Source organism: Peromyscus californicus, unplaced genomic scaffold, assembly GCF_007827085.1.
Source record: "Peromyscus californicus insignis strain IS unplaced genomic scaffold, ASM782708v3 Scaffold_23__1_contigs__length_62951481, whole genome shotgun sequence".
NCBI classification, from domain to species: domain Eukaryota; kingdom Metazoa; phylum Chordata; class Mammalia; order Rodentia; family Cricetidae; genus Peromyscus; species Peromyscus californicus.
Genome location: NW_026294534.1, coordinates 27,227,769 through 27,299,857, shown reverse-complemented (window position 1 = coordinate 27,299,857; position 72,089 = coordinate 27,227,769). Strand labels below are relative to the sequence as shown.

General features: G+C 43.1%; 1 protein-coding gene across 7 annotated transcripts; it reads left to right on the top strand.

Annotated features, from left to right (window-relative positions):
- Nucleotides 1–30,877: 30,877 nt before the first annotated feature.
- On the top strand, nt 30,878–58,756 carry Eri1 (exoribonuclease 1). 7 transcript variants are annotated; one of them, XM_052752023.1, is made up of 8 exons: nt 30,878–30,948; nt 35,880–36,058; nt 37,242–37,366; nt 39,001–39,211; nt 41,521–41,604; nt 43,604–43,713; nt 45,575–45,689; nt 51,082–58,756. In XM_052752023.1, the coding sequence occupies exons 4-8, from the start codon at nt 39,059–39,061 to the stop codon at nt 51,322–51,324; spliced, it is 705 nt and encodes a 234-aa protein (XP_052607983.1). In that variant the 5' UTR covers nt 30,878–30,948; nt 35,880–36,058; nt 37,242–37,366; nt 39,001–39,058; the 3' UTR covers nt 51,325–58,756. The 7 variants fall into 7 exon arrangements, with proteins under 7 accessions (XP_052607983.1, XP_052607982.1, XP_052607978.1 ...); XM_052752022.1 differs by having other exon boundaries at nt 38,914–39,211; XM_052752018.1 differs by lacking the exon at nt 37,242–37,366.
- The last annotated feature ends 13,333 nt before the right edge of the window (nt 58,757–72,089 follow it).

Sequence of the window (72,089 nt, the reverse complement as noted above, 5' to 3'; positions counted from 1 at the left end):
ATAACACCACAGCGTGGCTCATCTGGTTGGTGGGATATTGAGAGGTTGGGGTTTGCATGTGCAGAAAGACAGCTGGAAGGCTTAGACGGCAATAACAGGACTATATTACTCTCCCTGCAAATGGAGCATACAAAGGGGTGAGCCCACCAACTGACAATGGCTAGAGATGCTTTCTGTTAAGATCCCACTTGTTGCTGCAACTTCACCGCCAATGTGAAAGGAAAATGACCAGAATTTCAAAGGGAACAAATGTGCTTTTAAGCTGCCGAATGAAACAATTAAGTAGTTGAAATATGATCGTCATAAATGGCATTTGAATTCAAGGAGGAGAGTGGAGATTGCCTCTGTGATGTTCAATGGAATGATTTAAAAAAAAAAAAAAAAAGATAAGGGGGCTGGGGAGAAGACTCACTAAACTGCTTGCCACACAAGCATGAAGACAAGAATTTGGATTTCCAGCACCCACATCAAAAGCATGCGGGGCAACACATACCTGTGATCAATGTACTGGGGAGGGAGTCGGAAGCATTCCTGGGGCTTGCTGGCCAGTGGTATAGCCAAATCAATGATCCAGGATCAGTCAGAGACCCTGTGTCAAAATAAGGCGAAAGTGTTTCCAGTCAACACCCAACTTTAACCTCTGCCCTGCATGTGTACATACACACACAAGAACAAATTGGTAAAATAATAGTAATAACACAATTCAAAGTCACTACATTTAAAATACTACAAAGAAAAGAGAAACAGAAAATGTAGCATAACTTAATTACAGTCTATTTCAGTAACTGTGGGGGCCCACAGAGGTTTCCTAGTGAGATCTGAGCTTGCTTTGCCCAGCAGGACTGCGTTAGAGGATGGCTTGACCATGTGCGTGGTTACCAGGTGATTAGTAAGGGTTTGCACTTGGCTGTTCTAGGGGGAGGTCTTTTGCCCCACCCCTTGGCATTCCTATAAAAAGCCCTTTTGAAGAGACAGAAGGGGCCAGTGGATATTGATCCAGGCCCTCCTGAAGCTATCCTGTGTTTCTGTTTCTCTCTCCACTATATTTCTGTCTAATGTTTCTTATCTCTCTCTCCTCAAGAGCACCCTGGGAAAAAGTGGGAGCTGGTTGGTCTCCCACAAGTAACTAGATAGGACAAGTAGACTTGACATATACAAACAGTGGGAGCAAACACACAGAACGACTCATTCCTTAATTAATTTTCTCCCCTGACCAAATAAAACCAAATAAGGCAAGCAAAAAAAAAAAAATCTGTGCGGTAAAATGACATTAGAAACCTATCCCCTATCAATGGATAGAAAGTTTTAAAGTTTGGTTGTGGCAGCCTGTTGAGCGAGTCAAACACACGTACCTTGGTGTGCACATCAGAGGGCTGGAGGTCTTTTGGTTTGTTTGTTGTTGCACAGGGTCTTACTATGTAGCTTTGGCTAGCCTGGCTAGTCCAGGCTGGCCTTGAACTCACAGAGATCTGCCTGCTTCTGCCTCCTGAATGCTGAGATAAAAGGTGTGCCCGCACATGCCCAGCTCTCAACCCCAGATGGAGATGTGAACCTCCTGCCTTAAACTGGCCCTTTGACAGACCCCATACATACAACTCGGGGTGTTCAGTCTGCAAGTGCTGAAGTCTGGGTCTGGTGCTGAAAGCCTAAAAACAAACAGACGTTTCCTTTTGGGGCACTGGGATTTGTCCCATTTGCATTACACAGATTGTTTGCATTCCTTGGTGTCTAAAGTATGGAAGGCTGCAATCTGTTTGCAGCTCTCTGCATGTGTTTGTTTAGGGGTGGAACAGTCCCTGCAGGCCAGGCTGGTCCTATAGCAACAGGGACAAGAGATCAGGCCTCCTCTGGATTGAGAGGGATTTGAAACCACTGGAGGAAGCTAGGTGTTGTAGTGACAGATTTGCATCTCCATTTGGGGCCTAGGAGGGTAGGGTGTAGTTTAGAGACCTCACAGAAAAGCCTGTAGGACGGCTTGTTTTCACGGTGAAGTTCTGAACTATGCAAACTCAAAACATTTGAAAGTGTATCCTTCTCTGCGTGCCAGAAGAAAATATCTGCAATTTCTACCTAGTTCTTATTTTATACAGTTGCATTTTTCAGACACAGATACAATGCATAGAATGTAGGTGCATATATAATTATATATGTGTATGTGTGTTGCATATAATTATATACATGCGGAATATATTTATTCTGAAATTTTGTACATTTCAGAGTTGATATTCAGAAAATAGACACACGTTTTATACTTCAAAGTTTACCGTAAATGTTGATGTTAGATAGAGAGTTAAGGTTCATGATTCTTCTAGGTCTAGCCTAAAAAGGAAGACTTCGTTATCTTCAAAATGAAGAATCTTAACTCTGTTCGATCCAATATTCACATGAATCAATGTGATGGTTCATTTCAATTGGTAAATGATTCTCTTTTTTTAAGTATCTAGTAAGAGGGGAATAACAGGGAACAGAGGTCTGAAGAGGAAATGGGAAAAATGGGATGGGGGCTCTAATGAGGGAAGAGGGAGGGAGATGGGTACAGAAGGAGGGAGGACAGACATAATTTCAACCCCTGGGGCCTACATGGCAGAAAGAGGACTGACTCCCATAAGTTGTCGTGTGACTTTCTACACAGACAAATGACAGTTTGTTTGTTTTTTAAATCCGTGGTTCATTGGATGTCAAGCTGATGAAGGATGGACTTGTGTTGGTTAATTTTCAATTATAACATGATTGGATTAGTAAATACCTAAGACACAACGTGGTGCCTTTTAAGAGGTTTTTCAGATTGGATTAACCAAAGAGGGAGACCTGTCCTTAATGTGGGTAGCCCTGATCCATGGGCTGGGGTTCCAGACTCAATGAAGGGGGGTGGGGGACCCAGCTAATGGCTGGCATTTTCTTTTCCCTGCTTCCTGATCTGCCAGGATGTGAGGAATCCCAGCCACAAACTCTCACTGGCATGAACTTTGCCATGACCTTCCTGCTATGATGGCTTTTCTCAATTGTTTCTTATCAGATATTTGATCTCTCAGATGAAGAAAATAATATGTGTCTTAGTTAACTTTGACTGTCAGCTCGACACAGCCTAGAGTCATCTGAGAGAGGGACTGCCTAGATCAGATGGATTGGCCTGTGGTCATGGTTAGTGGGGGGAGGGGTGTCATCATTGTTAGTTGATGTAAGGTGCTCACTGTGGGTAGCGCCATTCCTTAGGCAGATGGTTCTGGGGTGTATAAGAAGACTAGCAAAGCATGAACCCATGAGTGAATTGTCAAGCAACATTACTGCATGGTTTCTACTATACTTCCTTGGCTGTAAGGGGATTCTCTGATTAGAAGTAATACTGTGTGGATAACCAGCAGGCCCGCCTTGAATTCCTTCCATGGTATTTCTGCCTCAACTTCCCTCAGTGATGGACTATGACCTGGCGCTGCAAGCTAAAATAAGCTTTTCCTCCCCTAAGTTCCCTTCAGTTTAAGTGTTTCATCGTAGCAACCAAAGTGTTTCATCATAGCAACAGAAAAGTAACTAATACAATAAGTATATCATAGTTAATGGTTTTTAAAGCCTAACTTATAAAGCAGTTTTAAGTTCACAGAAAAAATAAGAAGATCGTATAGAGGTTTAGCATATGCCCCGACCATATGCATGGCCTCCCTCATTATCAATAGCCCATGATCAACACTCTTCTACAGAACGGTACTTTGTTGATGTGGATGACCCTACACCACACATCAGAGTCCACAGTGTATGTTAGGGCTCATTGATTGTGGTGTATATGGTGATATTTTATTTGTATTAAAATGTTATTTGTATGTTAATAAATAAAGTTGCCCGGGGGTCAGAGCTATTAGCAAGCCATAGGAAAGCAGGGCAGTGGTGGCATACGCTTGTAATCCCAGCACTTGGTAGGCAGAGCTGGGTAAGTCTCTGTGTGTTCAGGGATACAGCCATTATTGGATACACATGCCTTTAATCTCAATACCAATCATGGAAAACCTGGAGGCCTATACAGACAGGCCGTGAGGAGGTGGTCATGTGGTTGGGTTTACAACCAATGAGAAGGCAGGACAGGAACTCTATATAAAGACTTTAACACAGGGGTAGCTCTGGTTTGGAGAGGTAGGACTACTGTAGGAGGAAGGGTAAGGTTTTAGCTCTTAGCTCTGACCTCTTGGCTTTCTTCTTTGCATGGGTTCTGTGTTTCTTATTTAATAAGAAGGTTGGTTACATCTACAAATGGCGTCCAATGTGGTGCAAGAGTTTCCACCTAAAACCTGAGAAAAGATTCTAAAATGGAGCTAAAAACAGTTCCTAATTGTCTCTCTCAAATGAGCGGCAGCTGCCGGTTTGAGCTACTTGTGGGTTTCTGGTGTGCGGTGCTCGACCTGCAGTTTGGTGGGAATGAGGCCTCTGCAAGTGGCACATTAAGCTGCGTGGTGGATTTAGCTTTTGATAGTACAAAACAATAAAAGAGGTTTTTGGGCTACATGCTGCTTGGATAAAAGCATAGACCCACGATAGCTCCCAGAGTTGGTGATAAACCACTGCCATGTTGGGAAGCTGAGGTGGGCAGAGCCAGCAGCCACAGCTGCTGCAGTTTAAAGCAATAGATTCACAATAAGACAGATTCAGATGTAATAGTTTACAATGTGTGTAAAAATGTACGTAGGCTTGAAAGAGAGAGAAAAAGGGATATATACAGTTATATAAACAAATACATAGTTTTAAAAAATAAAGTCTTTAAAGTGACAGTAAAATTAATATAAAAAATAAGCCACGTGAAGATGAATATTACACAGAGAATCTGGATTGTGTTGTCTTTGGGATTTTTAACTGCAGAAAAACATTTGATTGTAAAAGCTGTTGAGTTATGCCAAAATGTATATTTTAAAGGTACCTTGACTTCAAAATTTGGATATAAGGATATGTTGCTTTGGAAAAGAGTCTCTGCTTTTGTTCCCACAGAAAGCCAGAGGCTATGGATTTGTTCCAGATAAGATACATCAGGTTTGACCAGCCAAGAGCCCCTGAAAGGTCTCTGATGACACCATGGCCCAGATGATCCAACATCCAGAATCCTTTCAAGACAACTGGCTCAGACGATACAGCCTCACAGACTACTCCATGATCCTTAAATTTTCTTTGTGTCCCCATAAGATACAGCGCCCCCCTCCAGCAGGAAGTAGTAAGAGAAGCTACGCCCAAATTCCCAAATTATATGTAATTTTACTTTGTTAAGGTTAAAACCTTCCTTTTTGAAAAAAAAAAAGGGGGGGGATGTGCTGTGGGACGTTCTGTATGTCAAATGTGTTGCTAATTAGTCAATAAATAAAACACTGATTGGCCATTGGCTAGGCAGGAAGTGTAGGCGGGACAAGGAGGAGAATAAAGCTGGGAAGTGGAAGGCTGAGTCAGAGAGACACTGCCAGCCCCCACGATGAGAAACAGCATGTGAAGATGCCGGTAAGCCACGAGCCATGTGGCAAGGTATAGATTAATGGAAATGGATTAATTTAAGCTGTAAGAACAGTTAGCAAGAAGCCTGCCACAGCCATACAGTTTGTAACCAATATAAGTCTCTGTGTTTACTTGGTCGGCTCTGAGCGGCTGTGGGACTGGCAGGTGAGAGAGATTTGCCCTGACTGTGGGCCAGGCAGGAAAACTCTAGCTACGGGTGTACATTCTGAACGTATAAGTGGGATGGTTACACTTTGTTTTGCTTGGCTTACTATATAGGCTGTTTGTCATTAAACACACACACACACACACACACACACACACACACACACACACACACACACACACACAGAGCTTGGAAACCAATGAACCTTCCAACACAACCCACATCTGTCTGTGTTTGTAGCTGTCACTTTACTTGTGACCCTGCATACACAGACAAGAATATATGCAGGTCCTGTGCAAGCTACCAGTCCCTGTGGGTTCAGACATGTTTCAGTCCTGCTGTGTCTAGAAGGCCTTTTTTCCTTGGTGTCCTCCACCCCCTCTGGCTCCTTTAGTCTTTTCGCTTTCTCTTCCACAGAGTTCCCTGAGCCTTGACGGGAGGGCTTTCATGGAGACCTCCTCTTTAGGACTGAGTGTTCCAAGGTCTGTCACTCTCCACACGTTGTCCAACTGTGGGTCTGTGCATTTGTTCCCAGCTACTGCAGGAGGAAGCTTCTCAGCTGAGTAAGACACTGACCTATGGGTACTCAGGATGTTGTGAGGAGTACTTTTAGTACTACATTCCTTTAGCAAAACAGTGGCATTTGGTTTTCCCCTAGGTCCATGGCCTATCTAATCTCAGGTTCTTAACCATCCAGGCAGTGTTGGGCTTTAATTCTAATGAGATTTAAATAAGATGGGTTCCATCTCATGGAGTGGGCTTGAATGCTAACAAGATAGTGGTTGGATGTTCCCACAACTTTTGTACTACTCTTACACCAGCATATCTTACAGGTAGATCACCATATTAGATTGCAGAGTTTATAGCTAGGGTGGTGTTTACCTCTCCCTTAGTGTTGGGCAGAGTACCTCCCAGTACCAGGAACACTAGTCAGTAGAGGTAAAGATTCTAGGAAGGAACCAGCTTGACCTCTCCGTGTTCAGTGAGTTATGTAGGTGTTGTCTTCAGCAAAAGGGCCTCACAATAAGTTTGTGGAGAGCAACCAATACCACGCTACTATTTTAATCTCTGTACTAAAGGGCTCGAACGGGAGCATTATGCATTTTACTCGTTGATTTGAGATTTTAATCATGGTAAAGAAGATTAAGTTGCTAGAAAGCAGACTGGCTTAGAAATCAAAAGTTTAGACTGATCACACTACAAGCCTTCCCTTCCTGCTGCCTGACCAGAGAGTGAAGGATGAGGCAGTGAGACAATGAACAGCTAGAAGTGCTGTGTCTCCAGATGCTTTTCCAGACAGTTTGTGACCGCATCTGGCCCTCAGTCCACTGGCCGCCTAAGGCATGGAGAACAACACAGATGCAAATGCACGGGCAGTCATGAGCTCAGTGAAATGAGAGGAAGGCTTCTCAGCCTCTGCAGTTCCAAACAGCTGCCTATCTGCATTCTAACCTGGCTTGAGCACAACAACCCCTGTGTAAGCAAATTCTATTTGTCTGTGTGCAAATATGCACAGGCACACCCATCTGCATGTGTTCAATAGTCAAGAGGAGATGTGCAGGTAGAAAGACTGCATCGAGAGGAAAGAGGTGAGATAGTGTCTTAGATAGCTGTGAGGAGACACCATGACCATGGCAGTTCTTATAAAGGAAAACACTTAACTGGGACTGGTTTACAGTTCAGAGGTTTAGTCCATTATCATCATGATGGGAAACAAGGCAGCATGCAGGCAGACACGGTACTGGAGAGGTAACTGAGAGGTCTACATCTCGATCTGCTGGCAATAGGAAGTGAACTGTGTCCCATACTGGGTGTAGCTTGTGCACATGAGACCACAAAGCCCACTCCCACAGTGACATACTTCCTCCAACTAGGCCACACCTCCTAATAGTGCCATCCCTTATGGCCAAGCATTCAAACATGTGAGTCTATGGAGGCCATACCTGTTCAAACCACCATCGATTGTAATTCCCAATCCTAGCTGCCCTTAGAAGCTCTGGGGAAGACTTTAAAATAGTGATACCCGGTCCTCCTCTCATTTTACTTCTGAAAAGTTATCCTCATAGGTGTGTGTGTGTGTATGTGTGTGTGTGTGTGTGTGTGTGTGTGTGTGTGTGTGTGTGTGTTTGGTATATGCACATATGTTTGTGGGTGTCCAGAGCTGTCCTCTGACCTCCAAACACATGCTGCAGCAGGTACGTGCACACAGTAAATAAATGTTAGAAAAAAAATCTGTTCAGGTGAGAGAACCATAACCTTGCACAAAGGCTTTATTGATCTGTAGAGCCAAGGACTGTTATTTCAAAATATCTTATGTAATCATCCTCATTTTACCTTTACAAACTTTCCCCTCCTCAACCTTGTTGAACCTGCTTAGACATCTACTATGCCACAAGCCTACTCACTATGATGAAATGCTGTTCCCCAGTAAATTTAATAACATTAATTTTGTGTGTGTGTACATGCACCACAATGCATGTAGAGGTCAGAGGACAATTTGTGAGAGCTGATTCTCTCCGTCCACTATGTGGGTCCTGGAGATAGAATTTGTGTCATCAGGCTTGACAGCAAAGTGTTTACTCGCTGAGCCGTGTCACTGGTCCTAAATCTAATCCTTAAAGAACAGTTCTCTCTGCTATTTGATTGGACAACAGTCAGCTTAACTTATTCTGTAGTGACGTCTACCCATGTTGGCTGAGGGCATGACTGTAGTATCATGCTTCTGGTTAATATCGCACATCTCATCAGAGTCGAGGGGAGTAACTCTGTGGTAAAACATGTGCTCAGCAAGTTTGAGGCGTTGGGTTCAGTTCCAGATCCCAAAAGGAAAAAACAAACAAACAAACAACAAAGACTAAAATGACCCCATTGTTCTAACATAATATCCACCTATTGAGCAACTAGATACAATGAAAGGATGGAAGCTTTCCTTTTTGCCTGTGTGGTAATTTTACGAAGTTCATGCCTGGATGTTAAATGGCAGAGGGAAAAGAAGCTGGGGTGGAAATGATTGCTCAGTGGCTAACACACTTGCCACGCAAGCAGCAAGCGTGAGAACAGTTCAGATCCTCAGAATTCACACGAATGCAGTGTGTGTGTGTGTTGCAGCCCACCTATAATTCTGGTGCTCGGAAGGGAGTTAGGTCATCCCAGGAGCAAGATGGAATGGCTGTATCAGCACAATCTGGTTTGAGTGAGAGACCCTCAGTAAATAAGATAGAGAGCAAAGACACTGTAAGTCAACCTTGAGCTTTGCAAACATACAAACATGAATGTACACATACACATGTGCACAATGTGCACACACACACACACACACACACACACACACACACACACACACACACACACAGGTACCAGAGAAGACCAGAAGAGTCAGTTGGATCCTCTGGAGCTGTAGTTACAGGTAGTTGTGAGTCTCTTGACATGGTGCTGGGAATTGAACGTGGGTCCTCTGAAAGAGCAGCAAGCTCCCTTAGCCACCAAGCTATCTCTCTAGCCTCTTTCTAATTTTAATTATGTTTTGACCCAAACCTGCAGGAAAAAGGATCCAGAATGGTGAGTGGAAGGACCAGGGATGAGAAATAACGAAGGCAGGAAAATAAAGAAGCCAAAAGCAGTATCTGAGACCGGGAAGTCTTGCATAAGCTGAAGATTTATGCCAAGCAAATTTATTAAGAAGTACAGTATCATATATACTATTTGTGGGGGAAGGGGGCAGGGGCATGGCCAAGATCAGCAGAGAGCTAAGTGAAACAGTGTTGGCAAAGAGAACATGGGATATCTTAGACACAGCTGCCTAAGGACAGATAACCACAGCCCAGGGGAATGAGTCTAATCCCCAGAAACCACAACCTTGACCCCTTCAAGGCACTGGCTCCAGCCCTAGACCAGTCCTGCTAAGTTCGCTCCTAGACAAAGACACAGACCCAAAGTTCCCTTTGTCCCTTCATCAGAGCCTTATGAGAAAGTCATGTTGGTCTGGCTCCCCACAATGCCTGTGGAGCTAGGCTCTCATCTGTAGAATATGAAAGCAAGTGATTGTGACATATTGATTCTACTTCCCTAAGTATCATTGAAAGTGGAGGTCTTATTTCCCCAAAAAACAATTCCACCAGATTTCAATGCCTCTCTCTCTCTCTCTCTCTCTCTCTCTCTCTCTCTCTCTCTCTCTCTCTCTCTCTCTCTCTCTCGTCAGAACATGTCTCTGTTTCCCAACTACGTAGACTAGTTCATGGCTAAAGGGTGGAGTAACCCTAATCAAGGAATTCAGGGGTATATACCTAGTGATCTGTACGAAGAAATGGGGAACATATGTATAGACAAGCACATCTTCATGAGTGTGGAAGAAAAATGACCACAGTATTAAGAGTATTAGTTTATTAATTAATTAAGAGTAACTGTAATTCAGAAATCAGTAGTGTTTCTCTTTCTGTATCACATTCCAGATGTTGAAGACACTTCAAAATATCATGATATTTATCATAGTATAAAATCAACGTTTTTTTTTGATCAACTACTAGATTGTTATATTTTGGCATATAGAGTGGTAGTTCACACATTTGCTTTATATGCATTTAAATGGATATATCACAATATAAGTGCTATCCTTTGTAATCCTATGCATTTATGTGTTTAAAGGGTAGTTAAAAGAAGGGTTCATAAGTTTTACTAGGCTTTCACAGAGAACTTTGTACCATAACAACTTAAGATCTCTGACTTAGGGGATGCTAGATCTTCGGAACAAACTCAATAAAGCCTCACCTGGAACTCTGCACTTTGTGACTGTTTTTGTTACATAAACAGTTCAAAATCATTTTATTATTTTAAAAGAATACTACTATTAAAAGAGCCAAGATATTCAAGTCCAACACCTTACTGAAGAACAATTAACAAGTACACCAATTTACTTCAAGGAGATTGTTGGAGACCCATATTTTTTATTGATTCTGTAAGGGTATTAGTTAGTGCAACAATATACCTCTAGAATTTTTTAAAGGATCTGCTATTCAAAGAAAGGAAAATGGATCCATAAGATTTAATTTGAATTTTTAGCTGTTGAATAGATACTATTCTTATCTCATATATGTTTTGAATGGAAATTCCTATGTTTAGAAGCTTAAAATATTTATTCTTAATCCATAATAGAACTAAAACATGGATATCATAATAAATCAATTTTATTTTGATGCAATAGACAATTACATCAAATCTGTATCATACTATTCATTCATGCCATGTCAATGAGTTTTAAATTTCAATTCAGATCTTAATGTTTAATAAGCTATTCTTGAACTAATTTATTTCTAAATTATACTTTTGCTACACAATTAATTTAAAGCAATAGGAGTTATGGTCAAATGGGAAAAATCCAAATGTCTCTATATTTTAAATATTACTTAGAATTGTATAAAATATGAGTGCAAATCCATTTCATATATGAAATGACTATTTTATGACCTATAAATAACATTTTTCAATTCCCTTGAAGCATGCTAGATGTTATTGTTTAGTTTTTTTATTGTTTAGATTTTAAACACTCTCCAAAGGCTTTTGTGTGAGGACCTGGTCCCCCCGGCTAGAGGAAGGTCAGGTTTAATGGAAGGAAGTATACTTACTGTATCAGAAGGAATTTTTCCTGGCCAGCTTGCCCCATATTTATGATTCACTCTTGGTGTTAGCATTTAGGAGGTGAGGTTTAATGGAAGTTGTTAGGTCATTTGTAATGTGCTCTTAAAGAGGATGTTGCTACCCAGCTCCTATTTCCATCTTCTCCTGATTCCTAGAGGCCACAGGGTGATGTCTCCTCTCCACCATGTGTTCCTCCATAGGATGATGTGACCCATACAGTCCAGAGAGCAAAGGGAGCAGCTGGCCATACTGTAAAACTGTAGAATTCATAACCAAAAACAGTCGCTTCTCTTAGGTATTTTGTCACAGTGACAGAGAGAAAAAAAAAATGTCTTTTGGGACCAAATAAGCAACTGGATATCTTGAAAAGAAGACTTGATTCACCATAGAGTATTAATGTTAGCTGCAGAAAGACTCAGGCTTTGTCCTCAACTCTTTGGCAGTATGTCCTGAAAAATAAATGATGAGTAGCCATTTATTTACTTACCAAAGGGCTGTGGGCCACACAAGACAATCTACACTAACAATGTAATTTAGTGAGAGCTTTGGATCATGCATGATCAGGTCAACTTCGGTAGGGCGTGGTGGCTGAGGTCGGTTATGCATGTAGACAACTATCTATGAGACTGTGCTCCCTTACAAAGTCATCAAGCCTTCCTGGTTGGCAACACTCACACAGACTATCACACACTGTTGGGAGGAGTCAGCACCCTTTGTACCTCAACTGGGAAAGACTAGGGACTCCATCCTTTGTACTTTGTACTTTGCCTATAATAACCCATAACTATCAGTATATCAGCTTAGTGTTCTTGAGAGCCCATTAACTTGTAGCTGCTGTCAGAAAGGAAGAGGGCCTTGGGAACTTTGGAATGTCGTACCTGACCACCTGAAAAATCACTGAGTCCTCTAAAACCATGTGAGAAAGAAGCTATCGGTTCTCCCCTCTACTCTATCCTATCCACTTTCCTTCACATCATCTCTAACATTCCCTTGCTCCAGGGGAAGCTGATCAGATGGAAGAGGAAAAGGAGGCATCGTCCTTCATTCCATAGAATGGAGAACCCATGACTGCCTAGAACAGGAGGCATACAGCACCAAGATTCTTGGAGTGCAGGGTTTTGAGACACTCAGTGGCTCTGGACCAGGAACTGTAACAGCTCTTGTCTTCTGGGGAATACCCTCCTTTTTCTTTTTTGTCCTTCTACATCTCCCAACACCTTGTCCAACCTTCTCTGGATTAATTTTCTTTCTGCTTCCAGTTTTCCTGAAAGTACAGTGACTGATAAGACTTCCTATGGTAATAATAATTCTCTCCTTTTTTATCATAGAGAAGTATTGTGAACATCCTCTACCTAGTGGTTGCTAGGTTGCTCTATGGTTAATACAGAGTCATTTAATTTCACAGTATTATAATCCCACAAAGGAAAGCATGTTCCTAAGAAACACATGTGGAGTAGTGAAGGTCTCTATGAAAAGAAACAATGGGAAAATACACATTTAAAAGTGTGTTTACTGCAACAGGATGAACTTGAAAAACCAGGCCAGACTGCCCTATATTTATGGTATTTACTCTCTCTAATCATAAAGCCACGTGTGTGGTCATCTGCAATCAAATTTCATCTCTGCCATCTACTGTCAACTTGGCCTTAGGTCTCTCTGTGACTCGTTTCCTTATGTGTAAAATGGGAATAAAAATCGGCCTTGGGAGACAGCTCAGTCTATAAGGTACCTGCCACACAAGCATAAGGACTCAAGTTCCATTCTCAGAACCCTCATAAAAGCTGGGCATGGGGGCTGGGGATACGGCTCAGGTATTAAGAGCACTTGTTGCTTCTAGAGGACCTGAGCTCAGTTCCCAGAACCCAGGTCAGGTGACTCACAACTGCCTGTAACTCCAGCACCAGGACATATGCACATATGCATGCACACATACCCACACCCATACACCACGGGTGTGGGTGCCAGCTAGTTTTATGTCAGCTTGACACAAGCTAAAGTCATGTGGGAGGAAGGAGCCTTCACTGAGAAAATGCCTCCATATGACTGGACTTTAGGCAAGCCTGTAGGGCATTTTCTTAATTAGTGATTGATGGGGAGGGCCCAGCCCATTATGAGTGGAGCCATCCCTAGGCTGGTGGTCCTGGGTTCTATAAGAAAGCAGGTTCAATAAGCCATGAGGAACAAGCCATGAAGCAGCACTCTTTCATGGCCTCTACATCAGTTCCTGCCCCTAGGTTCCCGCCCTTGAGTTCCTGTCCTGACATCCTCCAATGATGAACAGCGATATGGAAGTGTAAGCCCAATAAACCCTTCCCTCCCCAACTTGTTTTTTGTCATGATATTTCATCACAGCTGTAGTAAGTCTAACTAGAACAGGGGTGAATAAAATAAATCTTTAAAAAACAAAACAAGCTAGGTATGGAAGCACATATCTGTAAACACTGCAGGGGAATGGAGAGGAGGGAGAAAAACACCAATCCTGAAGGTCAGTGGCCAGATGACCTAGAAGACATGATGATCTCTGGGTTCAGTGACAGACCTTTTCTCTAGCAAGTCTTTCTCTGTACTGCCAGCTCCCTAATAATGACTCAGAGACTTATTAATTATGAAAGCTCTCGGCCTTAGCTTAGGCTTGTCCCACTAGCTCTGATAACTTAAATTAACCCATTTCTACTAATCTACGTTCTGTCGTGTATCTCATTACCTCATCTCACCATACTGCTCATGCTGCTTTCTCTGCCTCTGGCTGGCGACCCCACCTTTCATCTTCCGTGAGTCCTCTCTGTCCCCAGAAGTCCCACCCAACCTCTTTCTGCCTAGCTATTGGCCATTCAGCTCTTTAGTAAACCAATCACAGTGACACATCTTCACATAGTGTAAAAGAATATTCTGCAATACTTTTCTCAAAAAATACGTTAGTGACTGCGGAAGATAAGCAGCCTCAATCTCCGGCCTCCATTCATGTGTGCGCGCGCACACACACACACACACACACACACACACACACACACACACGTGAAACCATAAGCACACATGAACATATAACTCTCTCTCTCTCTCTCTCTCTCTCTCTCTCTCTCTCTCTCTCTCTGTCACACACACACACACACACACACACACACACACATACACACACACACACACACGCACGCACGCACGCACGCACGCATGCACAAACACACACTCAAAAGAGACTTATCACATTTGGTAAGGATCAAATGCCCTAATACTCCATCCATATATCACCAGAATGTTTCACAAGCAAGACTGATGGGAAAGGAAGCCTATTTTATCGCTCATCCATTTAAAATGTATTTAGTGGAAGAAGATCTATCTCTGTTCATAAGTGAAAAGAGTCAGGTGGTTCCCAAATGCTTCTTCTAAATAATAAAAAGTTCTATCTAAAGCCAGACATAGTACCAAAGAACAGTGACGTTAGGATGTTGTGGCCCATATACCAATAAAAGTTTCAGGTGTCATCCAGTTTCCCGCTGCTGGGATCTTCTGAAGAGAAGCCGGTTTGGGAGGGCAAACCTCTATTTTCTTTTTTTCACTCACTTTATCCCCCTAATCTTGTACTCCCAACACGGCAATTATAGTTTATCAGCTGAAGTGGGAGGAAAGGTAAGGCGGAGGTGGGCAGAAAAGAAAGGTAAGGATGGGGTGGGCAGAAAAGATCTCCCTTAACTGGTTCTTTTGGAAAATGCCTCTCTCTCTTCCAAGCTTGACAAATGACTAAGGGTACCTATATCTCATGGTATTTGAGTCTCCCACCATGAGGTTGACCGTGCGTCACATATGGAAAGCTATGTATCTTCTTCTGGTTGCTGATTAGGAGTCACTCCATCAGCCATGTGTCTACCCACATCATGTATATGTACCTGTGTGTTCAGACCCACTCCATGTGGCATCGATGTAGCAGCCCAGGAAGCTCCTTGGCTGGGGTTTTGGGAAGCTCTAAACCAGTGGTTCTCAATCTGGGGGTCAGGATCCCAGTGAGGTCCCATATCAGATATTAGGATTCATAACCGTAATAAGTTACAGTCATGAAGTAGCAACAAAATAATTTTACGGTTGGGGGGGGTCACCACAACAGGAGGAACTGTATTAAAGGGTCGCAGCATTAGGAAGGTTGAGAACCACTGCTACAGCAACCTCTTCTCCTGGTCCAGGATGCATTCTTTGCCCTGATAGACCTTAGATGCTCACAGCATCAGCAACTCCCTTTCAAACTGCTAGGGGCATCTCTGGCCCTCTAGACTTCCCAGGCACGAAATACAGCTCACTGTGGCTTGACATGGCAAGCTTTCCAAGGTCCCAAGTGAAACTGGCTTGAGGTAAAGAAGGAAGCATTACTACCAACCACTGTAGCCAACATAGAAAAGGATCCTTAGTGCTTCTCTTTCCAAACACATTTTCTCAAAAAATGTTCTCTCTATTTCAGTGATTTTTACAGGCATGCTAGCTCTTCTGTCAAGGGTAGACTGGTCAGAATGGCATGATCTTATAAGTTTATAGTGGAGCTGAAAGCCAATTGTCTGGAGATGCGCAGTGCATGACTTATACGTTTGTGGTGTGAACAAACCTCTTGTACTGCCGCCACCAGTCACATAAAAGTATAGCACATATAATTAGGTACACCACATAATGCTTGACAGCGGTAGTAAAGGGCAGTTACTGGTTTGCGCTTACTATGCTTGATTTCATATCATTATTGTAGACTTGCACTCCTACTTATTAAAACATCCCAGGCTTCACTGGGAGCAGCAGTGTGCATCTCATGTTTGCCGCATGTCTATGTGGAATGGGTGGCCTGTATCATCCCAGTATGTACTGTGATGTTTGAAGAATGTTGAAACTGCCTAGGGACAGATTTCTGAGAAAGCAGCCACATTGTTAAATGAAGCACGGCTGCACTTGACTTTGGCTAAAGGGGTCAAAGGTTCTCTAACGCCTTTCAATTTTTTTTCCCAAGCTGGCAGAGACCTCACCATGTAGCTGGGAATGACTTTGGGTTTGGGTTTTTTTTTTGTTTGTTTGCTTGCTTGCTTGCTTGTTTTTGGTTTTTTTTTTTTTTTTTTCTTTTTTTTTCTTTTTTTTTTTTTTTTTGAGACAGGGTCTCTCACTGTGTACTTTGGATGTACTGGAACTCACTATGTAGACCAAGATGGCCCCAAACCCACAGAGATCTGCCTGCTGCTTCCTCTGCCTCCTGACTTCTGGGATTAAAGGCGTGTGCCACCATGCCTGAGGGCGAGCTTGAGTGCATCCTCCTACCTCCATCTCCACAGTACTGGATTAGAGGTGTGCACCACCATGCCTAGTTAAAGAGATGTAGGTGGTTAAACCCAGGGCTTCATGCACGCTAGGCAAGCATTCTATCAACTGAGCAACAACCCCCCGCCCCCAGCCCATAAACCAAATCTCACTTTTTAAGCTTTCTTAGTTGACCGCTTTGCAACTCAACTTGTTATGTGACATCGATTGTCTTCATGCTGTATTTGACCAAACCGTGAGAGGAGCCTGATGTTTACACCTTTAATATATGAAGAGACCCTGGAACAATGCCCACCAGCTGTTCACTATTAACAGTGGTGGACACAAAACAGGACACATGAGTAGTTCAGAAAAGCAGGTGGAACCATTGTGGAATATCTCTCCAGTTTATTTTCATTGTATCAGAGATAGTCTTCTCTTTGGAGTGGACTAGCTGCTTTGGACTTAAGCAGAGCATTACACTTGTGACCCCTCACTGCCAGTCAATGGTGCTGTGAAAGGGTTTGTGAGGCAGTAATTCTGGCCTTTATGGAATAAGAAAGGGTTTAGAGTTGGGACACTCCGCAGGAAATATGGGGTATGAGTAGTATCCAACCTCCTTGGGCAATCCAGTGTTATTATTTCCTTCAGCAAAAGTAATAGGGGAATTGAAGGGCACTGGCCACACACTTAGAATAATTTTTCATGGCTGAATTTTCTAAAGTAAAAAGCTCTTAAGCTGAAATAGTTCTGTGGACTGACAAAGACATGTTTTTTCTTTGTTGCTGTTGGTTTTGTTTTTGTTTTGTAACTGCAGTTATACTTCCTCTTCCACAGAAAGATGGATGATTTGCTGACTTTGGAGGGAATCTATTTCTCTCCCAGCTGGAAGGGCCTACCTGAAAGCATGAAGCTCTTTTTAGCCTTGTTTTCTCTTCCATGAAATGGGTATCACAACCCAGTCCTGATCAGTTTACAGAGCTATTCAAGAATTAGGGGTGGGAGTGTCTGCAGCAGTGACCAAGTAGTTAAGAGCACTTGCTACTCTTGCTGAGAACCCAGACTGGGTTCCCAGCACCCACATGCCGGCTCACATGACCTATGCATTCCAGTTCCAGGGCATCCAATGCCCTCTTTTAGCTTCCTCGGGCACTGCATACATGAGGGGCACATATACACATGCAGGCAAAACATCCATACACATAAAATAAATACATATTTTAAAAATAATTCAGTGGCAAGCATGTACAAAATAGTCAAAAATATTAATTTATTATGAAAGTACAGTATAATAAGAAGAAAAGAGAACAAGACAGGCTAAATATATGGGGATGAGGAAGGACTGAATGCAGACTGTGGGTAATGAATATGAGTTATGAAAGAGGATATGGGCCTAATTGTTTTCCTAATGCTAATTCTGGTATGGGTATTTGCTTGTTTGGGGTGGTGGATAAATGCATCACACATTTTCAACACTGAAAGTGTAAAATTTAATGTGAAGCTTCACAGCTTACGCCCAGAATGCCAATTCTAACTTTGCAGAAATTAATTGAATTGGATAGTCTTTGGGTCTGGCTAATTTTGGTGTGTAACATTTTCTTATTTATTTGCAAGTTTTTGTAATAAACTTTATTAAAATTATAATAGTTACAAAAATTAAGGAAAAAAATTGCAAGTACCTAATTAGTCAAGCAAAGCAACTAGCTTTGCTGCTCTGTTTCTATTGAAGAGAAGGAAACCCCCGGGAACCAAGAGTGGTCTGTCTAATGGAGGGGCCTACACAACCAAACATTGACAAGACAGTGAACAGGACTGGTGAGTTCATTTCCTTCAGTAAAAGACATTCCAATTTCTTCCACCAACACAGACTACAGAACAAAAATGAACCTGTGTCTACAACATTGGGATTATGATTTATTTAGAAACTGAAAGCCACGTTTCCAGGTGCTTGACTACAGCTATGTTTTAACAGTTGAGTACGCTATGATTCATCCTGAGGAGCAAGAAATGATATAGCCTTCATCAATTTGATCTCTAGTAAGAAGAGAGAGTCAGTGTGGTAGATATGTTGGAGTAAGTAAACAGAAAATCAAATTGAAATAATGAAAAGTGAAGATTTTACATTTTTTTTTCAGTGTGGAAGATTACAAATTGGGACCTATGATGCTGGATTGTGAACAATAACATAAGCATGAACATACAGTTTACTTTTAAAGGTAGAATTAGTTGTACAGAGTACATGTATGACTGTGCCTTCTGCTCATGAGTGAGCTCAGAGGCAATAGCTCTATCACTCTCTGGAAGAGTACACTGGGTAAGGTCAAGAAAACACACAGTGAGCTTGAATATTTTTGCATGTTGCACAACAAAATAAGGAAATGATGGGAAAAAAATAAGAACATGCACAACAGACCCAAGAAGCAGCCTGAAGGAGATCTGTTTAGGTCAGTCTAAGGAGAGGAGAGAGGGAGAGAGAGGAGGAAGAGTAGTAAGTCACATGTCCGTAGTGATATAAAGGAATCACCAAGGTAGGAAGGCTCGGTTGCAGTGAATTGTTAACTACAGCAGGAATGATGGGAAGGAAGAGTAATTTATTGACTGGCCAGCACAACAACGGCCTATTGGGACGGGAATTGTCAACAGATGCTAAAGCTTGTGGGTTGAAATTTGATAAAGCACTGACATAGTTTCCATACACTTCTCCCTTAAATATTTATCAATTTCAAATGGCATCATTCTGATGTTACAGTAAAGAAACCTGACAACAGCTTGACCAAGCAATATTGGCTGTTACTGTAGTGCAAACTCTTCCTCCAAAACTCATATGTTGAAGTGCTAATACCCAATACTTCTGAATTTAACTATTTTTGGAGAGATCATCATAGATAGGAGTAGAATACAAATACAAATACAAAATACAAACCCAAATCAAATAGGTTTTGTACATGCTAGGCAAATGCTCTACCACTTAGATATATCTCAGCCCAGCATTGATGAAGTTAAAAGTGAGTAATTAGGGTGACCCATGTATGATTGCTATCCTTACTAGAAAACTAACCTGGATACAGGCATACTGCCTTAGTTTTCTACTGCTTTGACAAAGCACCATGAGCAAAGCAACTTATGAAAGAGTTTATTGGGGCTTACAGTTACAGAGGGTGAGTCCATGACCATCATGGTGGGGTGTATGGAAGACAGGTAGGCAGGTATGGCATGGAAGCAGTAGTTGAGAGCTGACACCTGATCCATAAGCACAAAGCAGAGAGAGCTAACTGGAAGGATATGAGCTTTTGAAACTCAAAGCCTGTCCCCAGTGACACACCTTCTCCAACAAGGCCACACCTCCTAATCCTTCCCAAATAGTCCCACCAACCGGGGACCAAATATTTAAATACACGAGCCCACGGAGGGCCATTCTCACCCAAACCACCACACATCCACAGAGAGAAAACTAAGTGAAGATGGTCATTTACAAACCAAAAAGGCTCGAGGAGAAACCAATCTGTTTGCACCTTAATTATAGACTTGAAGTGTCCGAAATTGGGGAAACAAAAAGTTCCTTATTTAAGCCATCCAGTTCATGGAACTTTGTTCTGGCAGTCCCACTTGTTATCACTTGAGATAGGATGACCTCATGTTGTCTCTAGTGTGGTATGTCAAGAAAACCACAGAGAAAGTTCTATGATCCTTCAGCCAGAAATGGCTGATCCCAGTCTGAGGACCTGACAAGGGCAGACTGATAACACCAAACATAAGGGGAAGGTCTGTGGACCATCAAGATAATGAAAGACCAGAGAAAGCTGAGGAAAGGTCCATACTGAAGGAGGCTAAAATAGCATGGCAACTCGCATCATGTATAACCTTGAAATGAACCCTGAGCCAGAAAATAAAAAGATGTTGGAGAAGTTGGAAAACTTGAGTAAGGCCTGTAGGTTATTTGGGGCAGTAAGTTTGCATGAGTTTTGATTCCCTGGTTAAAAGAGTCGTGTGGTGGTCATGAAGAAAATGTCCTTTGTTTTGAAAAAGGGAACAATGGACGTACATCTTGGGAGTCTGGGTGAAACAGCTGTATGAATTCTTCATACTGATTCTGTGCCTTGTCTATGTACTTAATGTCTAAATAAGTTATATTTATTAATGTACTAATAATTTAAATAACACCACTTCACATCTATCTCATCTATTTAAAAAGCCCTTACATGCTATATTCCAAAACTGCAGATATTAAATATTCTGGAAAACTCTCTTCCTTTACTTATTACATTTTCTTTTCTTCTGTGTTTTGAGACAGGGTTGCATGCTGCTTGGATTGGCCTCAAACTCATTGTACAGATTGAGGCTGACTTTGAACTTCTGACCCTCTGGCTTCTACCTCTAGAGTCCTGGGATTGCAGGCATGCACCACTATACCTAGTTTTACACAGTGTTGGGATTCAAACCCAGGGCTTTATGTGTGCTAGACAAGCACTCTCCCAACTGAGCCACAACCCAGCCCTCATATCAATTGTTTTGTAACTGTGTAAACCGAGTTTATTATTTCATAATATTCATATTTATATTATTTCCACTATGATGTATGATTAGCCTTCCTATCTAGTCTGAAACCCTTCAATATGAGATAAAAATGAAAATCCCTTGCCTTCGGTAGTGTAACCACTGATGGCCCAGTTCAATGACCACTCCAATCCAACAGCCGCACACACAGGTGGCCCTGGTTAAACTAAATGGAGTCATAGAACAAAACCAAAAGTCATGAATCTGAGAAAGGGCTGGTAGGCGTGGGACAGAAGCTAGCAGGAATGGGAGGAGATAGGAAAGAGGGGAGACAGCTATCAAAGTCCATCACACATGTGCATGAAACTGCCAACTAACAAAATCAATTTTAAAAAGATATTTCTTAGGAAAAAAATTAAAATTCCAAGGCTCTCCAGGTCTATCAAGTAAAACAATTTTAGAATTAGAAGTAGAAATCTACACTGCTCCTTAGATTCTCACCTGATCCTTATGCACACTAAAATGTATGAACCACTTTCATGTGGTTTCCATAATACCCAGGTTGAGGGTTTTGATGATCAAAGAACTTTCTGTAAAACACACACACATACACACACACACACACACACACACACACACACACACACACACACACACACACAAAACGCCAGGCATGGTGGTGCACACCTGTAATCTCAAAAGGTCAATAGAGAAGAATTATAAGTTTGAAGCCAGCTTGGCTTGTATAGTAAATCTGGGGCCAGCTTCAGCAACATAATTATACTCTGTCCCAAGAACAAAACAAAACAAAACACATTAAATTATAAAATATTCAATTTAAGTCATATTATTTTTATTTACTCAGAGTAATTGAGAATATTTTAATGGGTTCTTGGAAATCATTTTTGTTTAAATTACACTTAAAATTGAATTTAAAATTCTTGGAGTACAAACCCTCCCTTCAAAATTCTGTGAACACGCTCCATTGATTGTTGAGAATTTGTATTTCAGGGAGATCTGAGGACAATCCTTTTGTTATTTTAAAGACAGGGTGTAGTTGTTTTTTGTTTTTTGCTTTTTTTTTAGCTCCTTGGGGGTCTGCCACCGAGCTATCAAATAAATACATAGAGACTTATTCTTATTTATGAATGCCTGGCCTTAGCTTGGCTTATTTCTAGCCAGCTTTTCTAACTTAAATTATCCTGTTTTTCTTCTTCTACATTTTGCCTCTGGGCTTTTTAACCTTTCTTTATTCTATATATCTTTCTTTCCTTCTTACTCCGTGGCTGGCTGTGTGGCTAGGTGGCTGGCCCCTGCAGTCTTCCTCTCCTCCTCCTTTTCTCCCTCTTCCCTCTTTTTTCTCTCGAGCCTAGATTTCTCCTCCTATTTATTCTCTCTGCCTGACAGTCCCACCTATCCCTCTCTTGCCTAGATATTGACTATTCAGCTCTTTATTAGAAAAATCAGGTGTTTTCGACAGGCAAAATAGCACAGCTTTACAGAGTTAAGCAAATGCAACATAAAAGAATGCTTTTATGTCTTTGCATCACCAAAAAACATTCCACAGTACAAGCAAATGTAATACATCTTCAACTAATATTCCACAACAAGGGGGCCTTACCATGAATTCAGGAATGCTACATAGACCATGCTGGCTTTGAAGTCATAGAGATTCCCCTGTGTCCGCCTCCTGAGTGGTGGAATTAAAGGTGTGTGCCACATGCCCAGTGACAGTCTAATTTTTGTTCTCTTCGAGTCCTAGCATTTTTATACCTAGACGATTCTCTAATCTTGTGTTGTTTTCATTTGAAAATGTGTCAAGATGCATACTAACTTTGCTGTATCGCAGTGGCTGCTTTTCTTGTCACAGTAATCTACTGACCTGACGAGAAGCAGCTTGGGGAGGGGTGGGTTCACAGTCTGAGAGGGTACAGTCCACCTTGAGTATCTGCGAGTGGGGACACATAGCCGGTGCTCTTCATATCGTGACAGAACAGGAAGCAGAAACAGGACACAAACTAGGGTGTGCCATAAAACTTAAGGTCCATCCCAGTAAGCCACTTCCTCCATTGAGGCTGCCTTTGAAATTTCATGACCTAACAAAGCAGTCATCAGTATACTGGGAAACAAGTATGCACACACAGGCGATTATGGATAGCATTTCACATCAAACCCAAACCACACACTGCTTTCCTATACAGGATAATTTCCTTCACTGTATCTTCCATTAGTGGTCCATGCCAGACACTTTCAAGCCTTCTCAACCTGACTTAAGTACTTCTGCCTTCTCTTCAAATCCATTCTTGTCTCTTGTGCTTCGACACCCCATCCTCATTATTATATTTTGTCAGAGTTTCATGAAATGTCCATTTATAATGACATAATTTAAAGGCAAAGTAGGGGTATGTAACATTTTGGGAATGATATTTTCCTATTCTGTAATTCTTTTAACTTATAAAATGAATCATATATACAAAAGCTTTTTAAAATATGTTGATGGTGATGATGATGATGATGATGATGATGATGATGTAAGTCCTTTTTATAACTGAAATCCAGAATAAGAAATGGAGCTCAGTGTTTTAGGAGCCCTCTTCATGCCTTCCATTAACCGGCTTTTAAAAATGTTTTCACCTGGGGATGGAGCTGTAACCTGGATATTTTAGTTTTCAAAATATTTGGTTTTGAAAAATTAAGAGACAAACACAAAGGGAGAGTGGCCATATAAGGAAGAAAATAATTGACACTTTTTATGAAGGCTCCAGGATCGTTTGAATGGCCCCTAAGTCATAGACTGGACTCTTTGATAGTTTCCAGATCTTCTGGAAGTCTATGGACAAAGTAGTAAGTCCCTCCCGAGGAACTGGGCCTCTTAGGGGTGTCTCCCAGAACTACAGATGGTGCATCAGACATGGAGAAGAGACCTGGCCAGACAGAATGGGCTGCAGTAGATTTTCTCCTTCTTAGTTTACCAAGCTTTGCCTTCACCTTTCGAGTAGTTCAAAGCAGAGTATGTTTTGGGGTATAATGACGATCTTCAAAGACGCGTCGTGGGACTCAGAGGGAAAACCAAGAATTTAATCAAGTCTTGCTTAAGACAACGCAAGGGCAGATGAACAAAGACAGCTTCCCTGGACTCTACTCACACCTTACACAGCATATACCATAGCATCGAGTAGCTTTGCAGTGATGGTATTGAGCATGCTTTGTTCTAGTTGGCTTTCTGTCGTGATAAACGCCATGCCCAAAGGCAACCCGAGGATGAAAGGCTTTACTTCAGCTTACAAGTGACAGCCCACCCTTGAGAGAAGCCAGGGCAGGAGCTCCGTCAGGATCCTAGAGGCAGAGAACTGAAGAGCGGGCACAGAGGAACACTGCTTACTGGCTAGCCCAGCTTTCGTTCTTATACAACTCAGGACCACCTGCCCAGGACCAGCACCACCCGTGGCAGGCTGTGCCCTCACCACATCAGTCATTAAGAAAATGCCCCCCAGACATGCCCGATCTGAGGCAGGCACTTCCTCCAGAGGTTCTCTCTTCCCAGGTGACCTGAGTTTGTGACAAGTTGACAAAAGCTAAGTAGCACATTCCTGTCTCTAAAGCTTGTATTTCAGAAGAGGGTGACATGGAGGAGAAGGCTGATTGGGAAACTTGCTGCCGGACATTCCTCAATGATTATTTTTAACTGAGGGTGGGAAGGGGTTTTCATTTTCCCTACAGATTATACGAGCTATCCAGTACTTGATTATAAAGTAGATTCTGCTTAGATGACTTTGCCAGCTGTACGTTAATCAAAGGGGTTCTGGGAAGGTTTACGGAAGCTGGATTCAACTGGGATGTTTAGTAGGCACTACTAACTGAGGCCAGTTTCAATTTATATTGGCTTGAGGACTCCTTTGAGAGCTAATGAACAAGTCGGACATGGTGGGTCACACTTGTAATGCCAGTACTTAAAGGCAGAGGCAGGAGGTTTATGAGTTTCTGGCCAGCCTGGACTACATAGTCCGACCCTGTTCTTCAAACAGTTAAACAGCCTGTGTGTTTTCTTTATAGATGGCCAGAGGCCCTAAGGAAAGAGCCTTTCCATCTTCTACCAGGAGGGTGAAGTCTAGCTGGTCTATTCTGGGAACTAGGTAAGAGCTTTGGGGGAGGAGGAGGGGGGATCCCTTAATTCCCCTCAGGAAGAGTAAGCACCCTAACCCTGCCAGGTCAGCAAGGCTCTGGGACTCCTGCTTCTTCTCAAACCACTCTCTCCCAGTTGCCCTTGTCTTAGCTCCCCTCTCCATTCACCTGCAGTCCTGGGCATACCCTAAAGCCCCAGAAACTGCTCTAAGATGTTGCTATGTGACACAGATCTGCTGGGCTTTTCCATGGCTAGCTCGTGTTTCGGGGTTCTTGGGTCTGTTAAATAGACTACTGATCCTCCCCACCCCCAGCTTCCAAAAACATAATCGTGGTCTCTTATCCTTTAGTCTAGTCTTTGGGGAATTAGGTTTTAAAACCTAACCTCTATTTTATGGTGTTTAAGGTAGGGGAGGACAATGCACAAGTGCAATTCACCACTCCAGTATAGAAATTCAAGCACTAAACTTCTTTGGTAAGATCTTGTTCTGCTGTGGAGCATTCTTTTGACTTACCTGTCTTTGGCAGAATTAATCCCGTCCTTCCAAGACTTTTAGTGAAATGCAAAACATATTTGATCCTATTTTGTTTATGTATGCCACCTGCCCGCCAAAATAAGAATGGCAAAATATGAGGAAAAGGTTGTAGTCCCCTCTTAAATAACAGCATCCGTCACAAAACACAGTAAAAACAGAAACAAAACAAAAAAAAACGATAGATTTGCTAATATAAGGATATACAATAAGTGACAATCCTTTTAAAACTTTGAACACTTTCATATACATTTTCCACTGGCTAAACCCACTGACTATTATATATATATATATTTTTTTGGAAGCAGGGTATGGGAGATTGAACCTAGCACTTCATGCATGCTAGCCAGATGTTCTATAACTGTGTTCCTATCAATTTTCAATTGCTATCTCCTCAAACTAAAACTGAAAATCTGTTAGTACTTTCAGTGATGAAAAAACCGATGGTTAAACACAATGTGCAGGAAGTTTGGGGTCGACTGCCCTCTGCAGGCACTTCAAAGAACTAACGTCCTGCACAGCAAAACCAGAGATTGGTGGTAGTAAAATTCAATACAATACAGAATTATTCTTCTTCTTCTTCTTCTTCTTCTTCTTCTTCTTCTTCTTCTTCTTCTTCTTCTTCTTCTTCTTCTTCTTCTTCTTCTTCTTCTTTAACAGAGTCTCACTATGTATCTCTGGCTGGCCTGGAACTTGATATGTGTAAACCAGGCTAGGCCCTGAACTCATAGGGATCTGCCTGTCTCTGTTCCGCACATGCTGAGATTTAAAGATGTTAGCCACTGTGCCTAACTTCTATTTTCTTAATTTTCTAAGTGCACATGCACAGAATTTGCAATCAGAGACAACTTGTAATTTTCCAAATCACTCGACGTTTCCGATGCACACTGTTTATTTTGGAAGAATTTGGAGGTAGAACACGTTATCATCAGAGCGGTGTGACACTGTGGTTCTACCTGTGTGGTAGGAGAGAACATGGCAGTACGGCAGCAGAGAGATGAAGTCCAGTCTTCAACTGCTTTCTCCACTTACTCCATTTAGGACTCCAACTCATGGGATGCTGCTGCCTGCCTTCAAGGAAGTCTCCTCCTTCGTTAAACTGACTCAGTTCAGCTACACACTGTGGTGGTATTGTGTTCCCCAAAATATTGTGCACCCTAATAAATTTATCTGGGGTCAGAGAACAGACAGCCACTAGATGCAGAGGCTAGAAAATGGTGGCACTCACGCCTTCTATACCTTTCTGCTTTTTACCATCACTCCCTGGGATTAAAGGCTCACTTCTTGGGATTAAAGGCGTGAGTCACCATACCTGGTTGTTTCCAATGTTGCAGCTAGAGTTTTCCTGCCTGGCCCACAGTCAGGACAAATCTCTCTCACCCACTAGTCCCACAGCTGCTCAGACCCAAACAAGTAAACACAGGGACTTATATTGCTTACAAATTGTGTGGCCATGGTAGGCTTCTTGCTAACTGTTCTTATAGCTTAAATTAATCCATTTCCATAAATCTATACCTTGCCACGTGTCTCGTGGCTTACCGGCATCTTCACATGCTGTTTGTCATCTTGGCGGCTGGCAGTGTCTCCCTCCGCCTTCCTGTTCTTTCTTTTCTCCTCTCTGTTAGTCCCGCCTATACTTCCTGCCTAGCCACTGGCCAATCAGTGTTTTATTTATTGACCAATCAGAGCAATTTGACATACAGACCATCCCACAGCACAATGTGGCCTTGAACTCACAGAGATCAGGGGATTTCTGTCTCTGAAATGCTAGGATTAAAGGTGCAAGTGCCACCATTTTCTGGCCTCTGTATCTAGTGGTTGTCTGTTCTCTGACCCCAGATAAGTTTATTAGGGTGCACAATATTTTGGGGAACACAATACCACCACAACACAGAGAAAGAGAGAGAGACACACACAGACACACAGACAGACACACACACAGACACACACACAGAGACAGACAAACAGACACACACACACACACACAGACACACACACACACACACACACACACACACACACACATGCACACACGCATGCACGGAGAGCACAAATCGATTAGAATGACTTACAGGCCAATTAGTCCGTTTAGTCCAACAATGTCCGTCTGCCAGTGGAAAGGCCAAGAGTCCACTAGGCTTGATGTCGGTGAGTCTTCAGTCTCACTGGAATGCTGACCAGGGAAGGAATACCTCAGCAGCAGGACAGGTGAACTTACTATGGAGAGTGGAGGCAAGCGGGCCAACAGCAAAATCTTCCTTTTTCCATGTCCTTTTATGTAGGCTGCCACTAGAGGGTATGACCTAGGCTTTGGAGTGGGCTCTTCCCACCTCAAATGATCCAATGAAGAACCGTCCCCCACCCACCCACCCACCCCCACACAACAGAAGAAAATGTACCCAGGTACTTGGGATTTGGTTGATTCCAGATGTATATAGTGTTCTGCCTGCAAGTCTGAAGAGGGCAACAGATCTCATTGTAGATGGTTGTGAACCACCATGTAGGTGCTGGGAATTGAACTCAGGTCCTCTGGAAGGGCAGCCAGTGCTCTTATCCTCTGAGCCATCTCTCCAGCTCCATGATTGCCTTTCTTATGGGATCAAATATCTGAAGTAAATCAACTGAACATCCCTGAGCTATTGCTTGGCTCAATAAAAAAAAAAAACCCACAAAGATAAAAATTAATAAATAAGAAAAATAACAGGCAGAAACAGCTGAATAATAAGGTAGAGATTTGTGGCACCTTTTCCCCACTGAGTCATAGCAACAACCCCAAGAGAGATTTGTAGAATCAAGATTATGGAACTTTTCTAGGAGACACTATCACAGAGATCTCACGCTGGAGTCCCTTTGGCTCCCTGGTCCTTGTGAATTCTGCGGAAAGAATTCAGAGGAAAAAAAGTATAGTATAGAAAAATATTATTGTTGTTATTATTAATACTATTATTATTATTATTTAGTGTGTACATGTCTGTGTGTACACGTCCTAGGAGGTCAGGGCAGTCAGTGTCAGATCCTCGGGAGCTGGAGCTACAGGCAGTTAGGAGCCACCCAATGTGGGTACTTGAGAGCAAACTTCAGTCTTCTGCTCCCAACCACTGGGCCACCTCTCTCCCTCCTGGGTTTATGACAGAGAAAATGGAGCACTTTCAAGGTGTACGGACGGTCACCGAAGGCACCGTTATAGAGGACATACTCTCAATGAGTGAGTTTGGACAAAGGCCAAAGAGACCATGCCAACCTGTGCTCTAGTTAACTGGTTAACTAGACCAGTTCTAGTCTCTAGAATACAGTTTTTCCTAGGGGATGGGGTTTCCGCCCCTTGCACTGGTGATTGACAGGCCCATTTGGATCAGGAGGGAATGGAGGTGTGCTCTTGTTCTGTAAGGCCTCGTGTGAGGCAGATTAATCTAGAGACATGGCTCAGATTCCAGTTCTCTGACTAGGAACCACAGTCATGTAGTTTTAGTTTCTGGTCTTACAAGCTGCGGCTGCTGAAGTGGGGGAGGAGTCTATCATAAATGACCTCCAATAGCTTGGAGAAAGAAAATGAAGATACGAGAAATAGAAACTTAAGAAAGGCTGAAGCACAATGTTAATATCTCTATTATGAATCCCAGACAGAAAAGAATTGGAGGAAGCTACAACTTCAGGAACCAATGAAGAGGCTGGAAATACAGCTTAGCTGGTAAGAGCCTGCGCTGCTCTTGCAAAGGACAAGTGTTCGGTTCCTGCACCCACGTGGCAGCTGGCAACCATCTGAAACTCCAATCTCAGGGGTTCTCACGCTGCACGTACATGCAGTGTGCATAGATGGACATGTAGGCAAAATACTCATGCACATAGAATAAAATTAATGAAATTTTTTCTAGAAATACTATAAAACTTGTGTTTTGGACAAAGAATCTTTTTAATCTCCCCCCCACCCCCCCCATCCCACCCCCCACCCCCCACCCCGTTAAGACTTTAATGCAAATGTTTCAGTCCTCCAGAACCAGAAAAACCATTGTTTGCACAAAGAACTGCTCTTTTATTCTAGGACCTGGATGGCCTGGCACAGTGACCCTTTTCCCCTTCCTCCATTTCCAATTCTTTTCAGACTATCCAGTTGAATAAGACTGAGACTGGACCCCAGGCAACATGGAAGAAACACCACCACCACCAAAGTTAGAATAAACACCAAACACACTTCCTGTCTCTTGTGTGTTCACTCTTCTGAGCACGCCCGCTTGGTCAAGAGTAAAGTTTGCCTTGCCCAGACACTTCATTTGGAACGGTGGTCTCTTCCTTTGCTTCTCAAACTTACTTCTAACACCAGCACCCATGTGGCAGCTCCCAACTGGTTCCGACTCCAATCCAGAGGATACCACGCCCTCTTCTGTCCTCCTGGGGTACTGCACACACAGGATGCAGGCATACCTGCCGGTAAAACACCCATGAACACAAAGTGGGGAGCGCATGATGAATGAAAATTTCCCTAAATGAAATGATTAAAAAATGCCAGAGAATGCCAAACAGCAACAGAAAGGGAGGAAATCCTGTAGATTTAAGCGTGCAACTAGCCGAGTGGAAACCTGCGGTATCTAGACATGAACACATCTGCAGAAGGGCAAAGATCACACTGGCCGTTTTTTGTTTTGGGGTTTTTTTTCCCCCTCTCTTTTCTTTGGTTTTTCGAGACAGTTTCTTGTTTTGTTTTGTTTTGTTTGTTTGTTTGTTTGTTTGGTTTTTTGAGACAGGGTTTCTCTGTTTAGCTTTGAGCCTTTCCTGGAACTCACTCGGTAGCCCAGGCTGGCCTTGAACTCACAGAGATCCACCTGCCTCTGCCTCCCAGGCGCTGGGATTAAAGGAGTGCGCCTATGCATAGCTCTGTCTATCGTTCTCGAACTCATAGAGATCCGTCTGCCTCTGCTTCCGGAGTGCTGGGATTAAAGGCATGCGCCACCACCACCGCCCGGCTCACACGGGCCGTTTTCAAAGCAACTTCGGCTACAGGAAGGAAATACACAGGCGTTTTGAGTTCCTGGGGAAAAGATCTTAAAACCCGCAGCAACCGCTAATGACGGCGGCTTCAGAGACGCCGCCTAGGCAGCGGGCAACGCCTTTGAAAGCGCGGCTCGGCCACGCCCACTCCCCCAGGCCACGCCCCCCCGGCCCGGCGCGCCCGCGCGCGGGATCCTAGTCCCGCCCACGACGCCTGCGCGGCGTGACGACGCCCCACGCTCCCGGAAGTAGGAGGTGTCCGGCGGAGTTTGTGTGGCGGCCGCCGCGGGAACGGGGAGCGCGGTAGTTTTCTCTTTATTTGTTTTGTTTTGTTGAAGGGAGAAAAGGCGGCTTCGCGGGGCTCGGCGGAGCAGGGGCGAGCGGCTTTGGCGGCCCTCTCCCGGGCGGTGAGAGGCAGCATGGAGGACGAGCGGGGCCGGCCCCGCGGCGGCGGCGGCGGCGGCGGCGACGCGGCTCAGCAGAAGACGCGGCGGCCCGAGTGTGAGGAGCCGCGGCCGCTGAGCGTGGAGGTGAGGCTGCTCGCGCGGGGCTGCCGCGCTTCGCGGTCCCCGTCCCCGGCGGGGCGAGCACCCCCTCCGCGTGAGGGAGAGGAGGTCGGGCGGGAAGTTCCGAGTGAGAATTCTGCGTGACCATTCGGCGCGCGCGGGCGCACTGCCGGTCCGTCAGGCCCCGCGGCGCTGATTGGCTGAGCGGGCTCCGGCGCTTTCCCCACCCCGGGTGAGCTTCCTGAGCGCCGCCCGCCTGTGCCTCCGCCCCAGCCCCGGACGGCCGACCCCACTGCCGTCTGCACCGGTCCCCACCCACCCTGTCTTGCTCTGTCCCCTGCTGTCACTCCCAGAGCCCAGCCAGGAACGGCTTTCTAAGGAATTTGCTACCCCGCCCTGGCCCCTCCTCGCCACGCCGGCAGGATTGTAAGCCGGATCCCCAGACTTAAATGTATTCATCCTGATGAACTAGTTAGTGCTGGCTGGCGCTGCGGGTTGTGAATGAGATGCCCGAAGCCCGTCCCTTTTTCGTCGTCGGAGTGGAGTACTATGGGTCGAGGGTATTGGCAGGGCTAGAGGGAGGATCATCTGCTCAGCCGTGGAAGTGGAGGCTCAAAACCAAAATGTCGAAAAGTGGGTGTGATGAAGAGGCTCCCCAGTGCCTTTGTTCTTTCCATTTGCACCGTGCTGTAGTAGCCAGAATAGCCTTTACAATGTTATTTTTTGTTTGTTAGTTTGTTTTTCGAGACAAGGTTTCTTTGTGTGGTTTTGCGCCTTTCCTGGAACTCACTTGGTAGCCCAGGCTGGCCTCGAACTCACAGAGATCCGCCTGGCTCTGCCTCCCGAGTGCTGGGATTAAAGGCGTGCGCCACCACCGCCCGGCTCAATGTGTTTTTTTAATGTATATGTGTGTAAATGGATTCCCGTGTGTGCAAGTGCCTGCGAAGGCCAGAATAGGAGGTTTAGATATGGGTCCTGGGGACCGAACTCTGGTCCTCTTGCAAGAGCAGAAATTGCTATAGAGTGATCTTGTAATAGTCTGAATATAGCTAGTTTACTCCCCTCATTCTGTGCCTTCAGTTCGCCCCTGCCGCCTTTGCCTATTGCATAGTACATGCACATCTTTGCTGTCCGCTCTGACTTCCCTGTGTTCTTTTGTGGTGGAGGGTTTTCTTCCTTAAAGATCTTGTGTTCCCCTTGTCCTGGCCCCTCTTCCTCCGAATCTTTACAGCGTTATTGCCATTGTTAAGTTGGTACTCTGTTAAGTTCGCCATCTGGAAAGATGCCCCTTTCGTTCTACTACATGTTGTCAATAACATCATCTGAGTCAGTTTTAAAGCTAATTTGCAAAGCTTCATAAGAAAACCCGAATAAACTTCATTGTCTTTCAAGGTCCTGAAACTTTGAAATAGAATGTTTTGTGGCCTGGGTCTGTATTCGGATTGATTTTAGGGATTATTTTGTTCATTAAAACTTTACTGTTGCCGGGCAGTGGTGGCACACGCCTTTAATACCAGCACTCGGGAGGCAGAGCCAGGCGGATCTTTTTGAGTTCGAGGCCAGCCTGGTCTACAGAGCGAGATCCAGGAAAGGCGCAAAGCTACACAGAGAAACCCTGTCTCGAAAAAACTAAAAACCTTACTGTTAAGTGCTTTTAATAAATGAGTGTATATATTTTTTCCTTGATTTCAGCCACACAAAGTTGTTTGTTGTTTTGAGATTTATCTAGTAAATTTCCATTGATTCTAATTTCAATGGTTGATGTAAACTAGCAGAAGGAAAGAAGAAACATTTTAATGTTTGAACATTTTTGTTTTGGTGTGCAGATGCAAAAGCTTTTCTTTTGTAAGTAGACAGTGCATAGTTTTGGCAGCAAGATGTGGAAACAGGTTTTATTTAGCAGTAGTTATATTTTATAAAAGTCTCACCTCAGAAACAGTAGGTCGTGTTCTTTAAAAAGGGCTTTCAAAGACTCAAGCTAGAGCCCCCTTCTCAATAGAAAAAGAACAACCATTTTTTTAGGTACTCATATTTTTAATTCTGGAAAGTGTGCAACCCATTCTTAAGTTCCACACTTGAAAGTACTTCTCTATGTTATAGCAAATTAATGTAGAAGTTGATGATCATTTCCCATAATGTAAAAGGATGTCTTATTTGTGGTAATAGAAACTATGCATATATTTAATTGGGTACATGAAAATTCCAGAATGTCAAGGTTCTATGAAAATGAGTATTTCTTTCCGTGTTGTGAATTCATCTCCACGTTTCTTATCTGGCCAGTCCTGTATGAGACATGACAGATGGATCTAAAGACTGGAGTGGATGCTAGTGCTAATCTTGGGCATTAATTTAGTAAATTAATGTGTATTTGTAGATAATTCATGCATATAGGCTTTTGAATATTTCCTTCTATTCCTTTGTAGGTTTATTTAAACATCATCTTTTTTTTTGGGAGGGGGGAGAACTTGTAGTGTAGGCCTCAAGTTTAGGAGGAAACAATTTTCCCAAAATCAAGGATGGAATTGTCCTTAGTAGCAAAGATAAATCTTTATAGAAGTTACTATTTATATGTCTAGAAGAAGTGTGTTTGTGTTATATGTCTAGAAGAAGTAAATTTTCAAAGCTCTATAAGAATTCTTCAAGTGTATCAGAATGGAGTTATTAGAAGAGAATTTGTATGAATTAACTAAGACAACAGTTTTGGTTAAAATATTCTTTAATGTTGACAGTTTTGTAACCTGAATAAAGATGGAGCTTAAAATTCTTTGTAAGTTTAAATATAAAGAATAAATTAGGCCGGGCGGTAGTGGCGCACGCCTTTAATCCCAGCACTCGGGAGGCAGAGCCAGGCAGATCTCTGTGAATTCGAGGCCAGCCTGGGCTACCAAGTGAGTTCCAGGAAAGGCGCAAAGCTACACAGAGAAACCCTGTCTCGAAAAACAAAACAAAAAAAGAATAAATTATCCTGATAATGTCTAAGGAGAAATATAAATATTCCTGAAAGCTAATTATTTTCTTGGTCGAAGTGCAATGTAATTTAAAAAAAATTTGTATAAGCATATATTAATTTACAAAGTAAGGGCTTTGTTTTTGTAACAGGTAGTTTTGATAATGTTATTCCCTTCCATGATTCAGGCATTGAAATTGCTGGCCCTTTTCTCAAAGGGGCTAACAGTGAGAACTGTGAGTACTCAGGCCCAGGACCTTGCAGTACACTACCAGTAAGTTGGTCCCATTGAGTTGAAAGTTGAGAGTGGGAGGTAATCCTTGATCCTTTCCAGATGAGTTTTAAGTTAGGAACTGTATTATGACCAAGTGAATAGGCATTAATGTGTTAATAGTAAATAAACTGTTTTTGACAGTGCTGAAAACGTAACTAATGTTTGTAGCATTGAATGTAGAACATAATTAGCTTTAGAAATTAGTGTATTTGAGCCGGGCGGTGGTGGCACATGCCTTTAATCCCAGCACTGGGAGGCAGAGCCAGGCGGATCTCTGAGTTCGAGGCCAGCCTGGTCTCCAAAGCGAGTTCCAGGAAAGGCGCAAAGCTACCCAGAGAAACCCTATCTCGAAAAACCAAAAAAAGAAAAAAGAAATTAGTGTATTTGTGGTTCAGGTCTACCTATGGGGAAAACAGAGTGGAGTCATGTGACAGAAAGGCAACACTGTAGATCTGAATAACTGATAAATGTGGGACTTAACGTGGGAGCTTTGAAACAGAATTCATTTGTTTGCTTTAAGTCCTCGGAAGTTTTAGTACTGGACTGGAAGTCTGTTTTCTTTTCATTTGGGGAAGGTTTTGTTAACTTTGTGAAATAAAGCCAAGCTAAAAAGTAGGGAGGTCGCTGATTCATACATGCACAGTTGGGGGGCTACCCACCACCCCCACATTTCCTCAGAGTGCTCTTGAGTAGGAACAGCAGGAAATATTAGGATTAGAGGGGGGAGAAACAGATTGAAAATACAGAGTAGCCTCGAGAGGGCCTGGAACCTATTCCAGTGGACCCTGACTGTCTCTGCCCTAGAGTATTTATAGAAATGCCAAGGGATGGAGCAAAAGACCTCCTCCCCTCAGCACAACCCAGTGCAGACCATCTCAGACACCTGCATGCAGGCCTGTGGTCCAATCATCCTCTATGCAGAGCAGACCTGCTGGGTAAAGCCACTAGGAACCTGAAAACGGGCTCCCATACACAATGGTGTAAAAGGTCACTTAAACTTGGCTTATTTCTAAGTTTCAGGATACTGTTTGTGAAAGGGCTTGTCTATAGTCTGATGATTGTAAATAAAATTATCTTTCATTAGTAGTTAGCCTGCTGTGTACGCAAGCTCATACTTAGAATAGATGCTACCTAAATACTGTTTACCATTACCAAATACCATCTAGGACAAGTATATTTGTATAGGTGAGAGAACTGCAGATGAGTGGCTAATAAATGCCCAAGGCCATGCTGCTATAATTGGCCAGCTGGGGCCCCAGACTGTCATGGCCCTGACTCTATAATCCATCCTCTTTTTACTTAGCTTCATTGCCTCTGAGGAGTCTCATGACTCAGAACAGAGCAGGGCCAATTATCTTGGAAACACATCTCTCATCTTCCTGTCCTCCTCCTCTGGTGTCAAGGGGGAACTTTTCATTGAACATACGGCATGGAGAACACTTAGGAGTTTGCATCTTTAAATATGTATTTGCACTGATTACAAATGACCTCTCTCTCTTTTTCGTAGAAAAAGCAGCGATGTAGACTTGATGGCAAAGAAACAGTTGGATGTAAGATCATTACCTCCAATGGAAGTGACTTCAGTGACCCAGTTTACAAAGAGATTGCAATGACAAATGGTTGTATTAACAGAATGAGTAAGGAGGAACTCAAAGCCAAACTCTCAGAATTTAAACTTGAAACAAGGTAATTAAAACTAACTTTAACCTGCTGCTTAAAACAGCTAATACACTCTATTTCCCAAAACCATAATAACCTTACAATTACAGAAGTAGTGCTTGCTCATTTTTGAAAATACTAAAACAAAAAAATTCCTACTATGTGATCATTCAAATCACAACTGTAATTTATATATCCCCCCCCCCCCCCCCCCCCCCCCCCCCCCCCCCGCCGAGACAGGGTTTCCTCTGTGTAACTTTGTGCCTTTCCTGGTACTCACTTGGTAGTCCAGGCTGGCCTCACACCTCCCGAGTGCTGGGATTAAAAGGCGTGCGCCACCACCGCCCAGCATAATTTATATTCTTTAACATGAGTCTTGGCATGCAACTTTGTATTGTTCTCCTTTAGATAGCAAAAGGAGGTCTCCGAATCAAAGTTTGTGACTATTTTAGAAATGTACCATCGTTGTATAGATGTATAGTCACGTTTGTTATAGCAAGTATGTTGAGTTTTTACTTTTGACACGAGCTTTTGTGTTGTCTGAGCAGCTGGCCTTGAACACACAGCCCTCCTCTCCCTGCCTCCTGGGGGAAGGCTTTTCACCATACTGGTCTTGAAAATTTTGCGTAATAGTTGCTCGTTTAGTTGACATGATAGAGGATATTTTTATGACAGAAGTTTTGTCTGAAATGAGGTAGAAATCATTCACTTACAGTCAGTCGCTTTGTTTTAGTTTCTGAAGGAGCTGTTGTATCCATCACATTTAACTGTACTGAATAAGAAAGTGTAGCTTAATGAACCCTCTGTCTTCTAAGAAACAGACACATGCGTTTTCAGAACTATTTTCTAGCCCCTCCCACTTTTTTTTTTTAAAGTTTGGGGTATGTGGCATTCTGGCTTTTATCGTCCAGAAATATGCACAGTGTTTGATATCAAGGAAAAAAAAAAAACCTGACTGTATGTAATAGTTGAAAACATTGTTTCAGGGCAGTCAGAATTCTTATTCCTTCTAAGTGGCCTGCCTCCACTGGTTTTCAGATGGAACTGTGGTACTTTTCAAAAGAGCACCTACCTGTTCTCCCCTTCCAGGTTGTCTGTATCATAGTTTGTAAGGAAAGTTTTGATTTTATTTTCTCTTGACTCTTTCTGTTATTAAAGTACAACCTGTGGCCTACAGAAGATGTCTGAGAAAAATTTTTGTTCTTCCCAGGTGTGAAGATCAGTTGCTTACTCCTGGCTTACATGGGAGCTAGAGGTCTAGATGTATGCTTATCCATTTATTCAACAAGCCTGTATTGAACTCTAAGCACTACACTAGACATTGACATTATAAAGGTAAATACAGATACATTCCCCCACTCTGCAAATCTCAGTCTTGTGAAAACACACAAATGTCACGATTAGAGCGGTCACGGTGGTGTTGGAGGTCTGAGTACTGCAGTGCAGCTGAGGGCATAAAGCGGTGTGTCCCAGGAATTCAGAAATGTGACATTTAAATTACAACAGATAGGACAGGGAAGGAGCTTATTTCAGGCAAAAAGAAATTAAAAACAGAAAACCTTGTAATTTCTGTTTGTGTGTTTTCAGTCATATATTCTTGTCTTTGTTGTAGAGTCAAACTTAAAGAATTCAAAAGCATGTTGTCTAGTCCAGCTACGGCACACAGTATGCTTTATCCATAACTTAGGGTGTGGCAGTGTGCTGTGGGGAGAAGGGATGTTTGACAGTGGTCCTGAATATAGGAACCCTGTGCGAATAGAAGGAAGCCACTGAGATGACTTACATGGGAAATTGAAGTAGTGCTCAGTTCTTCAGTGAGGTGGAGATCGCGGGGGCCTCTGCCATAGTCCAAGAAACTCCGAGAAGCTGTGGGGAGAGGATTGAGGAGAGCCTGGTTCAGGTAGTGTGCAGCGGCAGAGCTGGTAAACGTGGTGTTTGGATAAGGAGGAGCCAGGCGGATGGTAGAGGGAGAAGTTTTCCAACGGGACGGCTGGTTCAATGTTGGTGCTGCCGCCAGGTGTGCAGTGCCATTTCCTTAGGGAAACAGTAAATAAAGTGACAGACAAGAAGGTAGTCACACCTCACAGGGCTCTCACTGTCTTAATATGGAAAGGGTTGAGGGACTTTTCTAGGTTTGGATAATGTGTAAAGAAAACACTAAAATGCCGGGCATGGTGGTATATGACTTTAATTCTGGTAACTGGGAGGCAGAGGCAGGTGGATCTCTGAGTTCGAGGCTGGCTGGGTCTACACAGTGAGTTCCAGGACAGCCAGGACTACATAATGAGACCCTGTCTCAGAAAGAAGAAAACACTAAAATAGTCTAAGAACAAGCAGCTGGTTGATTTTCAGTTTCCACAAGTAGGATACTTGTTCAGTGTGTCAGTAGCAGTTTAGAAAGGAAAACAAAAGGCTTACAACACGTCAGTTAAGTCCCCTATTGGCGATGTGACCTACCTACTTTTAGAGAACTGTGAGTATAGTAGTGTTCTCTCAAAGCATGCTCTGGGGGTTTATCCTAAATTACTTTTGAAGTAGCTATAAGACGTTCCACTTGAGGGCCGTAATGCTTTCATACCCTTAAGAGGTTTTTCGTTTGTTTAGTTGTCTAACCCATGAATGCCAGAAGAAAGAATATGATGTGTTCAATCTGCATTTTCTCACTTAATGTTACTGTTTGTCCAGTTATCTTCAATTTTTATATCATATATTATAGCATATAGAGCAGTGTTATGTGTGTGTGCAAGGTTATGGCTTGAAATACTAGATATAATGAAGAAAAGACTTCTCTTGTGAAGAAGATTGGTCATAGTAAGCATTTTGTTTTCATTGGCTCTTTGCTAACTTAGTGTTGAGTTTTTCTTTCCTTCCATTTGTTTCAGCTCTGTGCCTGCGGCTGTTCAACCACTGCCAGCAGTTAGGACCTGGGATTCTTGACTGTAACGTTCGCCCAATCTTCTGTTTTTTAGAGGAGTCAAGGATGTCCTAAAGAAGAGATTGAAAAACTATTACAAGAAGCAGAAGTTGATGTTGAAAGAAAGCAATTCTGTGGACAGTTACTATGACTACATTTGTATTATTGACTTTGAGGCTACTTGTGAAGAGGGAAACCCAGCTGATTTTCTGCATGAAATCATTGAGTTTCCTGTTGTTCTGTTGAATATACACACCTTAGAAATAGTAAGTAAGAAATGAAAATTGCATTTTCATCTTATTTTTAGTTGGAACTATTCTAGTGTTCAGTAGGAAGCTGGAAGCGCCTGTTTGCCATTCTAGCTGGAAATAAAATTCCAAAAGGAGATTTTTGCATATTGCTGTGAGCTCCCTATCAGCATGATTAATAGTAAAATCATAATGAAGCACTTCCTGCTTTTCTTCCTCTCCGTGAGCTGAAATTGTGGTGCTTTTTCTGTTGCTTAGAAGATCTGAGCGGATGGCAAATCTCTAGGGAAGTGACAGATAAAACAGAAAAAATACCCTGGAGCCTGGCCCTGGTCCCAGAGATAAGAATCTAGTTCTGTGGAATGTATCAGCTTATGGTTTTGATGTTCAGTGAGGGTGGAGGGTAGTTTGTAGAAATAGTTGCTGATGGCATGGTGGGGCCTGTTGATTGTTGTTTTTGCGCTTTTGGGGGCCTGCCACCCACCTCCCAAATAAATTACACACAGAGACTTATTCTTATAAATGCCTGGCCTTAGTTTGGCCTGTTTCTAGCCAGCTTTTCTTAACTTAAATTATCCTGGCTACCTTTTGCCTCTGGGCTTTTCCTATTCTCTTACTTCTATAAATCTTACTCTCACTCCTTGGCTGGAGGTGTAACTGGGTGTCTGGTGCCTGGAGTCCTCCTCTGAGATTTCTCCTTCTGTATGTTCTCTCTGCCTGCCAGCCCCGCCTGTCCTTTCTCCTGCCTTGCTATTCTCCGTCCAGCTCTTTGTTAGACCATCGGGTGTTTTAGACGGGCACAGTAACACAGCTTCACAGAGTTAAACAAATGCAGCATAAACAAAAGTAACACCTTAAAATAATCTACAAGGGGGGACGGGCAGCTGGACCTTAATTCCCAGTCTGTGTATATGTATGCCTTAAGTAATTATAGGCACTGCATTGTTGGTTTAGGACATGATAGAAGGTACTCCTCGAAACAATACTTTTTACCTTATCAAGTGTGATCGAAGAGACATCACCATGCCTCATCTGTCTAGTCACTACGTCAGGAAGGCCTTGTACATGATAACGCATGGCTTTTCTGTTCACAGCCTCGTTTAGTCTGTTCTTCCTCGCCATCCCCCTTGGTAGTGCAGGTCAGAGGACAGCTTTCGGGACTTAGTTCTCTCCTCACGTCTTGTTGAAGTGGGTCTCTTACTAGTTGTGCCACCTGCACATTCGGCTGTTTCTAAAGTGGCCTTCTCCCAAACAGATTAATGGTCAAAAAGGACATACGGCAGCTGTGAAGGCAGATAGATACCCTGGATAACTTGTAGGACTTCCTTTCTTCTCCAGTTTAGGGCACTTATAGCACTTAGACATTAGGGCACATCGCTTTCTGGTGTGTTCTCATCACGTGCTGTCCCACCACAGGGAAATCCTCCTTTTATTCCACTGTACTGCCGGCTACCCCTCTTCTCTTCTTTAGGAAGAACTCTTCAGATAAGGTACATACACTTCTGTCTTCATGTGCTTTCTTCCCACTGTCTCCTAGACCCACTTCCTTCAGTCAAGTTTAAGCTGTGTATTCTTTTTAAATATTTACAAAGATGTGTGCGTGAGGGTGCACACGCATGCATGCCACAGCCCATGTGTGAAGGTCAGAGGTCAGCTTTGGGGAGGTGGTTCTCTCCTTCCATGTTGTTTGGTGGGATCTCTTAGTTCTCTTGCCTGCCCACTCCAGACTGGCTGGCCTTCATCAGTAGGTCTGTTATCCTGTTACCAGCCGATTCCAACACAGGGGCACGTGGAACCCTTTCAAAACCTTTCCATGACTCCTGACCTAACTTTAAATAAAACACATATTCCATGTATGACCTAGCCGCCTCTTACCTCTAATTGTCTCCTGTTTTTATGTATTTATTTATTATTAAACCCATTTATTTATTTATTTAGTCTTGGGCTGGTTTCCTGTGACTGAAGCCTCATTTCCTCAAAAGAATGCATCATTTTAAAAACCCATTATCATAAAGGACCAACTTAATAGGCTTAATATTCTTAACATAGAACAAACAAAATGACCAACATTTTACATGCCAGGAAAACACTTGCCACAACCTTGAAGGTTTGCTTTTAGATACCTGCTGACATGATGTTTTTAAAAATCAAAATGAACTGTGACTTTACATTTGGGTATCAGAAGGCTTTTTGTTGGGAAATTGTCCTTAGGAGCTCTGAAATGCCCTGCCATGGATAGCTGTGTAATTCTGCTGTGGCTGGATTTGTTTCCCATGTGTCATGGACTGTAGTCACATACAGCACTTTCACTGTGTCCTTCCCTGCAGGAAGATACGTTCCAGCAGTACGTGAGGCCAGAGGTTAACTCACATCTTTCAGATTTCTGCATCAATCTTACTGGAATTACTCAGGTGAGAATTCTCTCTTCATTTCTGTTAGTTTGAGTGGTGGGTGGTTGTTTATTTTGAATTTGAAAGAAATCTTTAAATCGGTGATTTATTTTGTGGATAGTTTAAAGAATATCATTATGAGCAATTTAATGTGCTGTTTTCCTTGCTTGGTAAAAGTCTTTCATACTGTAATTAAAACAACAACAAAGAGATGGTTTGTAGAGATGGTTCAGCAGTTAAGAGCATTGGCTGTTCTTTCAGAGGACATGGGTTCATTCCCAGCACCCACATGGTAGCTCACAACTGTCTGTGACTCCAGATCCAGGATCCAATGCCCTTTTCTGGCCTCCATAGGCACTGAACTTGCACATGGTACACATAAAGGCAAAATACCTACATAACACAAAATTAAAGAATTTTTTAAAAAATAATAAATTAGTAATTATATATAACAACAAAATAATTTTTTAAAACAAACAAAAGGTCTTAGGGCTGGTGCAGTGGTGTGTATTGTAGTCTCACATGTTAAGGGAATAGGGCCTCAATTCTGAGGCTGAATGCTCTCTTGAGCACAGACATTTGAGACCAGCTTGGGCAGCACTGACGGAGCCTCACTTAGAAACAGAAGTCAAAGCCCAAGAGTCAGCGCTACACTTGATAGCATTTTGTTGCTCCCTGCTCCCCCTCACACCCATGGAGTTGTCATGATGCAGTCGCGATTGCAGCTGAGAAATGGAGCTTTGGTAAGATGTGTCACTGCTATATGCACAGACAGGATTTAGACCGTGCCTGTTTACAGTCTTGACTATATACCTTTGGTGGCCAGTCTCTGGTTTTGTCTATATTTTCATGTGTAGGCCTTTTTTAATTTATCTGGATCCTTCATTAGTTTGCTGACTCTCGACATAGTTCAGTGCCCACTGTATATTTCAAGTCTAAGTTGGGGTCAGACAGAATAAGCCAGTAGTCACAGCTTGGCTAGGAAGAGTGACAAGTCAGTATTTTATTAGGTTGTGTAGACATCTGTACAGGAGGCTTACATCTGTGTTGGAAGGTAGGGCTGCCCTGAGACATGTCTTCAGGTTGGTGAAGTTGGACGGAATCTTGATAAGTAAATGGACAGAAAGGAAGGACTGGACATTCTAGGTGTGCTGTGGCAGAACTCAGCGTAGTTCGGGATGGCTCAAATCTATGGATTCTTGAGACTGTGTTTGAGCTCGGCAGAGGCAAGCTAATCAGAAAGGGTCCCTATCCTGAAAGCAAGTGTAAGAGACAGGCAGTGTATCAGATTGACAGTTTGAAGTCCAGCCTCATGGCAGTGTGGTACGATGTGCCCCATACTGTAGTGTAATGTAGTGCGGAGAAGTGAGACGAGATAGAATACTTCAGGGCTATATCTTAGAGGAAAGTCTGCTGCTGTCTGAAGAGTCACTTAATCACAGAGAGAGCCACTGAGGTGGTCGGTCCTTGTTCTCGTTCACTTCTGGTGCTGTAGTGAACACCACCACCAGAGCTACTTGGAGGAGATGGTTTACTTCATCCTGCGCTTTTGGATCACAGGCCATCACTGAGGGAAGTCAGGGCAGAGAGGAAGCAGACCTAGCTTTCTTATACAGCCAGGATCCCTAGCCACCTGCCCAGGGATGGTTCTGCCCAGGTGGGTTTGGCCTTCCTGCATGAGCAGTCAAGGAAGTTCCCCACAGGCCACTCGCCGACCAGGTATCCAGTAGTCCTTCTGTTGAGGGTCATTCTTCCTGGTGACTCTAGGTGTCAGCTGACAAAACCAGGACAATCTTAGTTCCTAATTTTGGGAGAATTGCACACTCACTTGAAAGCAGTCTTTAGTTCTTGGCCATAAAATGATTTCAATAATCTCAGATGAACATTTAGGTGGTAAGTAGATCTCAATCATTGAATTCACAGTTCACATACTGTTTGTTTCTCTCCAGGTCGTGCCTGGGCATGTTGTAGGGCTACAAGCAGCAGCTGCCCTAAACTTGCTCTCCTTTTGTGTCTTCAGGATCAGGTAGACAGAGCCGATGCTTTCCCTCAGGTCCTGAAGAAAGTAATTGAGTGGATGAAGTCAAAGGAATTGGGCACTAAGTACAAGTACTGCATATTAACAGATGGGTAAGTAGGAAAATAGGTTTAAATCCTTTTAACAGTGAAGAGGCTCTTACTCTTTGCACGGCTAGAATGTCCAGTGTTACTCATTAAAAGTTCCCAGGAGTCACTCCACAAGACAGTGTTTTTCTTTTCATGTTCTTTTCCTAGTCTGAATTCCTAGGATGGAAGGAAGGAGGGAAGGCCACCATCATCAAGTCTGTGACTAGAGACCCAGAATGATACATACCATACAGGACGCTGAAACCGCTTCTCTGTAGCCCTGTTCCATCATGACATTTACCTGCTCTCAGAGGCCTTCAGCTTGGCGTACACACACGCACAGACACACTCACACCTGTGTCACCCGCCGTTATTCAGGCTGCCCGTTCATCCTCGGGATTTACCTTTCCCTGTCCACTTCCTGTTTTCTTCTGGGAGAGTCTCTTCTCTACCAGCTTTTCCTTTTGCTTTACCCTGGCACCACGACTCACGTTGGTCTTTCCGTCTCTTGTGAAAGTCCTCAACCAGTAAATGTCAGCCATGTGACTATCTGGTGTGTGATCTTTTTGTAAGGAAGTTGGAAGGCCTTTCAGAACAGTCCTTTTATTACCCCGTAGTCTTCCATAACACTTCCTGTAGTACCTACCGAGTCCAGAGTTATCTGTTTAATGGAAAGGGGAGTGAGAGCTGGGTGTGGGGGCACTCCTGTAATCTCCCCACTTGAGAGTTGGAGGCAGGAGGATCAGGGGTTCAAGGTCAGCCTACATGGTGAATTTGAGGCAAGCCTCAACTGTATTTTGAGACCCTATCTCAAAAACCTACTTGGACCTCTTCTCCAAAAAAGAAAAGGGGAAAATGAAGAGCTGCATAGGAAGGTCTGAAGGGTTGACAGGATTACAGACATTGTCCCAAGGTCACTAGACCACAGTGCCATTAAAGGGGAAGGAAGAAGCCCTGACGAGCTTCAGGTATGGTTGATGCCATGGTGGTGTGTGCTCCCCTGTCAGGACGGTGCCGACACAGAAGGACTTCGAGATCTTCACACATGACCTTAAATTCGGGGATAGGTATTCAAAATCAGTACGGGTTGGTTGGTTTGTTTTTTAATTAGAGCGGCAGCAAAACTAGTAATTGATGCCCCCAGGCAGCTCAGGGAATAGGCTTAGGGTGGGTGAGGGCTGTTAAAAGTACACAGCAGCAGTAGGCTCCTGGGTATGCAGTAGTTTTTACAGCAGCTGAGTTGAGGGATTGTAAAAATTTCCCACGGAAGGTTCTAGTTACTGCTGTTTTTGACTCTGCCTGAGAAAAGCCACACTCGAATGCACTGATTTCCACGTTGCGCACTCAGTACTCCCCTGGCTTGGTTTTGAGACAAGGCCTCACTGTGTGATCTGGCTGGTTCGTGTGCTGCAGTGTTAGGATTAAGGAGTGCAATGCACACTGTCCCGCAGTAAGCACCGTGTAGAGAAACAGCAGGTCAGGTTTATTTAACCCCTAAAATTTGTCTCTAAATTAGTTGCTTACATGTTTCATGTCAAGGCATACTCTTAAAGAACTTCAGTGATACATTTGGTGTGACATTCAAGCTGAGCAGTTACAGCAAGGCGGCAGTTTGGCAGGAATCAGAACCACAAAAGCAGTAAAGATGAGCCCAGGAAGAATTGGTTTGGAAAGAAGATACTGCGGGGTTTTTTTGGGTTTGTTTGTTTGTTTGTTTGTTTTTGGTTTTGGTTTTAAAGTATTTTCTGGGAATCAGTTAATTTTCTAAGCATGGTATTTTGTGTGAATATGAGGTCAACATAAGAAGAACTAAAAGAACAACTTAAAGTATTGTTTGTAATAATAGTTTAGCATTTACTTTATACCCTTTTTCTCTTTTGATAAGTTCCTGGGATATGAGTAAGTTCTTGAACATCCAGTGCCAGCTCAGCAGGCTCAAATACCCTCCCTTTGCTAAAAAGTGGATCAATATTCGAAAGTCATATGGAAACTTTTATAAGGTAAAAATTGTACTTTTAAAATAAGTTATGCTCTTGATCATGTTTGCTCTATTTTACATATATATTCAGCTGTGACTTTGTATGTATAGTAAACATTTTTTAGGTTTTTACAATGTTGGGGGTTTTTGTGTATGTGTGTGTTGTGATTGTTTGGCCTGCATGTATGTATGTGCACCATATGCACGCCTCCTGCCCATGGAGGAGAAGATGGTGTCAGATCCACTGGAACTAGAGTTGTGGATGGTTCTGGGAACCCAACCTGGGTGCTCTGCATTGCAGAGTGACAAGTGACCTAGCTGTTGAATTCCTACAGTGACAGATGTTTCAGCTCTTAACCCCATCTACAAGTGTCCTTCCCACCCTGCATCTGTATAGTCAAGTCATTGTTGGATGCTGATGGCCTGTGACGATGGAGACTGCTCACAGAGCCTCTCTCCTGCTGTTGTGCTGATACGGAGGCAGGCTCACTGTATAGCTTGTGCTGCACCTACAGAGTGCCGAGACAGTAGGCCTGTGTCACCACCCCGGCTGACCAGAGATCTCCGTTACTCACCAGTCAGACTCCTCAGTGCTCAAGTCTGTTGGCTTTCAGGATTCCTTCTCGGAGCCATTAGTCTTGTAATTTTTAATTTATTTGTCCTTCAGTCTTATAAAGATCCCTTGAGAATTTGCGTTCTATCCTGTCCCAGATTCTGTGTTCTTTCTCCTTTTACAACATCTTTTGGTAAAGTATGTCCTTAACTAGTTTGATATTTTTTTAAGGTACTTTTTCTTAGAAGCTTTATTGAAAACTATTTTTTGGCCGAGTGGTGGGGTGTGTTGGAGTTTTCTAGTTGGGCCTTCTCTGAACATTGATGCTGTAAATGTTCTTGTACGTGTCTTCAAGTACCCTTTGGATTCACCTTTTTGGGCTACAAACCTAGGAGAGGAACGATGGTCACAGGGTGTGTGCATCATTGACATTGCTGGGTAGCACAGGAATAGTTTTCCAAAGGGCTTCTTCCACTTTGCTGCCTCGTTAGCAGCAAGTTTACAGTAGATCCATGTCTTTGCCGCCATCTGCGATTGCCAGGCACTTGGGCACTACCTATCCATCCTTTTTTCTTTTAACTTGAGGCCTGGCTTTTTGTTACTGGTTTAGCATGGTTTAGTTATGGCTTGTTAGTTCTTTGATGACATTTCATAATTTACCCCTTTTTTGTGTGTGTGTATTTTTCTTGTCACACATTTTGGGAATTAAAAAAAATTTTTTTTCTTTTAATGTTACTGAAAATACAAAACATAACTGAGAGGAAAAAGGTATAATGAGCCATGACTCAGCTCCAGCCCTTGTAAGTTCACAGTCAGTCTTGTTTCAGGAACATCCTCACTCACTTTACTTTTTTGAATCAGAAAACAGACAGCAGCTCATCTGTAGATCCTTTACTGTGTCTCCAGAATAGTCATGATGCCATTACTACACCTAAGGTGTGGGGCCACAGTTCCTCTTGTAATCTATTTGCCATAAGCATCATTGTGTTTTATTATATATTTTGTGTATTGAGCCCAAGTCACTATAAAGTTAATATGTCTCAGTAGATTGTTTCTTAAATTTATGTCATCTCATTTTTTTTGTGTGTGGGTGTTTTGCCTGCATGCATGTGTTTGGTGCCTGCAGAGGCCAGAAGGCATCAGATCTCTGATCTGGAACTGATGTTACAGGTGCTGGACTTCACCCAGCGTCCTCTGGAAGGGCAGCCAGTTCCCCCCCCCCCCCCCAGGGGTCTCTTCAGCCTCTCCAGGTGTTTAACCTGTCATTTTCCTTTCTCCCTGTCCCCTTCCATTAGCAGATACTTTACCTTTTAAAATCTTTTTTGTTTTGTGTTTTGGTTTGGTTTTCTTTTTTGAGACAAGAACTTACTGTAGCCTTGGATAGCCTAGAACTAGCTAAATAGACCAGGCTGGCTTCAAACTTATCATAGAGACCCACCTGCCTCTGCCTCCCCAGTGCTGGGATTAAAGGTGTAGGCTGCCACTCCTGGTGCTTTTTTTTAGTAGTATGACCTTTACTGGTTGTATCCTGCTATAGTTGCAGACATAACTGTCTTCTGCCTGTTGTGTTAAGGCATTTTAATAAAATCTTGGGCTGGAGAGATGACTCAGCAGTTAAGAGCACTTAATGCTCTTGCTGAGGACCTGGGTTTGGTTCCCAGACCCCTCATTACTTGACTTTGAACTGCCTGTAACTCCAGTTCCAGAGCATCATCGCCCTCTTCTGGCCTCTGTGGGCACCTGCACACATAAACACTTGTGTGCACATGAGCACACCACATGCACATACACACACACACACAATAAGACAATTTTTTTAAAGGCTAATTATAAAGATAATTTTTAGGCTTATATAAAAATATCAGTGGTTCACTGTAAGGTAGATACATCAATATAATTATAAAGTTGCATATATATAAAGCAGTAAATTCCTAGTGTTCTTGAGCGTAGAATTTGGTCTATTTATTTGCCTGATCTTTTGTGTATGGTTTTCCTTCCTTTGTAATTGGTAGCACCCGTGTGAGGAGTAAAGAGATCCTTTATTTTAAACAGGATCTAATAAGCTGAGCGTGGTAGCACATGCCCAGTTCCAATTCTTTTGGAGCCTGAGGCAAGAGTTCCGGGCCAGCCTGGGCTGCATACCAAATATTGATTCTCCATCTTGTTTTGTCTGCCTCCTCCAAGTAGACCTGAAAGTTTCACAGTGAGGTCAGTGGTATAAGATACTGTGCAACAGTTTGAGTGCCCCCCCCCCATTACTTTTAACCCAGCTTTTCTCGAGTGTCAGAAATTAAAATTTATTAATCTCTTTGTTCTCTCTTCGTAGATTTAAAAACTTACAAGGTAGACATTATAAATCGGTTAATCAACTGGCTTAAACTAAAATAGGATTTAATATTTCTAAAAGTAGGCTAAAAAAAAATACAGCCTCAGGCACAATTTTATATAAGATTCGAGGGAAAACTTCCAGTTTCTTCTCTTGCATAGTATACCAGGCTCAACTGTTTACTTAGTATTTATAAAATTATAAAAATGTATCTTTTATGGGCCCTGTCTTCATTCAAAGCTGTTTTTGAAGTAAAGGATGGAATAGCTCTCCTGACTGCTATGCTCTCTTTTTATTTCTTCTGGACAGTTAGTCAGTTTCATGTACTATAAGATCATATAAATCGGTATAGTCGAGACAGTGCTTCCTTATTTAAGCACTGCCTGTAACATGCTGAGTCTCGCTTGGTTCTCAGTTGAGAGAATTTCCCCATGTTTAAACATCACATATACCCAGGTATATAAAGCTAAGTATAAAACCATGACTAGTTTTTGAAGTAGCACCTCCATCTCTGTAGAAAGTTGAATGCTATTCTATCATCTTTATTAGAATTTACATTTTTAGTTGAAAACAATTTTCATAAATATATTCTGATCACAATTTTCCCCTCCATCAGCTGCTCCCAGATCCTCCCCACCCACCTAACGTCATGCCCTTTCTCTCTCTAAAATACCCACAAATTCACAAACTCACAAAAATGGAAACCAAAGCATATGAGCAAACGACCAATAAGACCAAAAAATGCCCCCAAATGAGACAGAAAGTACAAAAATACCATACTCAGTGAGACTTCGTTGGAGAAAACTTAATTTTTCTGTTGCCAGCGGGTATCAGTTACAGGTAGTTTTGGTCAGAAGTGGGAACCTGTGTCCACTTCATCCTCAGCACTGGGACCCCATCTCGCTTGAACCTTTACAAGCCCTGTACATGCTGCCTCAGCCTCTGAGTTCATATGTGCATCAGTCCTGTTGTCTGGGCAGCACTGTTTCCTTGGACTCCTCCTTCCCCTCTGTCTCCTTCACTTCTTCCACATACCTCCCTGAGCCATGAGGGGCGGACTTTGATGGAGACATTCCACTTAAGACTGAGTGTTCCAGGTCTCACTCTGCGCATGTCCAGTTGTGGGTCTGTTAATTCCCATCTTCTGTAATAAGAGGCTTCTCTGATGGTGGCTGAGCGAGGTGGAGAAGGAGAGAGAATATTCCTCTTCCCTGAGTGATGCCTTTGTTCTTGCTGACACCATGTAAGAGGATCCAGCAGTCTTAACTTGTCTTCCGCCCAGACCATTGAGAGTTGATTCAGTCTCAGCTTGCCTCCCTGTTTCACAGTGTGGGCACACCTCAACATCACCGTTTTTAATTTGTTCCCACTGGTCAGTACCACAAAGTTACGACTGGACGTTGAATATCCAGCTTTAGCACAAGGACACACAGGCCCACACCTATATACTGGTGTCCACGAAATGTTTTTCTTTCTTCTGCGATTATGATTGATGGTTGAGCTGGGTGTGGTGGTCTGCTGGTGCCTATAGTCTTTCCATGCTTGTACTCCATTGAGAAGTCAGGGGTTATTCTAGTGGCCGCCTCTATATGTGACTAACAGCCTTTCTTTGTTATTAAAGTGCCATAGGGAGTTTCTTTTCTGAGCCTGTGCATTTGGTGTTCTGTATGTCCCTTGAACCTTGATGGGAATCCCTTTCTTTAGATTTGGGGATTTTTCTTTTATGATTTTGTTAAAATATTTTCTAGACCTTTGACCTAGGTTTCTTCTTCCTTTGTGTCAATATTTGTAGGTTTGGTCTTTTCATAGTCTCGCATCCCAGATTTCCTAGATGTTTTGTGCCTGGTTTTTTTTTTTCCTCGTGTGTGTGTGTGTGTGTGTGTGTGTGTGTGTGTGTGTGTGTGTGTGTGTGTGTGTGTTTGGTTTTTGGTATTTTGTGCCTGTTTGTTTGTTTGTTTTAAAGATTTATCTTTTAATTTTCTTTTGATTAATCTTTTCTTTCACACTGTCTTTATGACCTGAAATTCTCTCTTCCACCTCAGTTTTTCTCTTGAGTTTTTTATTTTGACATACTGCATCAAATTTTATTTTTTGTTTTTTTTTTCTTTTGGTCTTTTAGAATCATAATCTTAATACTGTAGCTCTGGCTGCCCAGGAACTTATTATGTAGTCCAGGCTGGCCTTGAACTCACTCACTGCCTCCACAGTGCTGGGATTAAAGGCATATTCCACCACACCCGACAGTTGGGCTTCAATGATTCTATTTCTCCATTAGAGTCTATTTTCATGTCTTGAGTTTTTATTATTTCATTCAACTGTTTGTGTTTTCCTGTTCTTCATTTAGGCATTTATTCCTATCCTTGTTAAGGTCCTTGAGCATATTCATAATTGCCATCTTGAAGTTCTTGTCTTGTGCCTTAGGGAGACTGCTTTTCTCCGGGAAAAGTAAAATAGGGTGCTGACTGTTTTGTTTCTTATTTTTTAATTTAACTATTCTGAGAGCCTAAAGTACTTACTACGCTGTTTATTTTCCAGGTTCCTAGAAGCCAAACCAAACTGACAATAATGCTGGAAAAATTAGGAATGGATTATGATGGGCGGCCTCACAGTGGTCTTGATGACTCTAAGAATATTGCTAGAATAGCAGTTCGGATGCTTCAGGATGGATGTGAACTTCGAATCAATGAAAAGATGCACGGAGGACAGTTGATGAGTGTGTCCTCTTCCTTACCAGTAGAGGGCGCTCCAGCTCCACAGATGCCGCACAGCAGAAAGTAGCTGCGCGTTTGCCTGGATCTGTTTCTACAAATGAAGAGGTAGCCGAGGAATGCATCAGCTCTAGTGCAACCTTCATGCACATTAAACATTTGAAACTGTACTACAATTACAGATAGATGGGTGTGTATGCAAACATTGTGTGGGAGGACACACTGGCTTCTCTGTCACCAGCACTTTTGATAGGAGCAGTGTTTGTCACACAGTAACCATTCCTGCTTAGAACTGAACTTTATAATATAAGGTGTCCAAAATGTGTTCCTTTGGTTTTAAAATGCCAGGTTTTATTGGTTCACTCCTTGAATGTCGTGTCTTCCTAATGTTGAAATTTGAAATGAATTTCTACATTAACACTATTAAATATGTTTTGGGAAGTGTGGAAAGGATTGAAAAGTAGTGTTTATGTTCCCATTGGGTTTTACGTACATCATAGTCCTTTTCATTTTTGAAGTTTGTAGGTGAAGTTCATCTGCAGTCCTCTTCTCAGTATCATTGAGGGATTTCTTCTAGGAATGCCATGTGGGTACCAGATTCTACAGATGTTCACGTTCTGTACCTCCAGTAGCATAATGTTTGTATATAAGCTACACATGTTCTCCTGTATATTTTAACGATCTCTAGATAGCATACTTATTAAACTATGAAGATAGTTGTACTGTTTAGGGTGAATGACAAGAACAAAAGTATACAAGTTGGTGCACACACAACCACAGTAGGCCTTACCACATAGCACACCAAGAGGTTGCTCAGCCAGCACCAGCTGGAAACAAACGAGGTCTGAGGTGATGGGGGCGACAGCACTTGTCCTGTGCGTTACACATCAGGTCCCCTCAGCTTAGTGCTTGCTGGGCAGCAAATTTAGGTAGTTCTTTCTGGAACATTGCATGTATTCAGGACAGGTAATTGCTTCCAAAGGTGTCTCCCACTAAGCTTAACTACCTGAGTTTGATCCTAGGAGCCACACGGTGGACTGAGAATCAATTCAAGGATGTCCTCTGACCCTCTACTTGCCCACTGTTAGAACTGAGCCCACACATATACACACATGTACTTCCTAAACAAGTAAGCAAAATGTAATAAAGTACTGGGGCACATCTGCCAGTTTCATCTCATAACTGGAAACCTTGTCATAGATTACAGGGTCTAGTTAAAAATCTAGTTATTATGTCAGGCAGTGGTGGCGCACGCCTTTAATCCCAGCACTCGGGAGGCAGAGGCAGGCAGATCTCTGTGAGTTCAAGGCCAGCCTGGGCTACAGAGTGAGTTCCAGGAAAGGCGCAAAGCTACACAGAGAAACCCTGTCTCGAAAAAAAAAAAAAAAAAGTCCTAGTTATTGACTAATGAAAAATTAGAAGAACCAGCCTGGTGGCATGCACATGTAATTCCAATGCTCAGAAGTTAAGACAGAGATGAATCTGAGGCCACCCTGGATCACATACGTGAACCCGACTCCAAAAAGTGTCAGTAAAAAATAGAAGTGAAATTTTAAGAGCTTATAAGATACAAATCAATGGGAATGTTTAGAGATTTGTACATTAGCTTCTCTCTCCATTGTGAATGTGTATTTGCCCCACTTTGAGATTGACTTACAGCTCATGATGAGCATTGACATTTGTGTTCAGTACTTGGGGTTAAATGTTCTGTGCCATAGTTAGTAAAAGTACCTGGCTTGTCTTAGTGAGAGACCAGTATATACTGGAAAATAATTCCTATTTCTAAAATCAAAATGTGCTTTGGAGATAATGTAAAATTCTATCTAGAGGCTGAAAGTGAACTTTTAGAATTAAACCCCTCTCAAGTTTTTCATGAACCAATTTCACTGACATTGCTTTTTGTTTGTTTTTAACCCTTAATAGTAACTGTGAGGCCACATTATTTCTGTGGTTAATACAATCAATAGATTTATTTCATCATGTTTTTTAACTGCATAAGAGAAAGGGCAGTAGATGTGCTTGGTAGCATGAGAATTCCCTCCACAGACTTGTGGGTTTCTTGAGCCAGTAAGCTTCTGTCTTGAAGGAGAAGAATGGAAAATAGCACATCATTGTGACAGGTACCAGGAGGCCCGCTTGCTTACTCTTCCTTCAGGTGATTTTCCCACATAAGCCATGTTGACATAAGCAGGCCCATGCCCTAGAAAAAGAATTGCTTGTCACCTGATTGCATAGTTGCTCCCAAATAGCTGAAACTACAATTGGAAAATTGGAGAATGGCAGGAAATACTAATACCTTCCTGGGTTTTTTAATTTTTGTTTTTTAAATCAGCCTGTTTAAATTTCTTCCTGACAAGTAATCAAGTACTTAACCTTTTACTTTGTTGTTGTTGTTAAGAATTCCGACAATACAAGTTTTTAAATTCCTTTGGCTCTGCTAAGTGTTGCCGTCTTTACTCAGGTTTTGAGTCTTTGCCAACCTCCTCTGATTTGATTTGGCTTCTGCAGTGATGGTGTGTCTCGAAGGTATAGAATCAGGCCATTCTTGGGAGGAAAACGTTGAGGAATGACTGCCGTTGTGTGTAAAGATATTTGTACTGTTTGACTGTTGTTACTGCTAGAACGTGTTACACGGATAGTAATAGTTATTAATAGTTACTTACAGCCTTTGCGCTCTCCTTCGTCATCAGTAGCCACGTAATTTACTTGCTTTCCTTTTCCTTGCTTGGACACATTGGGATGTTGTTTGCCTGTGTTATTTCCAAATCCACACCAACTGGTATATATACTCAGCTATATTTTGTCAGATTTTTGTCTCATGTTTGTATTAAATACTGACATGGACTCTGAAAATATTTATTTTCTTTCTCTCCACTTTTCCCTCCTTTGACTGGATCAAACAAAAGAATGAAGAAGTATTTTTTTTCTTTTTAAACATTTGTTTTTGTGTGTGCATGTGCCTGGGTAAGTTTAGGTGCACCATGTGCCCATAGATTCCTGTGGAGGCCCGAGGATGTCAGATGCCGCCTTGGAACTGGAGTTAGAGGTGGTTGGGAGTCACCTAATGTAGGTGCTGGGAACCTGAATCCACACTTCTGCAAGAGCAGTAATCACTCAGCCTTGGAGCCATCTCCTGCCTAAAAGAAATGCCTTTCAGATTTCTTTTTTCTTTCCTCTTTTGTTCTTTTCCTTTAGAGACTTGCTTGTCCTGCTATAGCAATAGTTCTTCAACTGGGTTAGCTTAAAAGACCTTGGGAGTTGCTAACATGTTAGTAAAGAAAGATACTGTCACTAAGGTGAAATATCATTAGTCCATCTTCCTGAATGTTACCTTACAAAATATTAATTTGGAGGGAAGGAAAGGTGGATAGTAAGATTTCTAGAGAAGGAGGGATCATGAGTGGTCTGAAGAAGCAGCACCAGAGGGTCACCACCTCAGAAGCAAACTGGCTGTGTCTTTTGTGAAGGGTGTGCCGTTTGAAGGGCAGACTTTGGGAGTTGCTGCTGTGGAGAAGGCTAGTTCCGTGGTGAAGGCCTATGGACTCGTTTTTTTCCCAGCCATGCGTGTTGAGATGCTTTCATGCAGAGCTGATTCCAGTGTTGATACCAGTGGTCCCAGTCAGCGTCTTCTTGTCCTTAGTGCTGACCTGCATTCCAGACAACATCCAGCTCACTCTAGAGCAAGGGATCAGTAAACTGTAACCACGGGCCGGATCTGATGGCCAAGTGGCAGATCAGAATCAAAAGAGCACTTGTGTGTATGGGCATTTGCTTTTGACAGGTGTCTCTGAGTTGTCTAGACTGGCTTCAAATTCTTCAGTGCTGGAATTACAGGTAAGTGCTACCATGCCTGTGATGAAGGGTGACCGGTAGCATGGGAAATAAAATTTTGGTAGTGTAAATAAAGCTTTGTGAGTAGCTCCCAATCCCAATTATTTGCCTGCATTCTATGTTTTTGTACCTCAGCAGCTCAGATGAGTATTCACCAGAAACCTGGCCAGTGAGCTGCTTAGTCCTCTATAGACGTTTGTTGATCTCTTCCTGATTAAAAGCCTTATTAAGCTCCCTCAGTAGATGAAAAACTGATAGTATGAGAGTCCTATGTAATCAGAAGTTTTCCCATGTTCCACCTGGTCTGCAGCAGCCCGGTCCCACAGCTGCTCGGTCCCAAGCAAACACACAGAGGCTTATATTAATTACACACTGTGTGGCCTATGGCTCAGGCTTCTTGCTAGCTAGCTCTTTCATCTTAAATTAACCCATTTTTATTAATCTATATGTTGCCATGTGGCCATGATGTTACTGGTCTGAGGACATCTTGTTGCTCCTTGGACAACAGGCTGGTGTCTCCTCTGACCCCACCTTTCTTCTCTCTCTATCCCTCTTGGATTTCCTACCTGGCTCCATTCTACCCTGCCATAGGCCAGTGCAGCTTTCTTTGTTAACCAATGGGAGCAACATATATTCACAGCATACAGAAAGACATCCCACAGCAGTCCTAGAGCAGATGTTACAGTCCAGTCTCAAAAAACCAAAAAAAAAAAAAAAAAAAAAAAAAAAAAGGAAGTGTCCTTAACTGCTGACCCATGTCTCCAGCCTGGATGTATTTCTTTTTAAACCTTTTCTTTTTTCAGTCTGGTTCATTGAAGCCGTAGTTGAAGAGCCTTTGGATTCAGAGAACCAAGTCATTTCTGTGGATTGTGTGTCAAGGCCTGGGTAAAAGAATGGGAGTTCTGAGACTTACATACAGTCCAATTTCACACCTCCTAGGGAGTGTTCTCGAGGTCTGTCAATTTGGGGTTTGCTTTGGTTTTTGTTGAGTGAATACTGACCATTCTGGATTCATGTAATATGATCGATGACAATTTTAGACACAAGTCCTTTCCAGTTTGATCAAGAGGACAAAATAACTGCTAAGCTTGCTATGTGACTTTTCCCTCCATAGCAGAGGGCTGCTGTTGCTTGCTGCCTCGCTACTCCTTGAGTTTATTTTCTTTATTGACTTCTCTTTGCCATTGGAACCACTTAGTCCTGAAACGCTCAGGACTCTTGGTCCTTTCTCCCCTGCTCTGCTTCACATCCTTGACCTATCACATCCTCAACCATTGATAAATTTAACTGACCATTGTCTCACTATCTTCGTCCATTTTTGTGATCTTGACACTCAATACCACACACTGGGCTGCTGTGGGATATCTTTCTGTATGCTGTGAATATGTGTGGCTCTGACTGGTTGATAAATAAAGCTACATTGGCCTATGGCAAGACAGCTTAGAGGCAGGTGGGAAATCCAGGCAGAAAGGCAGAGAGGAGGAGACACCAGCCTGCCACCCAAGGAACAGCATGCCAGCAGACTGGTAAGCCATGGAACACGTGGCAAAACATAGATTAATAGAAATGAGTTAATTTAAGTTATAAGAGCTAGCTAGCAAGAAACCTGCCATAGGCCATGCAATTAGTAATTAATATTGAGCCTCTGAATGAGTATTTTATAAGCGGCTGAGGGACTGTGCAGCCAGGCAGTACTGGAGAAACCTTTTGGCTATACTGGGTCTTTATAAAGAACAAGTTGCTTTCTTGCTGTTTTGGAGGTTGGGATGGTCAATGCCTAGGTGGTACTTTTGGTAAGGACCTTCTTGCCGTGTCAGCATGATGTAGAGAGAATGGTGGGAAGAAAATGTAAGAGTACACCAGCTTTGATCACTGTGCCCATAAAGCTATCTCTCAAAAGCTCTACCTCTCAATACCATCAACATAGGAATTTGAGGGGTTTCTAAGACTTTAGGCTATGCATTCAAAACATAGTGCTGTGTTCTAGTTTAACTTCTTTCTCTGTTGCTGTGATAAATAGTATGGCCAAAATCAGTTTGAGGGTGGAGGACTTATTTTACCCAACAAGTGAGAAGTCAGGGCAGGAGCTCAAGCAGGTGCAGGAAGTGTGAGGAAAGCCTCATAGTGGTAGCACCGCCCACACTTCCTGTCAGTTACCAATCAAGGAAATGCCTCAGGTAGCAGCAGCACTCACAGTGGCTATGCCCTCCTCTATTAATTACCAATCAAGGAAAAGCCTCAGATAGGCCCACAGGCCTGACTGATTCAGGTAACTGGGCTGTGTCAAGCTGAGGCTTAACCAGGAGACACTGTCTGTTCCTCTCTGTTCCCGCAAAAATCTTTCTAAAACCATGCTTTGTACTTGTATCACAGAAGCCTGTTTTTCTCATTAAAGTCAAGTCTCCCAGCATTTAGACTCTCCAGTCTGAGTTCCTTACATTCTCCAGTTTTGATGGTGGCCATCTGCCCCAAGCCAGTCACCATCCCTGCCTTACGTGTGTCACGTGACACTCCTTTTGTCTCCAGAAAGTAGGCCATCAAGCTTGGGCTCTTGCTTATGATTCTTAAGAACCATCTTTGATCCCAGCCTACTCTAACTTTGATGATGTCTTCTGATGTGTTTTCTGTGCCCACTGGGCCCTTGATTGATGCCGCGGAGGTTCATATTCACTATTTCATCTTCATAGGTTCTTACATATTGTGTCCTCAGACTCTAACATACAATGTATAATTGAAAATAGGCATGGTGAAATATATTCCTTAATGTCTGTACCTCTTCCTGAACTGGAGAAGGTGAATGACTTAAATCCAGACTACTCTGAAGAAAGAGTAGCTGCCTGGATAGAGAGTCACCACCAGAGCTTTCCATTTTTGTGTTCCTGTGAACCCTGAATCTGAGTCAGAAATATTTAATCCCTATCAATACTCGTCTTTCCCTCTAGGTGCCAGAAAAAGCAAACAGATAATAAATTCATTCCTATTCTGTCTCTGTATTGCTGATTTTAAACCCTCTCCGAGTATCTTTGACCTTGAAAAGGTCATTCATTGCTTCCCTTCTGTTTTAGAACAATAATTCTTCAACTTGTTTGGTTTTCATGAATACTTTTTTAAAAAGTTTTTTAAAAGAAACTATTCCATTGCACTTGGTTTTTGTTTGGTTTTTGAGGCAGGGTCTCATGATGCAGCCCAGGCTGGCCTGGAACTTGCTGTGTGGATTAGATTGGCCGTGAACTCTCCGGAGACCCACCTGCCTCAGTCTCTTGAGATGGGGATTAAAGGTGTGAGCTGCCACACCTTGGCTCCATTGCACAATAAAGCACATTAAATTTCCCAGGTTTAATGTTGTCAGTAGATAGGATATTCACCTTAGCATAAATATTCACATGTTACAATAGGCATCATTCTTTATGCTGATGGACTCTAAATGCTATAGAAATTAATTCTATCCATATAGAAAATGCATAGGGAGGGGCTGGTGAAATAGCCCAGTGGTAAAGAGTTCAATACCAACAACCATGATGAGTGACCCATAGCTGCCTGTAACTCCAGCTCTAAGGAATCTGACGCCCTCTTCAGGCCTTCATGGCAACTGTATTCACATGCACAGGGATACACACAATTTATAAAAAACAACCTGGAAAATGAATAAAAACTTTTAAAGTATGTCTTTTTCTTTCTTAAATTACATAGTTATTTCAACGGCCCCATCAAGATTTTCTAATATAGTAAAACCACTAAAAATGCCCATGTTGGACCTAAAAGTTTGATGAAAATGTAAGATTGTATTAGTGCAAATGAAGGAAAATTGTTTCACATTGTGGTAAAAGCAGTGAAACATAAAAGCTGGCCATTCCCTCCACTTAGGAAGTCCCCGAGGCGGCAGTCACTCGCCTAATGCTTTCACTACGGTGTTTGAGAACGGTGGCTGGGCTGGAGAGCAGGAGCCGTTCCCAGTGGACCAGTAGATCTCGTGATTTAAATAGTTGATATTAAAGAAATGAAAACTGGGGAGTACTCCTTTAGGGGGCAGGGGTGTTCAGGGCATTGGACCCAGGGTCTCATGCATGACACTAGTCAAGCATCCCACGGTAGAGCTACGTTCATGAAAGAGCGCCTAGTATTCTATGTCTAATTTTTAAAACTTGTATCCATATAAGTGTGACTACAGCCCCTACATGAAGAGGAGGAGGAATGGGAATAACTTTCAGGACAGTTGTTTTCAATTTCTTAAATCCCATGCCAAGGATTACGTTGTGATCTGTTTTCAAAACTGAGTTTTAAAAAGTAATCATTTAATTATGACTCGCTTCTTGGTCTTTTATTCTTGTGGAAAACAAGTAGTTGTAGGTTATAGACTGTTAGAAGTGTTTGTTACTCAGAATTATATATTCTCAGGTTTGGGAATGGAAGGCCAAAGAGTCTTACTAAGACATATGTGCATATTAGTTGGACTTGCTGATCCTTAGGGAAACTGCCTAATCCAGTGAAATAAGAATTAGGATAGTCCAACTGTTAGTTTCAAAACACCTTTTGTTCATATATATATATATATATATATATATATATATATATTATTTTTATACAATTAGTGCTTTGGATTATTTTTATTATAGTATATACTCCTGACTTTATATAGTAAGTCAACCAAATGGGACTAATTTTGGCAGAAAGAGTGACTTGTGAATAAAATGTGCTGATGAATTCTGAAGACATGAAAACCGTCAAGAACCAATATAGACTGTGATGAAAAGGTTGGACAAAGGAGCTGGAGAGAGGCTTGGTGGTTAAGAGCACTTGCTGCTTTAGCAGAGGACCTCGTTTTGAGCCTCAGAACTCACATGGTGGTTCACAACTATCCATAACTCCAATTCCAGGGGGACCCAGTGTGCTGTTCTGACCTCCTAGGCACTAGGCACACATGGACACATATATACATTCAGACAGAACATGTAAAATAAATCTTTTTTTTAAAAAGTTATACAAAGCAGTGAGGATTTGAACTCTGGTAGATTTACCAGACAAGATTCAATGTTTTGTTTCTCTTAAGTTGTAACAAGTCAATGCTTTATATGAAATTGCCATTTAGTAAGCAAGTTAGATAGGTACAAGGTGAGATGTTTTCTTTCAGTAAAAGTACATGCTTTGAACTGAGATGTTCGGTAGAATTGGGAAGTAAATGCAAACAGTTTTACTATTACATCAGGTGCTGTATGTTGCTGAAAACAAACTGATCTGGCAGCTGGCGTCTAATTTGTCTTCTGCTAGGAGATGGTAGTAATAATTTTACAAGGTTTAAGTAAACTGTTATTTGTTGTGGGGGTAAATATTTTACAGTATGATTCAGAAACATTTTGTGTATAGGTTTTATTCAGTTCATAAAATTTTGATAGTCTATAAAAATATTCCATGCTACAATAAAAATAATAAACTACCAGAATATAATTTTGATGGCTCAAAGTTACTATTTTATTTATTGTCCTAAGAATAAGTTTTTCTATGATTTTTTTAATTCTTTGAGGATTTCATACATATACACAATGTATTTTTATCATATTCACCTGGAAACTTCTAACTCTTGAACCCATCCCGACTGCCTCAGCCCCTCCCAATTCCTGTCTCTTACTTTTTTTTTTTTTTTTTTTTTTTTTTTTAATAACTACCAGGTCCAATTTGTGCTGCCCAAATACATGTGGGGGTGGAACCATTAAGAATGAGGTTTTTTTGTTATTTAAAAACCTGACATTAATTGTACCCTTAATTGTGCTGGACATTGTCCTCAATGCTTTTATTACTGTTAAATTTTATTCATGTTGGGGGGGGGGTTGCATGAAGTGTGGCAGTCTGAGGACAGTTTGAGGGAACCAGTTCTCTCCCTGCACCATATGGGACCCGGCGACCAAACTCGGGTCATCAGGCTTGGTAGCCAGTGCCTTTGCCTGCTGAACCAGCTCACCGCTCTGGTTGGTTTCTAAACAGTTGACAGTTTTACTCAGGTAAAACACACTATAGCATTCAGTATCTCTTCTAGGTGTTTGCAGCCCAGCTGGTGGAGCTTCACCAGGAATGATGCATAAAAGTGTCCGTTGCCAGGCCTGAGTTTGGTTCCCCGGCCACCGGGTGGAAAGAGCTGTCTTCCACATGAGTGCTGCGGCACACTGACAGCCCCCTGACACACGTAATAAGCAAATACATTTTTTTCAGAAAATGAAGGACGTCTTTTGGAGGCTGGGAAGACGGCTCAGAGGGTGAAGGGCCAAGGAGGACCTGAGTACAGTCCCCAGGAAGAGAAGCTGGACACTCTTGTAACCTCAGCACTGGGGGTGTGGACGAGGACGATTCCTGGGCTCTGGCCAGCCGGCCATTCTAGTATATATTTTTAAGGTCACTAGGAGACCCTGTCTCAATAAGAAAAGGAGAGGGGAAACGACAGCCGTCACGTGACAACACCTGATGCACTTAATAACTGGGGTGGTGGCACATGCCTGCAATCTTAGCCCTGGGGAGGCTAAGGCAGGCAGGTATTGCCATGAGCTTGAGTTCCGTGTGTGCTGTAATAAGTATCAGGCCAGCCAGAGCTACAGAGCAAGACCCCATTTAAAGCAGCAAGCAAACAAAAAACGAAGGTGTGTTTCTGAGTAGGGGTCTGAGGGATGAAAGAGATCAACTTGTTAATTAAAATCATTATTTTCGCTCTATTTTTCTAGATATCCACATTTTAAACATCCTGACAGATCCCCAAATATCCCTGTTACTAATTCCTCTTACTAAATGAAGGGAGAGAGGGAAGGGGAGAGAGAGGGGAGAGAGAGAGAAAGAGCACGCACATGTGAATTTGTGGGTATGCATGCAGAGACCATGGCAGGACATCTCACAGGAACATGCGGCCACGCCCATCTTTTTCTGTGGCGCTGGAGATTTGAACTCAGATCTTCATGCTTGCAGAGCAAGTCTCTTAGCCACTGAGCCACTGGGGCAGATGTCTGCGAAACCGCTGAGTTCCCCATCTTTGTGCAGGAGTGTTAATGCCTCAGGCCTGCACTCCTGGAGTGAGCCGAAGTGAGTGGTGTGCCTTGATTTTGTAGACAGGATGCACTGGATTTTGCATGTGCGTGTGTTTTACGTTGAGAATGTGGAGTAAAATTCCTTTAAGATTACCCTTCCGTGGAGTCCCTTAGAAGATGTCTCAGCACCCCTACATGTAGACATACCCTACATGGAGACCTTGGGTGCAGCGTTGAATTTCTAATTCTTAATATATGTTCATAAAATGTTTTTGTCTGCTTGTTCAGGGTGCTCTTTTTTAATTACATTCAATAAGAGCTCTTACTGAGGACTTCTTTATGAACAACAGTAAAATAGGTGAGTCTCTAGATGAAATGGAAACTAACCTGCCCCTGTCTCAGGAATGTCAGGAAGTCTCTTCATCAGCCAGTACCAGCCTCTGGGTTCTTTCATCTGATGTCAGGCACACCTGCCTGTGAGCATTCACCTTACCTCTGTCTGGAGGTTATTCGGTCCTGAGCTGGGTGAAAACCATGCACACCCAGGAGTAGTGGAACAGAATAGCTCTCCGTCACTTGCTGACCTTTGTCTTTTTGCAACTGAGCTACACTCTGTTGCCTTACCTGAAATCTGTGAAGAACAAGGCGACTTTCATCCATTTTGTTTTGGCAAGGACGATGCAACCTCCAAACACTACATTGATTCAAATTCAGGAGAGACAGGTAAAATTTAATAAAGACACTTTAAGTCGTAATCCATTAACGCCTACATTGTTTACTTCAGGTAACTCTTGCATTTTACCACTTAGTGATCTGAGAGGCAAGAAGGAAGCGATGCCTTTTAAAATGAAGTATAAGAAAATTGCAATGTAATGATTTGGAATATTATGTGATTCTTTGCTTAAATATGGAGATTGGTGATATAAGAATCTTATGCTTAGAAACCACAGGTTTTTATCCTTGTTAGACAACCCCCCACAGTGTGTGTGTGTGTGTGAGAGAGAGAGAGAGAGAGACAGACAGACAGACAGAGACAGAGACAGAGACAGAGAGTGATCCCCTGGAGCTGGAGTTACAGGTAGTAGTGAGCCACATGAAAATCATACTCTACTGTCACATTTTTCCATGACCCTACTGGTTAAAGTCACTTATCCCAAAGCTCGATTTGAGCACCAGGCTTGGGGAGACATTTACTACTGTTCAGAGGAGAAGGAAACATGAAACATTAGAGCAGTGGTCTTCAACTTTCATAATGCTGTGACCCTTTAATATAGTTCCTCATGTCGTGGTGACCTCCAACCATAAAATTATTTCATTGCTCCTTCATGTCTTCGTCAGTGTTCTGTTGCTGTGAAGAGACACCGTGACCATGGCAACTATTAAAAAGGAAAACATTTAATGGGCTGGCTTAGAGTTTCAGAGGTTTAGTCCGTTATCATTATGGTGGGACATGGCAGTATGCAGGCAGACATGGTGCTGGAGCCAGGAGTTCTGCATCTTGATCTGCAGGCAGCGGAAGGAGTCTCTCCCACTGGGCATGTATTGAGCATATATGAGACTTCAAAGCCCGCTGCCACAGTAACACACTTCCTCCAAATATTGCCACTATGTCTGACCAAGCATTCAAACATGAGTCCGTGGGGGCCATACCTATTCAAACCACACTTCTTAACTGTAATTTTGCTACTGTTATGAATCGTAATGTAGATATCTGTGTTTTCTGATGGCCTTAGGTGACCCCTGTGAAAGGGTCATTTGACCCCCAAAGGGGTCATGATCTTAGATTGAAAACCGCTGCGTTGGAGCTTCTCAAGGCAGAAGGAGCTCTACAGTGGAGGAGGACCCAGAGTCTTCATGCATGCAGCATGTACTCCCCTAAGCTCGTGTCCCCACCTTACTCCTTCCTTCTGGTGATGCTCAAGATTTATCTCGTACCTCTTCCCCAGCCTCTGATGGTCTGGAAATTTCTCCACTAGCTTCCAGGATAGTTCACTGGTGTCACCAGCACCTTGAAGTCTGGACATGAAGAAACAACTCACCCTCTACCCTTTCTCCCCAGCAACACGCACCGCCAAGGCAGGGCTGGCTCGCACTGCTCCAACCTGCCAGGTCCCTGCTCTTTGCCAATGCTGGCACTTCCTTTTCCACACTGTGGACGTGCAAGGGCAGACTGCCTAGGTGTGATTACACTTTGTGCCTTGACTGAAAGCTTGTTAACTACTGAAGCTGGAGGCAAGTGTTTGTTTCCAAGAGCTGTACCTGAACCTGCTTAATTGAGCCTGTGCTCATGTGCTGGCTCTTCATTGCGCTGGTGCATGATCTGTAGTCTGCAAGGCTCTGGACCAGTTTGCAGGAAAGTTCTTGGATGCTGTTCTCCGTTGTAGTGACTTGTGTTTTCTTTTGCCGTGTTCAAGTATATCTTCTCTTGTTTGTTTTAGAGGCTCGCTGTGTAGCCCAGGTTGTCCTTAAACACACCGTGATCTCAAATTCATGCTGATCCTTTGCCATGGCTCCCCAAGTGTGAGTCATTTCTCTAGGCTCTAATTCTTTAAGGATCTTGAATGTGAAGGTACATAATTCTGATTAGTTGGTAATTTTTTTTTTTACTTTACCAATATTCAGTCCAGTAACATGCAATAATAATTGTATTGTTTATATTCAACTAGGGAATACTTGCTAACTATCTTATTCTAATTGAGAAAGTAAGGCAGGAAAGAGTACAGTGAAAAGCAGGTTTCCAGAGGCAATCGAAGAGTAGCATCATGTTTAAGAGCATGCTGTTGGGGTCAGGGCTATGCTTTGATCTGGATTCTGACACCAGTGGTGTGGCCTCTGCAAGTTACTTAATCTTTCTCAACTCTCAGCTTCCCTACAGAACTTAATAGGGTTATTGTAGGAGCTGAGTGAGCCAACCTCTGAATCATGCCCAGGGAATGATTGCTTGGTTTAACGAGAGGATCTCAGAGTAGGGCACCACGAACAGCTTCAGAATTCATTGTGGTACTAAAGGCTGTCCCAAATAGCACAGCATGCTAGATTCAGGGTTGAGGCTAGCGTTTCTTAAGTTCTCTGTGAGAGTGGATGATCCCGGGTTCTGGAATGGAGTCGGGGTTATTAACAGAATCAGAGTGACTTGCTGTGGGAAGAAGGGGAAGGTGAGGGACAGGAAGGAAGCCAGTGGATAGGTTAGCAGACACATCTGCTGCATCTGTTCAGTAAAGCGAGTCCCTGCTGGCCCCTTTCCCAGCAGATTTAGTTACCAAATAGCCACCATCCACCATCAAGTGGTGTCGATGAGGTAAGGTGATTACAGTCATAGTGTTAAGTACTCAGAGGACTTCAGAGGGACGGAAGCAATGACTGATGGGCCAGGTTGTCAGCAGGGTAACTTCTGAGTAGAAATACAAGCTAAATCTTGAGGAACATGCCAATAAACACTAGAAAAAGAAAGGATAATCGTTTACCATGCAGCTAAAATAGCATTTTGATGAAATTGAAACATGGGAACGTGAACACAACTGGATTCTCTAATATAGTATTTTCCCAGGGGAGTCTGACCTGTCTGCCTTGGGAGGGCGTAGATTCTGAACCTGTCAGGACGCTTACACTGACCCACACCTGCGTCATCTTCTTGGCTGACATGGAGCCAGATTCACTTGGTGAGACCTGTTGTTGAACTCTGGCCTCAGAGTCTGAACCATGAGGCCTTTATGAGTGAGACATTAGCTCCAACTGTGAGCTGGCTTCCCACATGTCTCCTAGGCTGGTTCTACAGCCAGCGCTCTGAGGAACGGGTTCCCACTAATGTACATTTGCAAAGAAACGGGTTGTTCATGCCCCTGTAAGAAGTGTCCCCTACAAGTAAAGAAACCTTAAAGGGTGGCCTCCCTTGAGTCTTAATGGAAAGATTCTCCGACACCATTCAGCGGCTTTTATCTAATTTATCGTGAGAGTCTCTTGAGGAATTTTTATTTCAGAATCCCAGGCAGGGTGGGGATTAGGTCTGATCTAAAATCAGAGAAAGTTCTGGAACACGCATTTGCGTGGGCAGTCTCTGAACCACTAACCACTGCTGCTGATAGGATCTGGCCAGTCAGATTCTTTTCCCCTAGCCGTCGGTACTGAAAGACTCTAGACATGCACAACACATCTTGAGTGGAAGTGATGAGTGCTGCTCTCTGAGTGACAGTGACATTTCTCCTTGCAGACAGGCAGTAAATGCCTGTGAGCAGACAGGGGAAAAAAAAAAAAAAAAAAAAAAAAGCACATGGGAAAAGGAGAAACAGGCTGTGGCAGAGATGCCTGGGCAGAGCTGGCCACATTTTCTCTCCTGGCTTCCATGACATGTTCCTTTATCCTGTGACAAATCCCCTCTGTAGCTACAACCAGCACAAGCTGGTTTCTGTTACTCGTGGTTAAAGAGCCAGCGACTCAAAGCTTTACCAAAACAACACACACGAAGAAAAATCGTAGCATACACTTAAACACTCGATGGCAGGAAATAGCAGCTGACTTCCCAAAAGAACCTGGAAATGGGCTCCTGCTCAGGAGAAGCAAAACCCAAGCCCTCTCGTTGTTGAGTAGTTTATTCAACTTGGTATAAAGAGCGGCCCATTGCGAAAAAAGAAATTAAAGACACCCACGTTGGTGGGAAGAAATTAAGAGGCAGCAGAGGCTGTGTACACATAAGCAAGGCTCAAATCAGCCTCCCCACAGGGAAAGGAAACAGAGCCAGTTCCGTGTCGATGATGAGTTCCGAGGCAGAGCCAACTTCCCGCACGCCGATCTCAATATGTACCTGCTGTCTCTCCCTCTGAATGAGCCCGAGGCTGGCAGAGGTCTCATAACTGAGCTGAGGTTTTTGATTAGTTGGGTTTAGCTTATGGCAAAAATGATCAACGCTGCCTAAGAAACAGATAAAGCACATCTGTTCCCAGGTGGAAAGCGGCAAGTCACTGTCCCATAGAGGGTGATCTTTGTCAAGCTAGGATGGCCCTAGGGTCTTCCTGCACAGAGCGCTTTACTATTCTACTCTTGCAAACGAAAGCATGCCATGTGCGAGCTTCTGGCCACTGCTGCACACTTCAAACCCAGCCAGTCAGCCAGAGAACTGGGGCTTTGTAGGGGCGTCTTCCAGCGGAGCACAGGCAGTAGCTGCTTATTCCTCTTATAACCTGGAGGCCAGAAAGGGCTCTTGGATCAACCAGCCCTTCCTTGCTTGTTCCTGTGGCCACATGGTGGCCCTGAGCCCAGGCAGCCAGCTGGCTTGCAGATGCCTGAAGAGATATGGGAAACGAACGGAACAGTTCTGAGACAAGAAAAGTAACCCAGGCAGCCATATTGGCTTCATCATGTCACTGCATCCCTGAAGGGACTGATTTGAGGGTGTCGACAATAGGGGTGTTCCCTCTTGGCAAAGTGTTCAACTGTGTGTATGGAAAGCATCCTTCGAGAAAAAGAAAGCACGGCCGTAGAAGCCCTCCTAACAGCCAGTGGGAAGTGGCCAACCCTTCCTTCTCCCACCTTCGTGTATGCAGTCAAGGACTGCTCAGCTATGAACTGCTGTGCATCATGGGATCTTCCTTTATGGTGGGGGGGGGGGGCACAGAACAGTCCATAGAGGAAGAGGGGAAGACAGGTCATGGAAAAGGGGTACAGCAAAACCAGGTGCAGGGTGTGCAACTCTGTCATTCATGTACCCAGTCTGGGACTAGGGCAGGGGGAGAGGCCGAAGAGTCGTTGTCCAGCTCGGTCATGACATCAGAGGACACCCGCAAAAGTCAGCAAGGGAAGTGATCTTTCAGGGATATCTTTTAAGAAAAGTGAAATTAGGGCCAGCAAGATGGCTGAGAGAATAAACGCTTTTGCAGCCAAGCCTGAGACCCGAGGTCAGGGCCCAGCACCCACATGATGGAAGAGAGCTGATCCTGCAAGCCGTCCTCTGACCTCCACATGCATGCCGTGACACTTGTACGTGCCCACCAGTATGTTCACATGCACATACGAGAAATGGATGCAATGCTATACAAGTAGAATTTTGAAAAAGAGAATCAAAATTAATACAAAAGCTACATGTTAAATAATATGTAAAAAATAAATATGGACAGCATCAACAGAGTGGGCGCCAAGTGAGCGGGCAGGAGTGTTGTGCAAATATAGGGTTGGGACCATCTTTATTTAAAGCAGATTTTTTTTTTTAAAGATGGATTTTAGCTTTGTTTGTTAGCAGTACTATGGATGGAACTCGGGCCCTAATTTTGATTCCTAGAAATATTGCATTGAAACATTCTTGTGTGTGTGTGTGTGTGTGTGTGTGTGTGTGTGTGTGTGTGTGAGAGAGAGAGAGAGAGAGAGAGAGAGAGAGAGAGAGATAGAGAGAGAGAGAGAGAGAGAGAGAGAGAGAGAGAGAGAGAGAGAGAGAGAGGACCTCACATGCATGCCACAACCTGAGCAGTGGTCAGAGGTTAAAACCTGAGGCAGAATCTTGCGTCTACTGCTGGGCTGCGTATTCCAGGCTCGCTGTCTCTCGAGCTTCCAGATGATTCTCCTGACTCTACCTCCCATCTTACCATAGGAATATTACCTGGGATTACAGATGTGCACCCCTACATCTGGCTTTTCACGTGGCTTCCAGGGCCGGAACTCAGGTTGTCAGACTGGTGTGACTAGTCTGGTGAGCCACCTCCCCAGCTGGCAAGATGTTTGCTTTCCTTAAATTCTGGGCCCCACCTGAGCCCCAGGAGACACCTTTTTTTGGCCTGTTGATCCTTCTTAACTGAATGAGAGAAGCACGCCCTTTATATGGCAGCAGAACACTGAGCCTCACAAAGGCCGATTGGATTTCCTGCATCAAAAGGGAGATTTCAACAGAGAGATAACCGAGGTGCTGAGAGTTGGCAGGGGAAGACAGGAGGAGAGGTGGCCATCCTCAGCATGTGTCATCAAACGGCCTGTGAAATGCCAGTGTTGGCGGATTCATGTGGCTGGGGTGAGTGCTGGCCCTGCTTTCATGCAGGATCACTCACTGTTACCTTGGTAACCTGCTTAACCTCCCGCGGTTCTCATTAGTAAAACAGAGCTCCCAAGGTGTCCCTCACAGGGATGCTTTAAAGATAAACGGACCAGGAAGTAAAGACAGACAATAAATCGGTGGAAGATAGATAAGAGATAAGAGATAGATGATAGATAGTGTGTTGGCAGGCAATAGATGGTGAATAGAGAGATGATAGATAGATGGATAGATTTGTGGTGTATTCCTGGTATACCCTGGGTGCTCAAAAAATACAGCTATTCTCACTTCGGTGTAACATTCTCCAACTTCTAAAAGCCTTGCCTCCTTATCTGCTCGTGCTTGGAACCTGACCCAGCTGACTTTCCAACTCCCAGAGGACAGGGCAAACCAGTCAATTCTGTTGCTTATAATGCACGTGAGAAGTTGTCATTCAAGCAGGTCCGGGTTCCAGAAGGAAGAAAAGCCTGGATTCTCAGCTGTAGGACTGGTTGCTGTGTGCACTCAGGTATCGTCCCTACACTACACGTCTGAGCTGCTTCTGTCTTCCTCCCCCAGTGAGAGTCAGAGCTGCCCTGTGGGAATCTCCAGAGCAGCGGTACTATGCTGGAGGAAGCGGCACACTGGAGGCCAGCTGGGTGAAGGCCTCATCCCTTCAGCAGCCTCACTTCCGTGTCTGGGCTGGTTCACTTGGTTCTGATACTGCACTTGAATACTTTTTACATGTGGCTTCTTTTCCTGGAGCTTTAGAATGGCAGACCTTTCTGCTGATGCTAACCTGAGAGGGCTATGGAAGGCACTATATGTTTCTGGCTGAATGGTTACTTTAAGTGCATGGGATCGCAAGATGGTAGTTCTGGCGTGAACACTATTCCCTTCCACAGGGAATGCGGAATGCTGTGACCTTCCTGTCTAAGGCAAATCTCCCTCTTGGTTCTGCCTGGAGTCCTTCAGTTTGTATACCTGATTAGATTTTTCTTTTTGAGTGTTCTGTTCAGCTACAGAGGCTCTCTGTGTGTGTTTGAATGATCACTTCTTTCTTTCAAGATGGATGTAGTAGATGGTGAGAATTTTCAACCTTTTTTACTATAATTGCTCAGAATTCTAGCTGTAACTGCAATCATTTTCTGGCCATTGAGAGAACAAGTGCTGCAGTGATTGAGAGCCCCGGCTCACTAAATAAATGGCCTTCTGCTACGTAGGGACGCAACAGCCTTCATCTGATAGGGTTAGAGTGAGAAGTGAAAGATTAATGTTTATAAAGGACTTAAAATGGTGCTAATGAATAGTAACCACCCAGTAAGTGTTCACTTCTACTGCATCAGCCCCCATTTGTGATGGCTTTTACTGCACTGACCTCTGTCCAGAAGCAGACTTGGAGCTTGTCTGGAGGACATTCTCTTAAGGGTTCGAACTACCGCCTGCTACACTTCTTGACAATGATTTGTCTCTGTCTGACTGTGCTGCTACACTTTCTTCCTTTTTGAGATGGCGAGAGGGAGAATACAGATAGTCCCTTCCTGGAAGGCTCTTCCTCTTACCAAGCACCCCCCACTTCTCCCCCTATCCATGCTGTCCTCCATTGCAGCCACAGACATCTCTGCCATTTTGCTGTACTGAGCCTGTGATGGATGGCCAGCAATCAGACTTCATAAATTATAGAGGGAAGTTTTCATTTAGTGAATATTTGATGGGTATCACTAACATTCCGCTATTTGTACTATTTATTTAAGCCAAATTATTCTTATAAGATTAAATGATTACTACCTCTGTCGTTTAAAGAGTATTTTGTTTGTTTGTTTGCTCGATTAGAGTCAAGGTCTTGCCATGAAGCCCAGGCTAGCCTTGAACTAACAAACTTCTTCCCTCAGCCTTTTGAGTGCTGGTATTATACGTGAGCCCCCCTAGACTCAGCAGCATAACGACAATTCTAAATGATACATGTTTAGTAGAACAACAGAGGTAGCTGTGAAGTGCTGGACTATCAGAATGTGGACTTGGATGGCTAGCTGATTGAGGATAAAAAGGCAGAGGGCGTGTGACATTGTGACCAGAAAGATTTATCTAGTTGCTGTGGCTCAGCTACTGATGTAGGTCCTTTGGAATATAAACAAGAGGGCCATGGGCCTTACCCTTGATTTTTACTGTGCACATGTCGATGTCCTGGACCTGGAAGTATGGCTTATTCTTAGGATGGCATTACAGGAACAGCATTTCCATCCCAGTTAGTTCCTCTTTATAAAATTACAAACTAAGGAGCTGGAGAGATGGCTCAGGGGTTAAGAGCACCCACTGCTCTTGGGGAAGACCGGGGTTCAGTTCCCGGGATTCACATGGTGGCTTCCCAGCCATCCATCAGTCTGGTTCCAGGGAATCTGACACCTTCTTTTGGCCTCTGCAGGCATCAGGTACACATGTGCTGCACAGACATACATGGAGGCAAAATGCTCATCACATAAAAAATAAATAAATCTAAAAAAAAGTTAAAATTACAAAACAATATCCAAGATCCCCTTTGTGCAGTTTCTCCCGTAGAAGTGAACATCAGTCCATCCACAGTTTGCACAAATACATATTTGAAATTGTTAACCGAAAAAAATTAAATTTATGATTCTTTCGTCCAAAGACCCAATAGAAGGAAATAACTTGTTTAGCTTTAAAAAAGAAAAAAAGAAATTGTTGCCTATAATCCCATCACCTGGGAGAGTGGAGTATGAAGGCCTTGAGTTGTAGGCCAATCCGGGCTGTGTAGAATAGCAAGACCCTTCCCAAGCTGAAGACAAAAAAACGAAGCAGAAATCCCTCAGTTGCAAGAGGGTGGGAGAACCTGGAAGCTGAGGTGCTGAGTGGAATAAGACACAAGCTCACCTCCATAAGGAATCTAAAGCAGCCACAGTCACGGAAACAGAGAAGGAGGATGCAGAGGAGGAGGTGGGGCAGGAGAATGGGGAAATGAGAAGTGTTAGTCAGAGGGCGCAGGACGCATCATAGGTT

Excerpts from the sequence above, each read along its gene's own strand:
- Eri1 (XM_052752016.1), top strand. The coding sequence starts at position 31,065 with ATGGAGGACGAGCGGGGCCGGCCCCGCGGCGGCGGCGGCGGCGGCGGC. Across the intron at positions 36,059-39,000 it reads GAATTTAAACTTGAAACAAG|AGGAGTCAAGGATGTCCTAA; the intron begins GTAATTAAAACT and ends TCTGTTTTTTAG. Across the intron at positions 41,605-43,603 it reads ATCTTACTGGAATTACTCAG|GATCAGGTAGACAGAGCCGA; the intron begins GTGAGAATTCTC and ends TTGTGTCTTCAG.